This window comes from Neltuma alba, unplaced genomic scaffold (genome assembly GCF_004799145.2).
Source record: "Neltuma alba isolate B1F8T4 unplaced genomic scaffold, ASM479914v2 tig00012379_pilon, whole genome shotgun sequence".
Classification (NCBI taxonomy): domain Eukaryota; kingdom Viridiplantae; phylum Streptophyta; class Magnoliopsida; order Fabales; family Fabaceae; genus Neltuma; species Neltuma alba.
Window position 1 is genome coordinate 46,398 of NW_021636877.1, and position 60,948 is coordinate 107,345.

The following is a 60,948-nucleotide window of genomic DNA, read 5'->3' on the forward strand; positions in this document are numbered from 1 at the left end:
AGCGCGAGTGTGCTTCTTCTTTTTTCCTGGGGTGATGACTGATCTCTTTCCGCTTTTTCTCTTTTCTTATAAAAAGATTAATTATATAAAATGAGAAAAATTATACAAGCATATATAATCAGTATACTAGAGTTTAGCTTCGGAAGTGAGGAATTAATAAACAAAATATTCTTTATATAAAGAGAATGATTGAAAAAAGCATAGCTGTTTTGCCTTTCGTCTTTGGCCGTCGGTGTGCTACTTGAGAGGAATAATAAAAGCACCCATATGTATGTATGTGTAGGAGAAAATGACACACAGCATCTATAACTTACGGCGTGGACAAGCAACATTAAAGTTGTTAATTTCAAACCTCAATAATAATTTTGATGGAACGTAGGTTTGATTAACCAGTAGACTAGCGCGTGCATGTACTCACACACACACCCACACTCATGCACACACATACACACTAAAAGAGATTACTTTGTGAGATCGAGGCTCTTGGGTGTGTTTGTGTGATCTTGCTATAATCAAGCATCCCATTAAAGGATTGTGATTTTATAATTTTTTATACAAAAGAATTTTTTTTTGGTAGAAGTTAAATAATTTTTCTTTTTGATTAATTAATTGTTAAAACATACCTAGTCTGATGTGCGGAATATAAAATATACCTACATATATATTATTGAATCTAAAAAACTTAGATTCTATTAACTTCATCTTAAGATTTAATAACTTTTTAATTTTATATCTATTAATAATAAGCTGGAGATAAAATGGTACGCCCGTGTAATAAAGGGACCTTTAATAATAAGTACAAAACAAAGTTTTCTCACTTTTAAGAGTAGTAGATAATTGAGGAGAGAGAGTTTTTACTTTTCACGGGACGGGGAAACTTCTGGGCTCTGATAATGCGTACAGCGGACGATGGATGTTTTGGAGACTACGTTACTTGGATTCTTTTCATTTCACTTCGCGAATTATTGAGGCGAGAAAGCTTCCATCACAATGACTTGACATTATTTAATGGTACGAGTTAGTTGGAAATGCTGTCCTTATACGTGGAATTCTTATCATTCGTTCACGCATTTACAGCCCACTTCCATTCGCATTCTTTGTACCATAAAATTCAAACATCCTCATTATTATCTCCCTTTCTCTTGATCACTGCCTTATCCTCTCTCTAGCTCTTTCACTAGAATTAATTAGCTAATAATAATAAGGATTAACACAAACTTTTATTCTTTAAATTTGTCTTCATTTTAGTTCTGGTTTCTCAAATTTTAAACTGCAGGTTTTGGTCATTCAATTTTCTTTTCATTTATAATATTAATTCCTACAATCTAATAAAAAGTTAGACCATTTTGCTTTTTCAGGGACCAAAACCTATGATTTGAAATTTGAAGGCTCAAAACCAAAATGAGAATAAATTTAAAGGACTAAAGATTATATTAATCCTAATAATAATAATAATAGTATATTTTCTCCCCATCGTCATCAACAGTAGACAATAAGTACCACACCAATTGATTAAATTAGACCCCAGTTGGAATCCATTTTTTGGTCTTATCACTCGTTCTAATTAACGTAGGGGCTGTTTGTTTAAAATTTTAAAATTGTTGTTGGCAAAAAATAAAAATTATTGAATAATTAACAATTTGAGGACCTGATAGCTTTTTTATAATATAAAAAATATTGGTACTCTGTAAATTTTGTATACACAGACTATTAGTAAAATTTGAACACGGAACTCTTCCCTAATTTTTCCTTCAAAATATATCAATAAATGCCGTTTTGACTTAAATAGATGTGATGCTAACTGTGAAATACACATACTGGTCTGCAATTACTCTCTTCTTCTGATCCATGAATTATTAATTAATTAGTTATCGGTCAGCTGCATTTGGTCATGTGGACTGTTTGGCATCATGATTATAAATCATTTAATTAAGGCTTGCCAAATGACAAGTTGTTTATCTCATCAGATCCACGGGCTGATTATTTTATAAAGAAGACTTTTTCTTTAATTACATTTTCGTTTAATTCGTAAATTTTTCTTTATATTAATTAAAATATTAAAATTATATACATAAATGATAGCAGTAATTAATCTGCTAGCTGGTGCATTATTTAACTACTTAATTGTAATTTTCTTTTTGTACCCCTTAATCATTTCATGACCAGCATCATATATATGATCACAAATGACTAGTTATGTGAAAGCTAAATTAAAATATAATTTCACTTATACTTTAAGCAATCCCCAGAACCTCAATAACATATATAATTGATATATTAAGGTGATGTTTTACCACTGAAACGGTTGACCGAGTTTTCAGCAACAGTCTCGTATTCATGTGATGGAAGTATTTAAGATTAGATTTAATAATAATAATAATAATAATAATCATTATCTGATTACTTGTTTATTCCTCTAATCCTATTTATAAGGTTGAAAGAGAATTTTTTTGTCTTATTTATAAGTGACATCATTAAATTTATCATATAAATATATTATTTTATCCTTTATTTATTATTGAGTAGCTTTTATTCTCATATATAAGGTATATAAAATAGGGATGAAGTTGAAAAGTTAGATTTTAAGTGAAAATTAATGAGATTTAATATTTTTCTTATTTCTTGTGAAACATATTAAAAATAATTTATAAAAACTTTTAAAAAAATGGAACACATGCTCTGAGAGAGAGAGGTCTCAAAATTCAAAATCAACTTCACTACTTATTACAGCATCTGACAACGACTAATCAATTCAAAGAACAAAAAAACAAAAGAGATCAATTTGGTGGAGCCAACTTGCAATGGGGAATCATGATGAGTTAGTTAAAAAGTTGGTGTGGCAATATTGATGCGTAATTTGACTGAAGCTGCACAAAAAGTTTGAGAAGGCAGCTGGGAATAGAATACTGATGATCCAATTCTTCAATGGAGGCTTCGCTGTTACGTACCTTTTGCTTTTCACTAAACAACTTCATGCAAAAATTAGTAGGGCCTCCTCGATCACTTCTTCATAAGCCTCCTCAAAAAGTCGTTGAAAAGGTCTTATGAATCGTTAAAAAACAGAAAAGAAACATCATCCTCTGACCTATTCACATATCCAAAATAAGAAGATGTACATTTTTTCCCTTAAAACATAAATACGGAAGGTTTAAGAGAAGAAAAGCAATCTTTATCAGTTGCCCATAAAAGAATATTAGAATTTTTCTGTTCACTAATAATGGAGTAGTTTTTATATTGCAGATTAATTTATAAATCCTCTCAAATGTTCACCATCGATATCTTCAAACACATCATTAACAATACTTTTTGAGTAGTTTAAATTAATGTGCATATACTCTAATAATTTATCAATGATCAAGTTCAGAATAAAGAAATAATTGTCGGGGCAAAGCTAAAAACTAAAAAGCACTGCTAGCTGTACTATAAGTAGGGGGCTTTTTGAAAAGGATAAGTCAATATAGTACTGCACCAACTCAACCAATGGCTGCCCATTGCAATCAAAAACTGCGCCCTTGGACTCTTCACGGGCTGCTCTTTCACTAACCACGCACGCCAACTCAACATTCTTTGATTAACATGTGTACGACAAATAACATATTTAATGTCTCCTATAATATATAAAATTCATTACTTGCACTCCAAATAAAGCAAACTGACCGACTCTCTTTTACAAGCAATAGTGTGTTCTATATTATATTAATATTTGGAAAGTTTTGAACGTGAAAACTGTTCATATCTATCTATCCATTTCATCGTGTCGTTTCATTGATCTTAAACTAGTTAGGCAATCAATTTGAAGGATATTTTTCACGTGAATGCTGAATTTAAATCGTGTTTTGTGATTTTATGTCGAGAGAAACCATGGGAAACGTCACGTTTGGTCACAAAGCTTGGATTGTATGAATGTAGGCTAAATTTGATTGCGTTCAAAGCAATGATTAATTAAAGAAGTTCTTATCTTAAATCTGAATCCTAGGTTGGTAAATGGATTGCCCGCCCCTGTGTGGAATTCTCCAGGATAAAGTAACCACATAGTAAAATAAAAACAAAAGGGATTAAAAAAAATTAATCAGTAGTGACACTAATTGAGTATACAAGTCTCAAGAGAATTATTCAAACCGATTACATATTCTTGGAACGCCAATGGATATTAGAAAAGCTGCACGTGCATTGGCATCCATACGAGGGGGAAATTCAGCTTTGAATAGATGTAGTCCAATCTTGAAGCAGGACCATACATAAATGACCGCTGCTGTGAATTTAATAATGTCGCTATACTATACCCACTCCTCCTCATTTTTCATAAGATGCCAAAATTTGAACGGATTTGGTCATTTTATAAGATTTTAATGAGCAGTATTTGAATATTCAACCTATTTTTATTAATTGTGCTCCTAATTAATTTTCTATTCTCTTTTATACCCTTTTTTTATAGTATATTTTTTATCCTTTATTTTATTTAGTAGTATTTATTTCTCTTATTTACTCCCTTCTAGGGCATATATACTTGCTTAATTTTTACATATTTATTATTTTTAACTAATTTTATCTAGTTTATTAAGCCGTGTAATTTGATTAAAAATATCTTATAAATTTGTGAATAGTTAATTTCGTGAATATAAAATTTGATACTTATCACGACACTTAACAAATCCGACGTGTTGATGTTCTAAATTCAACAAAAGTAGGTATTCATGTGCCGTAGCTATGAATTTACTAGGTAGCTCACATCTCCGAGTAGATAATCATGAAGGTGAAAGCTTGCTTCAATATTAGTTTATGACTTCATATTTCACAACGTGACATTATTTCACCATTGCCACCCTCTGCAATTCAATTGCTTCACGTAAATTTTCACAGCACAGTCAGAGTCGGGCTAATTAATTGAGAACCACGATCTGCACGCACAACACTCACCTAATATACACTGTTTTGTTTTCCCACAACTCACATTCAAATATAAATTTAAGTACTCCTCTGGTCCTAAATATAAAATTTTTGTACTAGTATCTATAAGGGTTTTATATTTAGGATTAGAAGGAATACTTACTTTTGCTAATTAAAACAAGCCACGTAAATTTTAAGTACATATATATATCCTTAGTATTTAATTCAAAAATGCGTATGAATTAAAAATGGTATTTTTAATGCATGATGATTCTTTACATGTCCCTCCAATTCGGGGAGAAAAGCTAACAAATACTAACTCATGCCCTAATTATAAGAGCTAGTTGACTAATTTAAGAAAATTAAAGAAAGAAGTCAAGTTAGTTATTTGAAATAAATATGTGTTATTTTTTCTAAAATATCTTTGCTAATTAAGTGTATTGACTATAACTACCATTGTTAGGAGGACTAGCTTGAAAAAAAATATATAAATATGAGAGACTAAGTGAATTGAGGTTTTATATTTAGGATTAAAATAAAAATTAAATAAAATCTCATATTAAGAACCGAAAATAGTAGGAGTATTTTTTTTGGTCAACGGATTCGTACGAGAATAAAAGTTAGCCGCCCCTAGCTTTGGGAGTCGTTGTCGGTGGCACTACAAGGGGCCTTTTACCTTTTGTTTTGGGCCACACTTGGGCTTATCGCATCAAATATTAGTATAGGTCCAATTTACAATCACATTTGAGGCCCGTTGTTATGGCCCAAAGCAAAAGGTGAGACCCAAAAACATCATCCCTAACAAAACGTGACTTCGTTTGCGATCGAAGAAGCAAGATAAGCGGGTAATTTGCCGGGAGTGAGGAAGACGCCCCTATCCTGAAAACTCTTTGATTATGTATTCACCCCAACGATCGTTTGTGCGTGCACGATCGGCTTCCTCGTCGGACACTGACAGATCAATCCCCGAGGCTAGGGGACTGGAAGCTTCTTTACTGCAATTAATTCAAGACCATAGTCACACCTCTCTCCTACTTCGCCAGCAGACCGGTCTCTCTCTTTCTCTCTTCTCGCATCTCCCCCCCCCCCCGGGGTTTCTGAAATCGATTTTCTGGACGTTTTTGCTTTGCATTTTGTGAATTGACTTGGTCTTGTGATCGAAGCAGAGAAAGCTAAGAAAGAGGCGATAAGAAAAGCGCAGGGTGTTTCGGATCTCTTGGTGGAAACCGTCAATGGCGGAGTACAAGAGTGCTACGTCATCGAGAAGCGCATTGAGCAAGAGATTCGAGCATTGTCTACCACTATTACCCGATTCATGAAGCAGACGGATCAATGGCTTGCCACCACTCATGCTTTGAACACCGCTGTTAAGGTACTTATTTTGAATATGATATGATACCCTCTGCTTCCGTTATATTCAATGTGTATTTTTCTCATCAATTGCATTATACTGAAATTTGACAAGGATATTCTTATTTCATCACCTTAGTGCTATTGTTTTCTTAGTCCTCCAAAACATGCCCCGCCTAAAATTCTAAAATTATTATGACTGTTTATCTGAACTCTACCCTAGGAAATTGGAGACTTTGAAAACTGGATGAAGATCATGGAGTACGATTGTAAAAGTATCACCGCGGCAATCCACAACATTCACCAAGAGTGATCAACTGATCATTGTTTGCGGTGAGTTGTCAACTTGTCGAGCAAATGACCGTGCAGTGTTCTCCTCGTCCTTTCAATTATGTATTAATCTATTGGATTGCATTTGATGTTGTGTTTCATCGGAGTAAACATTTCAAAGATGCAGTTGATTGGTATCCTTATTCTGAATGCGAACAACCACTTGACAAGCATAAATTACACTAGAGAGCAATACATTTTTCCTTGCAATGTTTAATTTTGATGTATTTGGACATCCCCAGTGTTGTGTTCAAATAATGGCGAGATGTTGCATAATGCGAACTAGGTCCGAAAACTCCCAAAAAGGGCTATGGAACATCTAAAATATGATACTTAAGTACTCTTGAAAATTTCGCTTTCTAGATGTAAGTACTCTAGAAGTGTTCCTCTATCCCATGCTATATATGTGATTTTATACAGTTGGCCCAACTTGGTTGTTATGGGTTATAATTTTTTGCCTCTCAGCTTTGACTAAGTATCGGTTCACTTGAAATGATCATCTAGTTTACTGAAACTACAGGTACAGGATAATGAATACTACATCCATTGTCTTCTTTTTGGCCCTCGGGATGCTGAATGGAGATATTATTTACTCCCTGGCAGCTAAGGGGAATTTAACTGGTGTTCAAAGGAAGGGGTAAATTAATGGTTGCTGGAGCAAACAGATCTATGATATCTGAGTTGAATCAAGTCTTCCGCTCTTCCTTTAATGAAAAATGACCTTTTAATTCTGGGGTGGATAATGTTCCTTGGAGATACCTGTACTACCTCCGCAAACACCAATTTACCGTCAATGCCTTTGACTCCTCGAAACATCTTGGCTCAGTGCCTTTGGAGAGTTGAGCTCTATGCTGTCAGATGATCTTGAGATTTCTGTGTTTATGTTTGAACTTGTGAAAAAGTAATATTTTATATTCATATACAATTATACAAATTTGAAGGATAATCACAATGGAGAGCTTGACTACTAGAATATTTTGGTATCCCTTATTTCCACGACTAAGTTGCGTGGACATGAATGATCACCAATCATTGAACTCTAAAGATAAAATTTAGATTTGCTGTCAGAGGTGGGGACGCTTACTGGTTCTTCGCGCGTAAATCAATTCTTTACACTAATATGTTCGAGCGTTGCAGATAAAACAAATACTTTTGCTTTTGGTGAGGACTTTAGCCTCGTGTTGCTTTTAGCTATAATATGAAGCAAGGGGTGTTTGGATTAATTTTTCAAAGATAATTTTATAGGATTCGAGATAAGTATATGAGAGGAGTTTTATCTTGAAAATATTTTTTAAGTGATTTTGAGGTATCCAAATACTTCCTTAATAACAGCGAAAGAGCCAAATGAAGATTTACCCGAAAAGGAGACAAAAGTGTCCCGAGTCCGTATCGTGATCAGGCATTTTACTGGCCCTAAATGTAGCATCCGTCATGAGAGAGATAGCTACCTGATTTATGGAATATTAATATACTGAGACAGTTTCAATATCATTGTAATGACCGCGTTTCGTGTCTAATTAAAAAAAAAATCTGTTTTTGTGTAGGTCAAATGAGCCTACAGTAAGCCCAGGCGCACCGGTGGATGTACACTTTTATTGTTAAATATGACATGGAATTTGTGTCACCCTCCATCGCCATGTGGTTTTAGTCATCTTCACAATCATTACAAGACAGACGGTGTACAGAACGGAAGAGCTGACGATTGACATGGATATTTTGCAGAAACCAGAGGAATTTTTAAATGAAATCTGGGTAACATACTAATTTTATGTGGTTCCATTGGTGACAGTACTTTTATTTTATGCCATCTTGGTAATGTGGATTTACATTGGAGTGCGTACTAATTTTCTGACCTTGTCTGTAAATAGCTATTATTCTATTGGACTATATGTTCTCAATGTAGGGTTTAGCATGCTAGCCTTTCAATTTACTCAGCTGTCTGAGAATGACTATTCGATCATTAGTGCTGATTACAACCAATAAACTAAGTCCTTATTTTTAGTTCCGCATTTCTTTAAGGTTCACAAGGGGATTCATAATAGGGTAAGTATGGGATGAATCAAGGTAGAGACGAAATTGAGCACATCAAACTGTGACCTAGACATTTACACACATATGAGACAAGATATCAATTACAGGATGTGGGTTTTCATTTGAGTATGGGCTAGTTGTTGATAACATATTACCCCTAGAGTCTGCTTGAGAATGCTAGTTGGCTACCGATAACATTTTTAATTCATGGTCTTCTTTCTTGACGGTGCCTCAGCCTTGAAAGAAGGGATTATTCACACCCTTGGTGGGTCTTTTCTATTCAAAGAAAGGGCTTATTCATGCATTCCTTCACACATTAAAACGGAGTGCACTAAATTTCTCTTCTGACTTATCTCCCAAAATCAGAATTTTTTAAGAAAATTTGTGGCCAATTGGCTCATCCCACTGCCAGGAAGATAGTATGTCCCTCTCATGCTTGGTCAACTCAATATTATATGTTGCATGGCTCTATCAGGTTTGTAACTGAGAAACCAGGAGAAAATTTCAAGATGAAATTAAAAAAAAAAATGATGGATCAATCCAAAGTTCCAAGTCAAACCTGTTTAATATTGAAGGATAAGCTCCAAAGTATTTAGCTGCAGCACGCACCAAGATTGCTTACCATAGCATTAATGCTGATTTCTTCATGTTAACTGTACCTCCTCCTGATTGTGGGGATTTAGTAGACCTTGTTAAACAGGCTACTTAAGATGCCCTGTTTCCCCCACTTCCTTCCTAGTTTTTCCAAGCCTGTATTGCTAAATATTATATTATTGCAGATTAAGCTTTTGTACTGGTATTGCTAAATTCGTTGGTAAGGTGTGCACCGTAATTTTCAGGGATTAGCCGTTGACCCTGATCAAGACTCACTCCTCACCACGTAATATTCATTTATACATCGGGCTAATGGCGTAATGCAATGTGATGCGAAGATTCCTCATTTGTGGAGACTGAAATTTTTTAAAAGCTTCAAAATACGTTCGATAGATTAAATATCATTGAAATACCACACTCTTCATAACATTCAAAAAATATAATTTATTACCGTTGAGATTATGACTTTTTCTTTTGTTTTAAGAGGAGGCATGACAAAGTAAGAGTGTTTTAATTTGTGGGGGATCTTATGGTCTAATGATATCAAATACTTTTTTAAAGAATTTTATAAGTGTGAGGTTAAGTTATAAAAGGCATAATAGGTATGTGAGTTATGATAAGAAATATATATATATATATATTTTACATTGAAAATCATTAAAAAAGAAAAACAAAAGGCAACGTGAGAACTCAATACATCAAGAGATTCTTGAAAATCTGAAGTTAAGATGAAGAGCGACGTGAAGCTAAACCCCTGAATATTGACATTATTATTTCATGCATCTGACCTTGATTTTATTTTATTTTTTGACACCACATGATCTGCGTTATTCCTTTTAATAAAGTCTAAATAAAATTTGGTTCTATTTTTTTTTTTCCTTTTTGTTTTTCCCCTCTGGGGTTTTCTATGGGCAGAACATGATGCAACTTCGTCAACATAATTTACTCGGTTTTTGCTGGCTGCCAGCTCGTTGTTAAATTCTTTTTGTTTTTTTTTTTGTTTTTTTGCCAACACGACGTACGTTAACTTCCGATGTAGACAAAGTCTACACAAGGAAAGAATAGATAGCCTGTACTTCTTCCCTCTCTATTTATAAAAAAATTACACACATTAAAGAGAAGATAAAATATATATATATAATATGCAAGAATTATTATTTTTAATTTTTCCCCTCTGTTTAATCTTACGTTATTTAAAATAAAGATAAGAATTTAATCAAGGCCTATAAATAGATGGAGGAATTATTATATAATATCTCATCAAATTCCTACTCCACGCGCCTCCAGGATTTTTGTTCATTTTTTTAGTCATATTCTGGCATTTGGCTTGAATAATATTAATGATCTCACTATCCTTTAAGTTAGAGAATGAATGTGGACCATGGCATGAAAGTTGCATTATCGATTATTATTTGCATCCCTCCATATATTTATCATAGCCAGAATAGCAACAAGCGAAGGAGGATGATCATAAAAAGGGCAAGACCGAATCATCCTGAAGCAACTTAATTAGCGACTGGGTCAACGCTAGCTTATTAATTGACCACAAACTATGAAATAATTAAATAGGATAATTCATGCAACAAGTAAACCAATATCATATTTATGAAGCGACTTAGCCAGCTTGTGACCCCGCCGTATTGTCCCTTCTATTTAAACCCAGTTCCAAAACCTCACGACATATACTCCCAAACTCAAAAACCCATCGAGATATACCTCTTATTAGTTCGTTGATTAGCCTCAGCCTCAAAGCCATCAATGGCTTCTCTGAATCTCCGATCTTTGTCTTTGCTTCTTATCCTGGCTTTAGCCTCCTGCTATATGATCCCCACGTATGCTCAGCTCACTACTGATTTCTACGACAGAATATGTCCTCAGGCTCTTCCAATCATCAGGTCTGTCCTTCATCGTGCAATCCACCGTGAACGACGCATGGGCGCTTCCTTACTGCGTTTGCATTTCCATGACTGCTTCGTCAACGTAAGCTAGCTAGCTACGTACTTAAAACGACTTCTGTTCTTCCTCTTACGTACTTTGCTTCAACTCTATGTATGTTAGTGGTTCATGGAATATATGTGTGTGTATATGTACAGGGATGTGATGGATCAGTTCTGCTAGATGATACCCCTACCTTCACTGGGGAGAAGACAGCCTTCCCAAACATAAACTCCATCAGAGGCTTCGAGGTTGTTGATGAAATCAAGGCAGCTGTCGACAAGGTTTGCAAACGCCCTGTCGTTTCATGTGCTGATATCTTAGCCGTAGCAGCTCGTGATTCTGTCGCCATCGTAAGTACTTCCATATTATATATCTCCATCGCAATACCTTCTTCATGATCTTTAGCTTTTCGTTGAGGTGTTTCTCATTAGGCCTTTGAGTTCCATTATCATTAGATCTCATACTGAAAACATTATATGTGATTCTGTTTACAGTTGGGAGGCCCACTGTTTCATTACCCAGTACTATTAGGAAGAAGGGATGCAAGAACAGCAAGCAGAGACGCTGCAAACATGAACCTTCCTCCTCCATTCTTCAACTTCTCACAGCTTGTCACTAATTTCCAGTCTCATGGGCTAAACCTCAAGGACTTGGTCGTCCTCTCCGGCGGTCACACCATCGGGCTAGCTCGCTGCACCACCTTCCGAGACAGGCTCTACAATGACACCGACATGGACCATAGCTTTCGAGCCAGCCTGACTTGCACTTGTCCCAGAACCGGAGGGGACGACAATCTCGCTCCTTTGGATTTCACTCCGGCGAGAGTTGACACTAACTACTACAGTGCTCTGATCAAGAAGAAGGGTCTTCTTCATTCCGATCAAGAGCTGTTTAGGGGAGATGGTGGTGAAAGTGACAGACTGGTGAAGCGATATAGTAAAAACGTGTTTGCTTTTGCTAAAGATTTTGGAGCTTCCATGATCAAGATGGGTAACATAAAGCCTCTCACAGGATATGAGGGTGAGATTAGGATTAATTGCAGAAAAGTCAACTAAATTAAAACTGCAAAGGTCTCAAACTTTCAAGAATGGTTTCAGTTAAAGCAAAATTTAAAACCATGTCAAGACGAAGTCGGTTGAATTAATAATAATTCACTGGGCAAGGGTAATTATGTACGAGATTTGTGTGTTTCCACAAGTGGAATTTACGAGTCGTTGGTTAAATTTTTCTTGTTCAAGTATTGGTTATGTTTATTTGTCTAAGTGTAAAACCATGCAAATTGTTATTGTCTCACTCTCAATAATAATAATAGTAATGATTTTTTTTTAATCATTACATCTGTGGATGTGAACTTGTGTGTGCCTGTACCGTGTCTCAAATCATCCAGTTAATAAGCACACGCTAAGTAGACGCTGCAGGCAGTCATATATACATTCCATGGATTCCTGAGCTGTAGTTAAATGTAAAGTAAAGAGTGAAGACGAAGAGTTATTGGAACGTGAGAAAGCAAACCTACATTTATGCATCGATATTCTGAGCTTTTCAGCTAAAAATTTACGTGCTATCTTGTCAACTTGTCAATTTAATTAGGCCCATACGATTTCCGACAAAATCTAAAATGCGTTCACTATTCAAAAGTTTTGAATAGTATGACTTCTTATAATATATATGTGTGTATATATGGATGGATGGATGGATTAATGGATATCTTGAAATTAAATTGATTAATACTGCTGATAATTGATGTCTAAGCCATGTTTATTTGTGTAACGTATATTTCAAAGCTCATACGATCATATATTATTATTCCCGTTATTGTTGCTGCTTATGCCACCGCCAAAAGGAGTATTTGCTATTACTGTTACTATTATTATTGTGGCTGTGCACATCATGCTGGCTTATTGCTTTTATAAATATAGATTCCATTCAATATCGTATTCTTCTGCAAGGCTTTGATGAGTTTTGCCCTTCATGGCGCGACGCAGTCTTCTCTACGTTTGGGAATTATCCTTGCTGTTTATTTGTTAGCAGATGTAACTCCGCGCGTCTGCAACAGTCAAAATAAGGCTAGCAATTTTGATGCAGAGAGCATATGACTTGTTAACTTCTATAGAACATAAGAAAATACATTTATTGTCTCTCTATCTCTCTCTCTCACACGCGCGTTTGCTTCACTTTTGTAATCTGATATCCTCGTTCTTTTTATTAGAAATTTAGAATAGGGTCCCTTTAATTTCATAGTAAGATTGTGCTTAGTTTTTTGTGTCGTAAGAAGGCGGCTGGACACTCAAGAGGGAAACAAATCATCACTAAAATTCGATTCAAACCAAACCAGCATGCATATCCATCTCAGTTTTGAGAGAAATGGTATGCGTGATAACACATTACTCGATCATTAATTACTTATAACTAGATCCATATAATACATATTGGGAACCACCAGGAATTAAACATGAAATTACTAAATAGTACATATACCAAGCATATGACAAATTAAATTAAACAGAGCATGTTTTTGCTAAAGACGATGAATCATCATCGATCAGTTAACCTTGCGGCAATCAGTGCGAATCTGACCACTAGAACCAGTCAAAGGGCTAAGGTTTCCCATCTTGACCATGGCACTAGCAAAGTCTTGGAAGAAAGCTGCGGGGTTGTTGCTGTAGGTTGTGACCTGAGAATCGGTGGAGCCACCACTGAAGAGCTGTTGATCCGAATGAAGAAGGCCTTTGTTTTTGACGAGGTTCTTGTAATAAGCGTTGTCGAACAAAACATTGCTGGTCACATCAAGTGGAGACAGGCTGTCGTCGTTGCCAAGGCTAGGACACTTTGATTTCACTGACGTTGCAAAGTCTGTGTCAATGGTGGTTTCGTTGTATATCCGACCTCGGAATAACTGGCATCTGGCTTGTCCTGTCGTGTGACCTCCTACGTACGTACATGTGCATGCAAAATTTCACAATGCCTATTAAGGTTTCATCCAATCACATAATCAGCTCCTTGAACTTATAGTTATCTAAATTTCCATACCTGAGAGGGTCACCATTTCCTTGGCTGTAAAACCCTTCTTGGAAAAAGCTTTAATCAGATCCCCCAGATCCATTAATGGAGATGGGATGTCCTGAGTGGCTGCGTCTTTGCTTGCTGTGGTTGAGTCTCTTCTGCCTAACTCTACTGTCCATGATGGCCCACCCAACTGAGAAAACATACATACATACATATATATATATATATAAGAGTGAGTTCAACGTGTAAATATATTCAACTTTCTGCAGAAAAATCTGAATGTATAAGGCAAGAGCTGTGAATGTTGAGAGATTCATGTAAACTTACGGAGAAAACAGAATCACGAGCTGCAACAGCTAGAATATCGGCACAAGAAACAACTCCTGGACAAGCAGCCTCCAACTTAGATTTTATGTCGTCGATCACTTCAAAACCTCTCAGAGAATTTGTATTAGCGGCTGCTGTCTTCTCGCCTGTGAAGCTTGATGTATCATCTAACAGAACAGATGCATCACATCCCTGTACAGTAGTACAAGTTCATTGCATGAGATATAATTGATTTGTATAGCAATTTTGTTGAGTGTGTGTGTGTGTGTGAATGGCATGAAAATGTGTGAGAGAGAGAGAGAGAGAGAACTTGCATTAACAAAGCAGTCATGGAAATGGAGACGAAGCAAGGAAGCGCCCATGCGATGCTCTTTGTAAACTGCACTGAGCACTGCAGATCTAATGATGGAGAGAGCTTTGGGGCATGAAGTGTCGTAGAAATTTGAAGTTAGCTGAGCTGAGGCCAACCCTAACACCATCAATAACACACACACCCAAGCTCTGTAACAATCTGAGATCGCCATATTCGACTCTGAAACACACCACACTTTCACTAAGTAACTTGTGTTTCTGCGTTTGCACTAACTGTGAGGAAAACAATAGTCCTCGAGGCTTTATTTATAGTGAAGCCATTGAGGCAGGCGCGGTCCATGTTGGACTTTCTTCTCCACCTTGATTAATTATACTCAAAAAAAATATTTGGTCAAATCTATGCTCCTTGGGAAAAAATGCAAATCTTCATACAATTACTTAAAATTCGTGCATGTAGATACAGTATTTTGATATACAAAGATCTGCTCAAATTCTCCATCGTATCCTCAATTATATGATCAGCTAGAGAATTATGATAAATAATAATACTATTCAAATAAACCTTTAAAATTGTACTGATCGATCTCTGATCATAGAACAAGTAAAGTCCATGTATATATATATATACATTATTGTTATATACATACATATATATGTATTAAGGAAACAACAGAAGAGACGGATATTGAAGCTACAGTATGTACGCATCATTATTCTCTGATTAATCAAACTGGTTTGATACCTTTCCATTATCAATATATCCACCAAACATTTGATATAAAGATAGAAACCACATGCATTTATATATATATATATATATATATATATAAAAATACATTGCGTGAGTTTGATACCCTGCTACGGACGTTACGTTATTGGGCATTAATATATAGTTAATATATAGGTACCACTTTTGTATTTCCTCTTTTTCTATGTAACCACTACCCCAATATCGGTGCCTTTGCAACACAATATCCAAGAGTCAATACACAAAGTAAAACACTCTTTTTTTTTAACCTGGTTAAACTTATTAGGGAGGTTTAGGTATAGAACTATAAATATAAACCTATATGGTCTATCCCGAATAGTAGAATATTGCCTAATGATCAGTAGTGGATCGGGGATATATATATATATATATATATATATTCCAACTGAGATCGATGTGTTCAAATTTCCTTTCTCTTTCCTCTATAGAACCATTGCCAACAGCTTTTTTTTTTTTGGGTGAGACGATTAAGTTATGTGTTTGGCTTCTCTACAAGTCTATTTTGGATTATGCATTTAATTACAAATTAGCTTTTTGATTAGTATGTGGGGAGAGAGAGGTGATTGTCATTTAATTTACTGATAGATGTTTTCAAGACACTAATACGCAGAGTTTGATCAGTAGTGAAAAAGTTAGATTCCAAGTTATATATATGTTATGCGCCATGTGAATTGGCTTTAAAATCTATTTAATTCACCAATCCATGAGGCTACCATCTTTTTCCTTTTTTCGGAAACAACCATGATAAGTTACTTTTCTACTAAAAAATTTTATTCAATTTAGACAAATCGAATATTTGTTGCTCGTATAATTAGCATAGATATTTTTACAATTAGTTACATAGAAAATATAACAAAGAAATTAAAGGGGGGTCGAGAATAATATTTTATATATATATATATATATATATATAAAAGAATTGTGGCAAGTAGGAGATTTGGAGTGTGAACAAGTAATAAGAGGGAATCAAATTAAGTCAACCACATGTAACCTTGGACCCAAGTTCTGCAAATCCGCCAAACCCGAGAACATTCCCAGTGTTTGAAATCTTAAACACCACTAGCAGCAAGTATCCATTGTCCACATCACAAATTATGATAACACAGTGATTATCCCCAAATTCGATCGGTATATTTATAGTCTAAAAGGTTCATATTAATCCAGTTTGTCAAAAAAGTAAAAACAAAGAGAGATCTATAATTGCATGAGGACAAAGGAATACCCTAATCAAATCATGCGACATCACAATACTCCTCCGGTCCTCAATATAAGACCCATTTAACTAATTTAATTAGATTAAGTAAATTAGGTAAGTTAGTTAATTATAAGAAAAGTGATGCATTTTTCTCAAAATACCACAATCATCTTTCTTAATACCCCATCTCCTTCTTCTACTTGATTATGGTTGAGGGAGTATCCATAGGGGTAATTTAGAGAAAATTAATAAATATGAGAAATTGGTCCTATATTTAGGACCAAAACCAACTTAAGAATTGGGTCCTATATTAAGGACCGGAAAAGTAATATTTAATTTGGACATCAAAAGTGGAAGTAACAGTGGCCCCACCATAAATGTTTCCTTGGACTCTTCATGTTTAAATATAAGTAGTGATCGATACCTTCCCCCCTTAACAGAAACAAGACAAGATTAGTGGTTTGAAATGGAAATTTGGGGTTAGTTGAAACTTGGAAAATTTGCAAGCAAAGGCATATTGGGGCTTTATGCAAAACTACCTACTACTATCCCTTGACTATACTTAGCCAACGTCCCACTCCTCTCAACTACGCCCGTGCCTTTTTTTTTTTTTTTTAAGTTTTTTTTCACTGTTTGAAATTTTTCACTCTTCACAATACATTTGCATTTTTTGTTGATTTTTTTGCTTATGTTTATCCGGTAATATTTTTGTATTCCTATTTCTTAATCACCCGTAAGGATTCGCTTTTGGCTTTCATTGTTTCTGCATGAGATGGAACGATTTCAACACCGCCATTGTTAGTGAGATCATCCTCTTATCCTTTATTAATTGGGCTACTTGCGCTTATTTGACTCCCGCATTACAATTTTGTTTAAATTAGCAACCAACGAATCATAACTTGTGCAGTGTACAGAAGATATAAATACGTTCTCTTCAAATTCTTCATTTTAAATTTTTCATTTGATTTTCAATTTGCAAGCCTAACAATCGATTTTGATGCTCACCGGATGCTTTGTATAAAACTTTCTCACATTTTAAATACTCAGTCCAGATTTCATGCAATGCACAAAATATTAAATTGTACTAGTTACAGATTGATTCAGCCGATGCTGTGTGAGTGAAGTTTTTAAATTAATTTATAAGATTGATTTCTGACAAAATATGAAATTTAAATCAGTCTCATGATAATTATAAGATTTTTGACTACTTTTCTTAATTTATAAGATTGATCTCTGACAAAATAAGATATTGCAATTTATGTTAAAAAAAATCATGAACCGTATTAAAATCCTCTAAACAAGTATTGAAATGTGAGTCCGAATTGTTCTTTTTTTATTAAATGTGAGTCCGAAATTAAACTTGCCTAAATGTTGTTGTATGGGAAAGAATAAACGATTCCCATTCTCTTGTAAGAAAACTAAAAAATAACTACGTAAATCAAACAGTAGAATATAGGGGATCAAGTGATCAACAAATTCATATAAAAATAGCTTAGTTGGAGTTAATTTCTTTCCTTTTTAGTAATTTGTGTCAGACTTCTATAACCTTGATCGACAAGGTAGCTTCGTTACGTGCACCGCTTCACCAACATCATTTTCTGTTTCTTAGATGTCCTGATTCAGAGACTTGGATAATCTACAACAACGTTTGCTTTCAAAATTACAAAATGAAACTTGCTTTGAAAAAAAATGATCGTATCAGCCTGAGCCCAAAAAAATTCTTCAAAGACCACAACAATCATCATAAATGTCCCGCATCAACTAGACACACACAAGCTCAGCTGGACTTCGAAAAAATAATTCTTGTTATGCGAAACAACAGAAGTTGAAAGAACCGTCACAATTTTATAGCTATCTGGGACTTCGATTTCTAACAAAGCACTCATCTCTTCTCTAAGAATCAAATTATTTTATCGCTAAACAAAATGGCGTATAAAAATTGGCCAGATGGAACGGCCTTGCTGCCTTTCTAGTATGCCTAATCAAGAACCCTTTTTTATTCTGTTTATTACAACACTTAGAACACAAACTTTTCCTCCTCAACACTAGCATCAAGTAATCTATCTCCCATCTCTCGAAGGGCAGATGCTGTGGAATCATTTATTCCCAACAGATACTGCAAGCGAGACAATTTTTCTGGAGGCGGATCTTTCTTCAGGTATATCGTGTACAAATCAGCAAGCTCCTCTGGCACTTCCCATGAGAGTGGCCGAGCAGGTACCGCCTTGTCACAAGCCAGCAAGTCATTGAGTGAGGCAACCTGCATAAAATGCATGAGAGATATTACACCTGCCCATCCGCATGCACATTTGAAACTCGGAAGAAAATGTGACCATAAACACTTACCACTCCTTCACGGTTTCTCTGTCTTAGTAGTGCCACCGCCTGAATGAGTGAGTTTGATAGTCTGCTTTCAGCAAGTTCACGAACTACTCGTCTTGCTTTCTCTTTATTAATGTTGAGATCAGATGGGATTTTCTCATATACTTCCTCCTCATCGAACTCCCCAGTGCCTGATGAGAAAATATCATCTACAGTTTTTTTGAAGAGGGTTTCTCTTAATTTCTCTGAAACCATGCTGTCTAAATCAACATTAGCTTCCTTAAGCTCCCTAATCTGCTTTATGCTGAGCCTTCCTTGTGTTACTGCAGTTTCTATGGCAGCACCCATTTTTGTGGTGGTTATGTTCTTGATTATCTTCTGAGCAAATTCTGCAGGCAATCCTACTTGCTTCTGCAAATCATTAAGCTGCTCCACCCTGGCCTTTGTCAACTGCCCATCAGCCAAGATTACCTCAGCTTGTTGCCTAAAAGCTTGCTCAGCTAGACTCCGATGTACTTCGACAATTTCTTTACCACTCAAACCCAGGATCCCGCCTAGCTGATTTAAAAAAACGTATTCTGAATCATCCTTCTTCGTAGTTATCTGAGCACCAAATGGAATCCTCTTCACTTCACCAGTTAGACAGAAAAGCAAGTATGTCTTGTAAAGGTCAGTTCGGTCTCTTTCTGGAAGGTCGTCTTTGAGAGTTATTTCACTCTGACCAGGCTTCCCCACCTTCGCAGCAAGTTCTTTGTTTGGTTTAATTTTCTTAAGTGTCTGAAGAGATTCCCATTCTTCATCTTCTTCAGTTTGTGGGACTTCCTCAACGGGTTCTTCCTTTGATTCATCAACTGATGTATCAGCAGACTCCCCTTTGATATCCTCCACCAACTCAGTCACAACCAAGGAATTGAATGCTATCATCTTCTTGAGTTCTTTTGCAGACTCTGTACGGTTTCCAGCTGCTCGTGCACGCTTGATATAATTGATAAATATCTTCCTCACCTGTATCATCGTAAAAACAGCATAGCAGGGACAATAAGTCTAATTTAATGTTAAACTAACGGCCATCAAATTCCTGACAAAAGGATACTTACTGCCTTGCTTGCAATAGACATAGCAGTTTCCCTGGTCAATCGCAAACCATGTGCTGCTTTTCTCACTGATTTCTTGATTTCAGCATCGTATCCATCAACCCCTGATGCAATTGCTTCCTTGACAACCTAGTGAACAAAACACGAGAAAAAGCAACCCAGATGAAAGGCATGCGCAGCAGAAATTGAAAAATAACATGACTATGTGATAGTAAGTGGATACATGTCAACAAACTAAACAAATTCACAGTTCAGACTAGCAATATTTTCAAACACGCCACAAGTCCAAAACTACACAGCTTGCTAGCAATGCTTTAACGAGTTCTGTCGTCAAAAGGAGCTATCGCAATATGCCGGGCTAGTGACCAGATATAAATTCCAGGAAATCAATTCAGCGTCTTTCTTGGGTCTTGATCTCCATGCAAGTATTAAAGGAGTGCATCATCATCACAATGTCCACAAGAAAGCCTCTCTCTGCTCTCGTGCAAACTGTACTGGTCATATCAACAAGCCAGGATATAAAAAGGGACATAGGGTCCTTTTGCCTAAACCCCCTTGGGTCTACCTGAGATTGATCTCTCAGTGGGACAAATCACAAACGAGATAGTCATATTGCCGAATAGATAACGTGGATTGCACTTTCGCATGGCAGGACATAGATGTCCTTTTACAAATATGAACATAACCAAGTAAAAGTAAGTGAAGAAGGAGACATTATTACCTTTTCAAACAAACTTCCACAGATATCGGAGTGTGCAGCTTCAACAGTCTGTTGAGGTATACAAAGCATCACACGCAGCCTCAACAAGGCAGAAACATCCTCCTCACTGAGCTCTCCATCAGCTACACATTGCTGAAGCTTTTGCCGGTAAATTTCTTAAAACAATAAATCTATCGTTAGATCCTGATACAATGAAGTGACAATAACAAAAGAAAGATCCGCTTTATGCAAAAACTTGACATTCACAACAAGTAATGATTACTACACCCAACAATATCCTATTTCCAACCCCACGAAGGCAATTATACAGGAGAAATCTGACTGAGTGACCTGTTTGTCTTTATGTTCTTATGCTTCTCCTGATGATATTTTCTATCTGTTTTAAGTGTTCTGACTGCTGACAAACAGGCACATCTATATGTGTTTTACGAACTATAACTGTTTCCCACGCTAGATAGTAACAAAATTTGTGCTATTATTTCATCGCAATTTCAAGGTCCGTATTTCTTGACATGTTATCGATAATTAATTTATTGTGTGATATCACACCTTGCAACGAAAAGGCCCAATTTGCTAGTTATTTATATATTTCACAAGCATATATAACATGGTTAATAATGCAGTCATATCATAAAATTCAAGATAGCTACACTATTAAAAGTATTCTAGAAAATCTACCTTCATGAATTTCACTGGCCTTTTGTGGATCAAAGTGCAATTCATCACAAAGATTTTGAAGGAATGTTGCTTTGCTATCAGCCATTTCTAAATCACCGCCTGAAACAGCCTGTGAAAGCCGTTTACGATATACCTTTGACGTAACATCAAGTGTAATGGCCTCTGCTTCACGTTTGCCCAGCCCAAATATATTTCTTAACTGATTTAATGAAGTAACCTGAAACAAAAGATTGAGGGACACCGGTAAAAAAAAAAAAAAAAAAAAAAACTTTAAGGAAGAATATGGACATCTACATATAGGCCAAGGTTCAGAGTTTTTATCAATAACGAAAGCATCCCCTACTCAAAGTAAAGTTTCTTTTCAAACAAATAACTTGGGAATGTAACAGCAAAACTTGCTCAAATTCAACTTCCAGAGATCATTTATAAAGGATGTACAAAAGTCCATAAGTAATATGTAAATGCAGCCATCATTTACCTTACTATCTTCCATGCGACCACCAGACAAGGCATCTGTAACATATGCTCTATAAAGGAGTTTCAAGTCCTCTATTTTTTTGTCATTGTCATACTCACCACCTACGCCAAAGACCCATAAAAGCCAATATCAATAACCTAATATGAAGAACTTAGGTTCAAAGCTTAGCGGAGAAAAACAACAAAAATAAAGAGCCAGGAATCTTACCAATTAATGAAATTGGACCAACACCACGAGCAAAGCGATCAACATCTGGATGACTCTTCAATGAGACGATTAAATCATTGAATGCCAGTATTTTATCAAGCTCCTCCACGGCCTGACCAACTCCAGGACTGGATAACTCAAATTTGGTTAGAAGGTGAACATTTCACCTTTTCAAATTCCTTACATCAGCAAAAATCAATGCCAAGAACAGAACAAGCCAATGGCAAGACAAAACAGTACCAAATTCACTATTTCACTTGAATATGTACTTTTAGGAATCAGCATAATATTCAAGCTCAGCTATTGAAGTTAGGAAAATCTCATAACATTGGTCACTAAAGAACATGATTATAAGAACTTTTCTTCCTGTGAAGAAGCAATCTTACACTGCTCTGGTGCGGGATTTAAGCATACTAACAGCCTCTGAAATATTTTCCTCAACCAATTTCCTTGTACGCTCCTTGAACAAGCTCTCAGCAAGCTTCAAAGGGAAAAAATCCTCTTGTTTAATAAGCAGTAGAATATACCACCACAACAAACGCACTACTAGTAAGTAAAAGAAAAGTCATATAGCTGAAAATTCTGTTTGAGTTCAAAAAACCACCTCATCAGAAAGGCGATACGAAAGTTGTGCTTCTCTGAGTGCAACAAGTTGTCCTGCATCAATATCTGCCAACAATTTATTGTTTAGAGAACTACATATCGAACTCCAACATGTCAGATAGATTTTCTCTGTTACAAATGATAAGGAATAATAATTCCCAACTATAAGGCTTTACTAGAAGGATAAATGTATGTGTGATTAACTAGAGAACAATGAAGGGTACAAATAATTTCTCCATAGACTGACAATGGGCTACTGCAAATTAAAAGTGAACCAAAGTAGCTTCCTACGATCTTAGCATGAGTGTTAGGCATATTTTAGTAATAAATAAATTGTGCCAGCTCAACATGAGGATTGAGCACAAAATGCTCAAAAATTTTCAATACATTAATGATTATTAAAGGCGTAGATACATCACATAATACCTCTGCCAAGTGATTTCAGCTTGGAAGCATACAATCTCTGGGCATTATCACGAATAGCTACCTCAACCTAAACAATAGAGTATTAACAGATGATCATCAGAAGAAGAAGAGATCACAAGGATAACAAACGAAAAATGAGGATGCACAAATCAGAACAAATGAGATCATATGCATGACAAAACAACAGCAAAGTACAATTCACACTGAATATAAACAGCAATCCCATCATGTTAACAGTCTAGTTGCACATTGCACAAGGAAGCCAGACATAACAAGCAATAGTAATACCTGGGAATCAGTGACCTTGAAAACCCGCTTCCAAGGTAGAAGGAAGGATGATGCTTCCCCAAAAACAAGATTTGACACATATATCAACTTCTGAAATGCCTGCACTTGAGACTCACTAACAGAGATCAAGCTCCAAGATTTAACTCAAAGCCCTAAAGGTTTCTTTTATATAATCAAGATGGTAGTACACTAGACTTACCCGACGCTGTTCAATATCAGCATCACGATCACCAACTTCAAGTCTTTGCCTGAAATATTTCCTACCGATCTGAAGGTGAAGAAGCACCAAAATAGTAAGATATGGAACTGCTTCCATTCCACCAACATTAATAAATATACCCAATCACCACAGGCATACACATAATAAGTACAAGAATACCTCTATATGCATAGAAGCTGCATCTGGATCATCAATTCCTAAAGAATTTTTAAAGTTAATGATCCTATCAACCTCATCACCTTTAAGTTCCTGGCCACCAGGAGGAAGCACAGAAGAGACAAACCTGAATGGCAAGTTCAACGCATGTAAATCATTTGAAACAAAATTCAGTAGCCTTGCAGGAAATCTGAGCCAAATATAACTTGTTTTTCTTGGATAATATCACTGGCATATGCAAAAACTTGATAAGATTAAAAGCCATTAAGTCAAGAAACTTGATAGAATTTGAATTCGTTACTTACTGACAATATATCTCACAAATCTCTGCTTTGAACGCCTCATCTTGCTTGCTGACACCGTATCTGAAAGATTAATTATTTCAAAATAAATGAAGTTGAAAGTTAAGGCGAGGAAAGAATTAAAAAAAAGAAAAAGAAAAAATGAGTTACTGGCAAAGTAAATCATAATAAATTTGATGACGTTAGTAATATCAAAATAAAACGATTACTTGCTATAGAATTCAAAGCAACAGAAATGTATGAATAAACTTGACTGCTATCCCAATAGCACTGGGAGAATGACTACTGTCGCGTCAAGGCAACGACCAATACTAGATTACAATTTCGTCGGTATTACAATTTTAATCAGCTATGACCCGTTTAGCATCACCTAGCTCGGCACTTAAAATTTCATCAGTTTCATAACCCCGTTTAGCAAAGTCGACGGGGAGAAAACAGTTAATTACCGTTGACACTTACTTGTTTGCAATGCTCTCGATGTCTTCCTTCTTCAACCGAGCAGGGTCGTCAAACCCAGCCACATAATTATGCAAATTCACGGCTGCAACATGCGGAGCACACGCATTCAAAGAGTACGCAGCAGCCCCACCCGCCACACCGAGTGCCACAGCACCACCAATGGCAGCATTTCGGTTCCGACCAAACTGAAAACCCAACCCATATCCTGCAGCCACAGCCCCTGCAACGATAATGGCAGATGTGGCCAGCCTCAGGGGCGGCGATAATTTGTCAACGACAACCTCAATTCCCTTGAGCTCCTTCTGCGCTCCGATAATAGATGGGGGAGGCGGGGAAGAAGCAGGTTGGTCAAGGGAGGCCGATGAATTGCGAGGGAAGGAGACCCTGAAACGGCGGCGTTTGGGAAGAGTAGAAGTGGTTCTGATAAAAAGAGGATTTGGATTAAGAAAGGGAGAGGGAAGTGAAGAAGAGTGGTGCTGGAGAGAAGGGGATGTGATGAGATTGGAGGGATTCATGTCTCCTTCTGGGAAAGGAACCAGAGACAACGTCGTGGGAGGTTGCAGATAGAAGCCTATAGGGTTTAACGAAGGAAGAGGATAGACAGGAGTATGGCAGCTCGGACTCGGGGCTACATGAAAGCGAACAAACACTGCAAGCAAGGAAGATCGGCAACTTGCCTTTCCTTTTTATTATTATTTTTTTTTGTTTCCTTCTTTTGGGACAAGTTGAGAGTCCGAAAGAGCGAAATGGGCCTGGAGGAATGCCCGGATTCGATGGTGACCGGCCAGAACGGCATAGCTTCGTTTTTTCATTTGATTTTCCTTGAATTGACATACAATTTTCTCCACACAAAAAAACATATAACAATTATTTTATTTTTAGAAATTAACTAGAAAATTTTTTTTGGCCAAAAAATTAACTAGAACTTGAGATATGCACATAATGTCTATCAAAGATTATTAAATACTTCCTCCAATCATGAATATGAAGTCTTTAAAATTAATTCATAAACTTTTTTTTTTGAAAAAAAATCGTTTAAAGAAAAGAATTATGCATTACATTGCTGCTAAATTTTTAAGGATCCACATAATTGCTCTAAGAATATCTACTGGGTAAAAATATAAAATTAAAATCGGATGCTCTTTGGAGAAGTTACACGGGCCCACAATCCCATGCACCTTAGCAAGATGGAACAATCTTCCAAAGGAAATCTCACGACCGAATTTACGGATTCAAGTAAGCTATGTTATTATTCTCGAGCATGGAAGTGACTTAAGCCGAGGGCGAGAGCTGACTTCACAGTTCGAGCCCAGTTTTCTTCGAAAACAATGGCTCTTTCAAGCCTGCGATTCCCTGTCGTTCCCCTGTTGACGAAAAGCCCTTGCCCGACTTTTCTAAGCTCCGACCCCATTACCCGCCGGAGATGGGTCCGTTGTTGTTCCGTTTCGACTCAAACTTCAACGCAGCCACCTCCTTCAGAATCAGTTTTCAAATGGGAACCTGCCCGCAAGAAAAAGGTCGTTATGCGGATCGGGTACGTGGGTACCAATTACAGGGGTACGAATTTAACATGAGTATCAATCATTTGCGATCATATCTTGGCTCCATTTTCAGATGCCTGAGCTTCCAATATCTTGTCCGCTATCTTTTTCAGGTCTCCAAATGCAGCGAGATGAACATTCATTATCAAGTATGCTTCTCGTTCTTCCCGCACTTTAATACTTTGTCTGATTGGTATTGGCGGCCACTAGATATTGGAAGGACCAATTTAGTGAATGTCCTCGAAAAATTAGTTAAAAAGATTGTGACTTCTAACTTCAAAAGCATGCGGCAGTAAAGTAAACTGCGTAAAGATAGTATTAAAGATTTAAAATTATTCTACGATATATACGACTGTTTCTATTTTATGGTATAAGATGGCTTGGACATAGAGTATTCTGAGCTGTAAGCTGCCCTGCTAGTTTGACGGGGTTCTTACAAAGGTTGTAGTTTAAAATTTGTAGCTGTTGAGAAAGAACTGGAAACTGCCATATTCAAAGCTGGTGGCATCCGAGACAGTAATTTTGGAGATCTGCAAAAAATTGCGTGGGCCAGAAGCAGCCGAACTGATAAAGGGGTAATTTATGATCACATCTGTTTGATGTATTTTGCTTTCGATTTGGTTTTCAGTTTACATGGAGGATAAGATTTCTTATTTCATCCGTTATAGGTTCACTCTCTGGCCACAGTGATATCCTTTAAAATGGAAATTCCAGACAATGCATGGTGCGGAGACCCTTATGGCTTTGCCCTTGCGAATCTTATCAACCCTCATCTTCCATCTGACATCAAAGTCTTTAGCGTTATGCCCTCACAAAGGTAAGGTTTGACATAAGTTCGCTGCTTTGTATTCACAGCATAGGAGAATCTGTAAAGTATCATGGTCACCATGAAAATTTTTAATTTCAATAATACCATAGTGTATTTTTTTCCCCTCCTTATTTATTTATATGACTCATCTCTATAGTATTCTTATTGATGGAAAGATTGGTATTTTATCAACTACCAAAATATGCATGGTTAAAATTTGTTCTATTGCTGTTCCTGAAGAAAGTTAATAAAAGCAAGAGATGATTATGATGAAATTCTATTATTATGCAGCAGCGTTTATAGGTTTCTCCTTTCGTTTTTTCACCCTTATTAATTCAACTTGTCTCTTGAGCTTAGGAGCTTTGATCCAAGGAGGGAGTGTAATTTGAGGAGGTATTCCTACCTCCTTCCTTCCGAAACTATTGGCATCCAAAGCCACTCTGGCAGTGATGAGATTGATTATCACATATCAGAATTTAACGATGTTCTAAATGCTTTTGAGGTGTGTGGGATTAGTCATTTTTAAATCTTGTGAACTTCTTTTTTTTGTTGCCTCTAGCTACTGAAGTCTTCTTGATGAGTTCTTAACACTTGTTAGGACAGGTTTTCCTCAATCCTCATATTAGTTAATTTCTGACAATCAGTGCATGGATTTAATGACTGATCACTCACTGCTGTCCCGACATCCTAAATTACTCATTGTCCTAAAAGTCGACATGGAGATAGATGTTGGGTGCACTTATTAACCTTCAATCATGCTTGTTTATCTTTATTGGACTCCTATGTGGAAGCATACTAGATCTTTGAGATTTGTGATTGAAGCCGGGCTTAGGTCTTTTTGTCATATTCTGTGTGATGCTTATCTTATGTATAGATGTTTTTACTTTGATATTATTAGCATTGTTTGATTAATATCTATTTTTTTATAGGGCGAACATCCTTTTCATAACTATACAGCACGGTCCAGGTATCGGAAACATTTTCCTCATAGACAGTCATCATCAGAGAGTAGCATGTCAGCAAAAGTGATCTCGTCAAACTCTGAATCTGAAGAAGATGATAGTGATGGAGAAAATTTTCAAATTGACGAGGTATTTACAACAAATGTAACGAGGCCCAGGCAGCAGTCCTCTGAAACTTGTGATTTGGGTGAACCTTCCATTGGCTCTAGCAATAATAATAATTTGCATGATCACAACTCCAATTTAGTTCGTGCAAAATGGTTGTATGAACCTGATGAAGCAGATAGATTGAGTGCTTCTCATTTCAGAAAAGTTTTTCGCTGCTCCTGTGGAAATCTGGAAGGGCTGCTTAAATACAATTATGTTGAAGTCTCCATATGGGGAGAGTCTTTCATGCTGCATCAGGTAGATTTTTGTTTTCTTATTATTCTTCTTCAACTCCTGACCCTTGGAGAACTTGCTATCCATTTGTTTTCTTCTTTCTCTTTAACTACTCTGGTTGTTCAACATTAATAAATATTGACGGGGCATGCATCTGTGTTAACTTAGATATGTGGTCATCGTCTACTTGAGGTGGTATGAGCGTAAAAACAAGCAAGATTGAGTCACTCCCTTTATATCTTCTCAGTTTGAAGTTACTTCATCGCCTCTTACTATTCATTATATTCATTTAAAAATTGAAGATCACTGTGCATAAGTAGCCACTAGCCTACATACGTGTTGAACTCTTTAGGCATAAATAATATTGATGCGCAAAAATGCGTGCAGAAAATTAAATAATGACCACTGCTGAAGTAATTTAAATTATGTGAAAAAACTTACTATTACCTTTTAGGCTTAACAATATTTAGCTTTCGACAGAAATGGTCATGTACAGCAAATATACATCCTTTATCACTTGTTTAAGACCCATATGCTGATATGTTGACCCTTCACTGGACCATTCACCATCATATTGTGTTTCTCTTTTAAAGACTTTGCTTAGATGTATCTGTGTTGCTTTTGTTCCTTCACAAGCATCACATCATTTTATTCTCTCACCAGATACGGAAAATGGTTGGGACAGCTGTGGCGGTGAAACGCAAATTACTGCCTAGGGACGTTCTAGAACTGTCACTATCAAAGTTTGCACGAGTCGTCCTTCCCCTTGCGCCATCAGAAGTCTTGATTTTGAGGGGTAACAACTTTAAATTGAGAAAACGACCGGGAAATGTAACAAGGCCAGAAATGCTGGCGATGTCTGAATCAAAAGAAATTAACGAGGCAGTCGAAGAGTTTTACACATCTGTAATGTTACCTCAAGTTTCAAAATTCTTGGACCCATCAAAATATCCGTGGAAAGAATGGATTGAGAAATTGGATGCGCACACAAGTATACCAAGTGACCAATTGAATGAGGTCAGGAAGGCGTGGAAAACATGGAAAGACAATATTCAGAAGAGAGTTAGTGCCCATCCATCATAATAGATGCAAGGTAACTTTTATTTTCTTATGCTTGCATCAGTTTCATCCGAATTTTTCTTTGAACCCATGCCAAAACAGGGTTGACTTTTACTTCTATTCCTTACTGATCTATAAAAGGAAGAATACTTCTTCATATTACTTCTGATTGTCCTGCCGAATTATTTGTGCCCCGTGATATATTTGTAGCAGAAATATTTGATGCTATGTGTATCCTTTTCAGTACTGGACCTGGAGTTTAGTGTTCAATCTATTTTGATCGCTGAGCTATCTGAATGGACAATGGTGTTGACCTTATGCTCGTGCTGGAATCGTTTGGGTGCAAATTTGCTTGAACAGCTCACGGAGAACTGAAATGCTTCGTCAAGCATTCACAATTGAAACAAACATCAGCAGATTCGACTCCTCTCAATTTTCTGGCAATTCAGAAAGAGAAAAGAAAATTTTTATACGCCCTCCCCCCCCCCCCCAAAGACACTGAGAGCATCCAATTTCCTTACAGGCATTTCTTAATTCTAAAAGCAACATGTTAGTAGCTTATACAGAATACGCTATAATGTCATTTTCTTTTTCCCAGAATTCCCAGAAACATGAACTCTTAATTATCTGTTTAACAACCTCTTGCCTCTGGAAATGTTGTTGGTCCTCGTAGCCAACCCTCTATGCGGGTTATTATATCTTCCAATACCAGCGGAATGAGAGAAAAGGAAAAAAAAAAAATGGATCTGTTAGTACAGACATCTGTTGACAAGGCAACCTAAAATAGTTGTCTTTCAATTAAAAAAAATAGTTTTTAGAAGAAAAGAAGCTCCACATTTACAGACCAACATATATTGTTACCTAATGACATCAATATATTATAGAGGCTTGGATGAAAGATAGTTCATGATGGATATCAAATGTTCGCAAAATAATGGCTCCCTTCTTCAATAAAAGAAACTCTTCAAGAATAATCCCAATAAACACTAATATATAAAGGCTGTTACACGCTCACGATTTAAGACTTTTTAGATTGTAATGCTGCATTACCTTTCAAATAAATTCCATTATCGTGGAAAATTTTTCAAAATAGATTGAAAAAATGCTGAAATGCATTTGGGTTTAATTTAAGTATAAAAATGAAATGCCAACAAATGTTGCTATAATATTCTACAAATACTCGAACTTAATCTTACTGCGCATGTGAAAATTTTGTTAATAGGTACTAATTTGTAAGCATAAGCATTATTTAAGCTATGAGATATATCCTAACTCATCTAGCATGCCTTTGAGGCTTAACTCTTCTAACTGTATTCTTATAAACAAAAATAGTATGTTTTTGGTTTTTTTTAATGGAATGATCCTCCATGTCTCCTTTCGACATTTAAATTCAGACACGCTTGAGCATATCCTATTTCTTTCACAATCGAGGGCAATAAAATACTCAGTGATGAATTATAATTAACTATTTTTAGTTACAACTATTTCGGAGTTAGAGCGTGGGGGGTTGAAAGTTGATTATTATTAGCTTATCCCCCAACACTGTTGCTGAAGAAGAGCTTAATTAGTACGCGGTGGTTTACATGTTCCCAGATCATTTCTCTTCATCATCGTGAAAGGCTTTCTCACTGGAACTAGATTACACGACAGCTCCACAAAATTTATTATTATCTTACAATATTACATAACTGATGACTCATTAATGCTGCGGAAGGCAAACACTTGGCCATCTGAATGAAATATTAAAAGGATGAAATTAAAACTTTAAAAGGACAGACTGAAATTAAGAAATAACAATAAATTAACAAAATTTAAACCCCAAGAGTCGCTAGCTGGATATCATTCAATAATTAATTATATATTGCTTAATTTTCAAGTTCCTTCCAGCTTTGGATAGCTTGAGACACTGCTCGTTCAACTAGTTGCGCTTTCATATGGCCAGTCTCTTCATCGTCCTTCTGGTTTACAATCCATAAATAATTGTGTTAGTGACTACCAATTGATAAGCCAATCTAGCACGAACAAGGCTGAGTTATTCAATGATATAGAGAAACCATATACTTATACGCATAGGAGATTTTGTGTGTGTGTTTGAAACAAAGAGTGTTGATAAGATCTCATTACTTGGGTTCCAGTTACTGCTTCTAAACAAAAGCTTTCCGCACAAGAAACCCTAGCTTGGAGAACATCAAGGCCCAGCTCTTCAATGGCTTGCAAGACGAACACCAGCAACCCCTCGCAACTTCTTTGGCTCAACACTTTTATCATGAACCCTTCCTCTCGTTCTTCAACTGTAACCTGACATTATTTCACAAACATAAACTAGCATTTCAGCAAAAGTTTATATGAATCAATAATCTCAAAAGCTAAACGGCGAAAGAGAAAAAATGGCCCGGATGATGATAAACTTTTGGTTCATTAACTAATATATTCATACCATGGGCACTGGATCGTTGTCGATGAGGTTTCGTGATGCAGCAATTGCTTGATTCAATTCTTCCAGCGTCTGCCTCACTGATTGTAAGTACACTGACGCATCTAATATTACAGATGATGAGGCTTTACGCTTCCGCTGCATGAACCCAGAAGAAAGTTAATATCCATCAACATAATATTATATATCAGGTTTTGATCTCATCATAATTATATAAGTTAAGGATAAAATATAATTGACCAATAGATATGTTGGAAAAGAAGAGAATCTCCTTTGAATGACTTGAACTTTTAATCACCGAATTCAGTGATAAACATTTGCGTACATTAATCGCAGCTGCAGGCACGTACAGACATATAGAACTTACATGTCCAGAAATATTATATATCGAAGGTGATGACCGATAAATTGTAACACAGACAAGTTAATGAGAAAAGGTGAAGAGCATCGATCTCAAACACAATCAGATGTGAATACTGATTTAAAAAGGTTAAAGAGACATCATGCGCGCGTGCGTACGTAGGAGGAATTGGAATTTGATTTGTCTGTTTGTTAAGGTTTTAATTAACGAGGAATTTCATCGTAGGTATAGAAAGCAAAATTTAGATGAAGAAAGAGATGTTTGAGAGAGTAATACCTGGTGGGAGTTGATGATTGAACGAAGGAATTGTAGGTTCCTATACATGGCTGTTCTCTTGTCATTTCCTCTGAACGAAACCATTCTCTCTCTCTCTCTCTCTCTCAAGCACACTCTTTCTTCAGAGAGATTTGAGAGGACCATACAAACACAAACTAGACTGGATGCTTTTATAAATAGAAACTTGAGGACACAGAATGTTGATTCAGCCACATGTGATGAGGTTTTGGAACTACCATACGTACCTTAAGTTTCAACTTCGAGGCCATTCCTTGTTGTTATTCTCTCGTGCACGTTACTTTCAATATTATTTCTATCAATTTTCTTGTCCAGCTCACTATTAGGTCTTTGACACGCCAGATTTCTATTGCAATAAACAAATCAATAGGTAATTTTATGCCTTGTTTTGGTATTTTCTCGAATTATTGTTCATATGTTTATATTATAATTGTTATGCTGAGTTCATTACGAGGAAAAATAAATTAATTGACCTGAATTTTAATTGATCCTCCTTGATATACTGGATGATTATCAATACTTGAAATTAAAGGAGGAGGTCGATTTTTAAAATTAAAAAAAAAACAAGAAGAAAAGAGTGGTGCAAAAATATGAACAATTTTAAACGTACTTTTCAATGAGGTATATTTATTACATATACCAAGTTTTTTTCCCATTTATATACTATATTATACCCGACACATGTAATGTTTAGCTGGGAACATAATAGCCAATACCTCTGAACGTTGCCTAGATCTATATATCTAGCTCAATATGATTCACGGGTGTTGAGTTTGATTTTGTCATGATCTGATACTATTCTGTTTTGCTTCAATTTGGTGAACAGAAAAACACAAATTTCTAAAATTTCTGCCTTAAGTTCTAAGATTCCGAAATTTTTGAGATTTGAATTCATTTATAACATCAATTTGCCCTTTCCATCCTTCAATTTCAAATTTGGAAACTTCGCTTAAGAGCCTATTAAATATTATTTAACCTATTCACATGGGAAACAAACAATATAATATGATAACCAACAAATTAGTTACGTACACATTCACCTTGTCTGCTTATAATCAAAGCAGTCAAAAACAGTAGTAAAAATAGACAAAAAGTTGTAGCGATAGCTAATATGCACTAACTAGTCAGTGATGGTGAGAATTATTTTATTATGAATATATATGTTTGAATATGATAGAGGAAGGTGGGAAGAAGGTAGGGTCAGTAAATAATTAAAGGAGAAAAATTAAAACAGTGAAAGCATATGTGAAAGTGATGAAATTAAAGAGACATTCTGTTAGAGAAAAATTAAAGGGAATTGGTGGGGTTGAAGAAAAAGGAAGGAGACAATAAGGAATCTTTTTGCTGGTCTGGGGACACCAAGCAGCAGCAGAGAGCTAATACTGTCAAGAAAAAGAGATCACACTCCAAGCTTTGCTCACGAGCACCAGATTCTCTCTCTCTCTCTCTCTCTCTCTCTCTCTCTCTCTGTGCGCGCGCGCGCGCTCTTCTTTGGTCTCATTATTATCACTGCCCTAACCAAACTGTGCAATTTGTTAGACAAATCGAAGCCACTTTAGTAGTGTACTATAATATTAATGATGTTTTTTTAACCTGTTTATTGATGTCATATATATGCATGTTCTAATTAATTATATCAGATTTCTGAACCCTAAAAATATACCAAAACGAACCTGCACACTGTAACTTGTAAATGCTAATTAAGTATTATCTTTACTCATTAATATAAGATCTCGTTTAACTTTTATTTTGGTTCTAAATATAAAACTCTAATTCACTTTATCTCTCATATCTATCTATTATTTTTTAAAGTAGTTCTTATAATAATCATAGTTCTAACCGATACATTTGATTAATTAGGATATTTTAAGAAAAAAAATATCCATTTATTACAAATAACTAACTTAATTAATTTTCTTATTCTGCTCAAGTTAGTCAATTTTAGGGGTAGTATATAAACTAATGCAAGTTTGGGCTGTTTGGCTATAGCTAGCTCTGCCTTATTGTTTTTACTTCTGTTATATATCTTGACCTTTCAACTCGGTCTCTCTTGGTTTTCATTCTCCATCAGATACACAATGATTAAGAATATATAAACACTTGATTAATTGGCTAGATATATAGGACTATACACTGCGATATGCTTATTAGAAAGATGCATAAATGTCTTACTATTTATGATGAACGAGTAATAACTTTAGCGATAAAAGATGTGTGAAAGTGACATCATGGTTATCGATAAAATCATCGGACAACACAGACCAAGAAAATTAATCATGCAGGAGCTGTAGAGACAGCAGTGATGGTTTGTGGAAGAAATAATGAGGAAATCATACAAGTCGACAATATATGCCAGCAGAAAATTTCAGAGGCAAGGAGACACGGCAGTGATCATTATTTTGGCTGAAGAATAACTATGTTGTTACAAAACCCTGTCATCTAAGTAGGTTTCTGTAAAAAGGACAGTGAGTATTGAATCAATCATATATATAAGGGTGTGCCTAGCTAGGTGGTTGGCCAAAGAAAAAAAATTAATTAAATAAACTAGTCGGGTCCTGGGGAATTCGGACGGTAAAATATAGGCTCTTTTTTTTTTGGGAAAAAAAGCCGCTTATATGAGCTGCTGTCTCTCTAAACCTACTTTTGCGTTTAAAGAACTTACTTACTATAGATATACCCTCTCTCTCTCTCTCTCTATATATATATATATAACATTCTTGCTCAGTATATATTATATTTATATTTGCGCATATATATTTGTGTAGTGATTAATAATTGAATAAACTAATTAACGAAATAATTAAGAAATTCAAGTGGGCCATATATGTACTAAAATGGAACAAGACTTGAAAATGGTCCATGAGTTCACGGACTAGCATTATCTCATGAAACAAGCAACATTCTACAAGGCATGGACCATATTCCACCATTATTTGCAATCTTCCTGCATTATTTTCATTATTTGTTTATTAAATATTAATTAGTCATTAATTATGTTAAATGGATAAGAAATAATAGTGTAAGATCTCATAATTTCTTCCAAATTGACAGCGTTCCACGCGCTCTGTGTCTCGTCAACCATACAGATAATAAAACATCCAAACTTACAAGGCATACGGAATATTTAGATCATTAAATCAAAACTAGATAAATGTTAATTGAATTTTCTGTTGTATCATATCGATCATAAGCTTCTTTTTTTTTTTTTTATGACCACTTATCAGATAACGCTCAATGCGATAGACAGATGGATTAGAACTAGAGGGAGTATAATATCTAGCACTATCTAAGTTATTTTGAACCGTATCATGTTTCGGTGTAATAAAATCTAATTAATGCGAGGAAGATGAATGTTTTTCATGATTTCTAGTATTTAATACTCATATTGCCCAATTTGCACTCTTGCAGTCATTAATTTCTAAATAAGATTCATCTATTTATGAAGAAAAACAAGTCATTTAACTTGTCAAAAATACTATGACTTTTAGTGATCTTTAATACTTTTAGTTCCTGATTTTGCAAATAAGATTCATCGTTTTACTATAAGGGCATACTAGTATAAGTTCATTATTTTGGTCAAATCACTTTAAAAAAATTCTTATTTTGAATTTCAATTTTTTATTTCTTTAAATAGAATTAAAATTTAATATGTTAGTCCCTAAATTTTATTTCCTTTCATACAAGGCTCTAAGAAAAAAAAAAATGTTTCTGACGGCATAAACCCATTTCCGTGGAGATTTTGGGAATATATGGTGCTGAGGTTTGTCGAAGAGTATGAATGTGAATATATGATTTGAGTGTGAAGAACATAAGAAACACAACTCATTACATTATTGTACTTCGACGGATGTCTTGCAGCTGGCAAATTGCGAGAGTACGCGTGTGATGCCTCAATTGGTCGGCCCAAAAATTTTAAGACCTACTTACCATAGATATACGCCGTTTATATGTAATTTCAAAATGATCGTGAAAATGAAAAGCACAAAAATACCTAATTAAAAGAATCTTGTCATAAAAAAAAAAAACTCCATCTAAGCTTTCATAAATTAGTTAATTGTAATAAATGTGACATAATCTTCTTATAATATTTTTGTATAATGTTAGATTATATATTAGTTGATAAATTAGGTAAATTATTTTGAAAAAAAAATAATATGAGAATTAAAGCTGATCAAGATTTTATATTTTAAGACCAGGTCCAGTCTTGCAACTAGATGAAATACCTAATTTCATATTACAGCCAATCTTAAATATAACGTATGGTCTGTAGTAAAATAAATAAATTTTATATTTAAAACCGGAGTTGGTAAAATAATATTATGAGTGATGCATATAATTAAGGGAATTAGAGCCTCAAATCTTGATTTCCTCTTATATGTCATAAAAACAGAATGAACAGCATGCCATTGCCCCAGGGGGTTGCCATGTTTGAGTAAAGTTTGGAAAGGGGTCCAATTAAGCTGCATGTACTGCACCCAGAACAAAAACAAACATATACTTAACTAAAATGTAATCCAAAATCTAGAAGGACAGACGGTAATTAAGGAGCATGGATTCACATTTTCACTTTGACGTGACGACTTATCCCTATCAATGCTCACAATTAACCAAACAGTCGTATATATGCAAGTGTCTCCTTTTTCCAAAATCTCATATATATGGTCCTATTTTGATTATTCAATACCTAGCCTCGTATGACTCTTCAGTTATAAGTACTATGTTATACTGTTTTTAGTGCTTAATGTAAGATCCAGTTGATTGATTAAGAAACACCAAAAAAAATTATCACATTACTTAATTGTAGCATATGTTACTTGATCTCTATAAAATATTTATGTATATTATTTGATTATATGTCAATTTATAAATGAGATAATTATTTAAGAAAAAAATATGACAAGTTCCCGAAATCAAACTCAATATTTTGTTTGAAAATAAAAAGATTTTTTTTTCTTATAACGTGGGGCTTTATGCTTTAAGTTCTCTGGACGATTAGAAAGTATATGAAATCTAAAACGCTCTGGACAGTTGATGGATAAAATTTATTTCTTTTGGCGGGTCACACATGGATCCAACTTGCATTGTCTAGAATCCCTTTGCCTATTACAGGCCTATCTCGGCCTTGCAAATCACAGAGACACCTTAAAGTGGGAAATTAAGGCCCAACCTAGATGCCAATTATACATAATTTTTCTTGATTTTAGAAAAAGACCATTCGAATTTGATTTTTTTTGCCCCCTAATAATTTTAATTTAAAAATTTATTTAAGAAATACCTCAAGTTGATCAAATCACAACAATACATATATAATTTTTAAAAGAAAAATACTCAGATCAGGTTGCTCACATTCATTATGTCAAATTTTCTCACATTTTAAAGATAAGACACATGACCATGTGTGGCTAAGAAAACTTGACATGATGATTTTGTATTTTGTGAACTGTGATTCACTACTGTTTGGAATCAAAATCCTAGATTTTAAATGTTTCCATGCATGTATATATGCATGGCTGACTGAGACATACAGCCAATTACTCGTAATTACAAAGCTGTGAGAATGACCAATTCATACGTTTATACCATATGCATGTATATATTTTTCGTCTTCCTAACTTCTTTTCTTCATATCCATATTGATATTTTTATGTTTAATGATGACGTTAGGACCTGTAGGTATTGATTGTAGAAAGTAAAATATATACTCCTCCAATCCTTAATACAAGACCTATTTAACTAATTTAATTAAATTAAGAAAGTTAAGTAAGTTAGTTAGTTATAAGAAATGTGACACATTTTTCTTAAAATATCATAATTATCTTTCTTAATACCCCTCGTCCTCTTCTACTTGATTATGGTTGAGGGAATAGAGGTAATTTAGAGAAAATTGATAAATATGATAAATGGGCTTTATATTTAGAACCAAAACCAACTCAGTAATTGGATTTTATATTAAAGACAGGAGGAGTATATATATTACTCGTGACTTATATATATAAATAATAGGGTTTGATATATGTGTTTTGTAAATAACAGCTATATTATGGTAATGTTATTAATTCACGAAACTATATGTGCATATGGTATAAGTGTATGAATTGGTCATCCTCACAACTTTGGTGGAGGGGGACAAGAGACAAAGGCAACGTTGAAGTGTCGTGAACAAATTCAATGTATGGAAAGCGCGTAGGGACGTGCTCACCGCTAATCTGGTAAATTTCAGCTGTAACATTAATTTGGTCCTTTGGGCGGGCAGGCAACCCCACTACTTCCCTTTCCTGCCTCATTTAAAAAACAAAAATGAAAACATATGAATTAATGACGCAAGCATGATGCCTAATGTGATGTAACATGTATACAATTAGTGAGTATGTTTAGTAGTGTATGTGAGTAGATACAGTGTTGGAGTGTTAAATGTTAATCACCCGAAATAATGATAAGATCGTGGGTGTGATTACTTTGTGATGGATACAGAAGGCATGCACAGTGGTAATTAATTAATTAAGAAGAAAACGACTAGCAAAAGAGAGCAAAATTATACAGTACCAGACTTACTACTTCGTATTCTTAATACAAGACTTATTTAATTAATTTGAAAAAATTAAAAATATTACCAAATCATTTAATCATAAAATGTTACATGATATTTATAAAATACTTATGTACATCATTAGATTATATATCCATTATAAGTAAGACAAATTAGTTAAGAAAAAATTATAAATTATATTTTAAAATAATTTAGTAACTTTCTTACCTTGCTCAAATTAATTGATTGGATCTTATATTAAAGATGGAGTGTTTATAAATTTGAGAACAAGTGACAGAGGGGGATGCGTTCAGGAATGTGTCATTTCCAAAATAGATGGGGAGAAGGCGAATTAATGAAATAAATAAAAACATTAATTTTGCCAACATTACTGTCACAACTGATTAACATGAATAATGTCCGCAGAACCAGTGCCCTCAATTAATTAAGAATTTCACTTTGAGGGCAGAAATCTGATGCGGACGCGTCCGGCTCCGTATATAAATGCATCCCCATTCACCACGCACCTTTCTTTTGAAACTTTCAGGGTGTGTTTGGTTGGAGGGGAGGGCAGGGGAGGGGAGGCAAAATGAGCCCTTCCTCTTATTTGGTTAAAGATTTTGGAGGGGAGGGAAGCCAAAATGTCCCCTCCCCTCCCCTCTCTCCTCCCATTTTAGCTCCCTTCCAAATTGAGAGTTTTTAGAAGGGAGTTAAATTTTTGGACCATTATATCCTTAGAATTTTTTTAATATTTCACTTCTACCCATAAAATATATTATTATAATATTTATTTCAAATAAAAAATATATTATCTTAAGTAAAAAATATAAATTATTATAATTAAAAAATATATTATAAAATTAATTGTTTTTTATAAATATATTATTTATTAAATATATTTTAAAGCTGAAAAAAAGGATAGCCTAGAGAGAATAAAATTTTATTTTTCTTAGAGCATATAAAATTTGTTAATTTGATTATTTTAAATATATTATTATATTAATTAGAATACAAAATTACTGTATCAATTTTTTAATGCACATATTAACATGATAAGACTGAATTTTTATTAAATTATATATTTTAAATTAAGATGTAAATTAATTTATATAATATGTAAATAAAAATATAAACTAATATTAAGGGTAAAATGGTAAATTAATTATTACTATCCATCCTCTCCCCTCCTTGAACCAAACAAGGGATCATTAACCATCCTCTCCTTCTTTCTTTTTTAATCAAACCCAACAAGGTGAGGATAAACCCTCCCCTCCCCTCCCCTCAAACCAAACAAACCCTCAAAGTACACGTAATTCACACCCAACGCACCTTCAATTTTTCTCCTATATTTTTATATCTTAAATGTAAAATACATATTATATTTATTATATTATTATTTTTTAAAATTATTCCTATATTAGTACTCCCTTAACAGTAAAAAAAATTCAATAATAATTCAAAGGCAGCGACATGTTTTACAGACAGATATTTTTTTAAAAGAAAAATGAGGACTCAAATTTCATAGTTAACTAATTAATTTATGCCATTTTTAGGATATGGAATGATGTGATTAATGGAGCCGAGAAGCTGGCATAGATAAGACTACCACGTGGAGGAATGCAGGAATATTGGAGAAGACTTTATAAACATACGACATTAATTACGTACATAATAATGTTAGATTTTGGTAGCTATATACACATGTATATATATAAAATAGTGAGAAACCATTGACCTAACACAAACTGATATATGCTTTAGACAAACGTTACTTTCCGGCCACATCATAATAATAAGCTGTGAGTGTTAAATGTTTAATTCAGGGAATCCCCGAAAAGCGCCCCTTCCACTTAACTATACATTCCATATAGCTAGCCATCACTTTTCCCACAAATTAAGAAGTTTAATAAATCTTGGTTCCATCCCATGCAAGCGAAAAACAAAACAGCTTCCGTGTCGTGCAAGTAAGGTCATCATATGGTAAACGCGCGGCAATGTGCATGTGGAAGTGCCCCACATGAATAACACCCACAATGGCACGGCTTGTCTCCCTGCGTAAATCACAGTACCCACACACACACGTATTTATATATGTTACGCTTAATTAATTAATTAGCCTTAATAATTCTTCTCTTCATATTCAGCGGGCGGCATATATATAATTTAGATCAGTCCACAAGTTCCCCTGTGGTAGTGCTCCCCAATACCTCATTTCATCCATCACATTTTTCATCCCCTGAAAATCGATCTCATATAGTATTTAATTGAATAATCAAATCAAACAATGCTGGGAAATTAAAATGATAGAGTGTATAAGCCGTCCAGCATATATATATACTGTCTTAAATATAAGACCCTTATACACACTAATATAAGAGTCTTATATTTAGAACAGGAGGAGTATACATAGATCATCACTATATGTATGCAACTTATATCATATCCTAATTTATATTATATTATTGCATGTGTAATTTAGATCTCTTACTTTAATTCATGATATTTCCCGGGGTGATGATGGTAACAGTAAAACACTATCTTTGATCTTTAATATCAAAACTAATTCAGAGATTAAATTTAGTTCTAAATGTAAAAACTTAATCAACTTTATTTTTTAAATTTATAATATTTTATCTAAAATAGTCCTATTGATTGTAATTGCTTTCACCAAGAAATAGTTCTAATATATATTAAATACGGTAGCTAGTCTAATAAAGTCAATTACTTGTTACAATTAACCAACTTAACTCATTTTTTTAATATCTTTAAATTAATTATCTAGTTCTTATACTAAGAACGGGAGGTAGTACCCCTCCGATTCTAAATGTAAGACTCATTTCGTAGTGTAAATTATACTAAGACTCATTTTATAATGCAAATTTCATTATGAAATGAATCTTACATTTAGGATCGGAAAAATATATCTTATTTGTTTTGACATTATTTCATGCCATTCACACTCCAACACACGAATGTTCTAGCTGAAGTTACGTTATATTTCTCTCACGCACACAGGTCAACTCTCCCAATAATCATGAAATGTCTGATAAAATAATTATTATATTGATTAAAAATATAATACTTTTGAAACATAATATAATATTGCCCGTTTAGTTCTTCGTATAAAAGCTAATTGACTAATTTGAGCGGATTAAAAAAGTTTGTTAAGTTAGTTATTTGTAAAAAATAGATGTTGTCTTTTTTAAAATACCTTAGTAACTATTAGCCAGGACTACAATTTGATGGAACATTTAACATGTATAACTATTACAAGAATTATTTTTAAAAAAATATATAAATATGAAAGACAAAGTAAATTGAGATATTATATTTAGGATCAAATTAAAAGTTAAACTAGTTTTTATATTGAAAATAGAAAGTAGTATATGAAACTAGCTAGGTTAAGGATGCATATATAGTACTAACACCTACTAGATGGATGATGTATGCGAAACGAAGGGGATCGATGAATATCATGTGCGACGGTTGAACTTCAATGTCTATCTCTGTTGATTCTTGACAATGCCTTTTGAAAGCATGTGAGATTCATTAGAGATTTGACTTTCTGGTACATTATATTGTCCTCATTCAGCATTTGAATTTCTTATAAAATTATCTTTACGCTAAATTTTTAAGAGTCATGCATGCATGTGGCTTGCTATCATTTGATTAATGAGAAGATAAACACAGACATGAATTTCTCCTAAGCCAAATAATAATAAGCCTCATAAATAAAGCACTGGACATTAAATAACTTTCGAAATACGTACAATAGCACCATACTTTTACTGACAAGTGTGACACGTGATCAATGTCCAAATCACCTTGTTCATGAACATAATTGTGATCGAGCGCGCTGCTTTGCTTGGAGGCCATGCACGATGATGGAGAGGAAACACAATCCACAAACAAGCACAGGAGCTGGTGAAACGGCAGGGAGGGGAATTGTCGGTTTCTGGGGTTTTCACTTTCAGTATTTAAACTCTCGTTTCGTCACAGCATACGTAGGCAAATCTAATATGGTTTCATAGCCGTGAAATTTATACGGCATTGAAACTATTATTCGATCCACCAACGATGATCACGTACGACTCTAGATCTCTCCATCAATCTCATATACGTGCTCCAATTTTGCCAAACAGTCAAATCCAGGATTTATGGCTATTCTTGTCTCATCCAATCCAGCTATATGCACATCAATTACTATCCAATTCTTATTGGCCTTTCTTCCTGCCTATGTCAGCAATGATCCAATATATAATATTATTAGTTTTATCTATGTATTATCATTTGACGTGTTCAGCTGAGCTAGTTATATATGACTCATCTGAAAGCGGTTTCTTTTTTTTGAACTTCTCTGCCAAATAGTAGCTAGAAGGATCCATGATTCATTTATCTATCAAGTACTTGTATGATTCTTTTCCAAATCATACGATAAAACCCGTAATACGAAATAATAAGTAATTAACTGATATATAATTGCGCGTGTATGCTTATTAATGCATTTACTCTTAAAGCTTTGCAAAAATCGTTAAAATCAACTAATCAACTAAGTAATTAAATAACAGAAACATAATATTTCCTCATTTGTAGACCTAGTTCATTGCTCTATTCAACTTGGTTATTATTATTGTTGGAACAGTGCTGAAAATAGTTAAACATTAGTTAGTTAAAAGGATAAACAATAACAATGTTGCTAACAAAATGATGGATCAGAGACTGAAATTAATTAATAATAAGAGAATGACATGAGGCAGACATCATGTGTGCGTCATTGGGTGTGGGTGAGAGGAGAACCCACCCAAGTAATTAAGGATGCTATCTATTAACTTCAATGTCGGAATTTTAATTGATTGGCTCCATTCATATATTTCATAGGACGACTCGCGTGTTATCGTGTGTGTTCTCACAATTAATGTCACAGAATGTAGGTACACACTTGGTCTTAGGTCAAGTCCACCTCGTTTTCTCTCAAATCCATCAAACTTTTTCAGCCCCATATAACACGCTTTCTTACGTGAAATGTTCCCATATAACACTTGGTCTATAAGCTTTGAAATGTTTGATAATATTAATAAAGCACGTCCCCATCTCAATGTCAACTTGTGGTAGAATAATTAACAATTGTTCCTTATATGGGTAGTTCTGTTCTTCATGTATTAGATTAGTATTTTGTCGGAAATTAAAATGTCAGATTTGAAAACGTAAATAATCCTGCTTTAATTTGATCCCAATTTCTAAAAAGTTCGTGTGATCTAAGAGTAAAGTTATAAATTTATGATATCTCTGTTAATTGGCGTTAATGACCTGAACAAATACGCTTGTCTCTTACCTTCTGCTTGCTGGTGCTCTGTGTTCTTTTTCTTCTTCTTTTTCCTGGTTATATAGATGGATTCTCTTCGAGAGAAAAACATAGTGAAATCCATTCCTCCATTAGCAGTTTTAATTTCCTTTTCATATTTCACAACTTTTTCGCGTCAATTTCAATAGACTTTTATTACTAGAATGAGTCAGAGCTCGAAACGACTCTGAAGTCATCGAAGCCGAAGCACAGCGGTGTCGTTTTCCACACAGCACCACCCCACCTGACTACTGCATAAATTTCGGGCCTTCCTCCCAGGTGGAAAGTTGTGAGTTGGATCCTATTTATAATTTAAGATCATTTGTCCTTTAAAAAAAAAAAGAAAGAAAGAAAGCAAAATTACATAGATTTTAGGACACAGTATTACACAAGGTTTAAAAAATTAAGCTGAATTAATGTAATTATTTTAGAGTTTTATATAAATATGTATAACATGATTTTTGAATATTAAAATTATTATTAAGTTTTACAAGAAGTTTCAATATTTATTTTTTAAAAAATTAGTAATAGGTAGCATAAACTTGAAAATAATATGGGTTAACGTGTAAATTTGTTTCAAAAGTTTTCATTTAAGAATGTTGGGCACCCTTAAATTTTTTAGGTACAAATTTGCTCTGTAAGTTTTAAATTGTAACAATATTATCCCTTCCTGTTAAAAAACTATCATTAATCGTTAAAATAATAAGGTTGATAATTAATATTTTTAGTAATAGTGGGCAAGTTATTACGATTTTAAATTTTCAAGACAAATTTACATCTAAAAAAATTTTTAGGTGTTCAATACTTTTAAGTAAAAGTTTTCGCAGCAAATTTATATCTAAGCCTAATAATTAGTTCTGAATAATTGAAAATGCAGAAGTGCACGAAGGAGCTACCCTTCTCCTCTACCCCTCCTCCTCTATCCCCTTCATCACCGACCCACCAGTCATATGCACCTCTAAACCATATAAAATATCAAAAGATTATACCATAAACCATTAAAAATTATTTAAAAAAAATAACAACCTTAGATCATAAAATTTATTAAAAGGATTCATTCTAAAAGTTCATAATATACAGCCTAATGAGCTTCAGGCCTCAGTTAACTCATTACATAATCTGACTGTGCATTGTATGATCCCGAGTAGTTTCTGAGTGATACTATAATGTATACTTAGCTTCCTGTGAGTTGGGAATCAATTTATGACAGATCAAAAAGCATAAAAGGTGTATATATATATATATATATATATATATAAAATAAAAAAGAGACGAATTGTTCCTTTCTCTGCTATGATCCTACTGTTTCCTCTGCGAATAGAACTTGCGAGTTCTGGCATGGAGAATCAGAGCCAACAACGTCCCAAAGAAACAGAGCGAACCCCAGATGATGAAAGTACTTCTGTAACACTCCATGCCTATGCATTTCCCTTCTCCATCTTGTCCCTTACGATAAATCAGGGCAGCCAAGTAACCAAACACAAAAGAACCAATGGGAATGTTGGCCACCAGAATGTTGTGGTTCACTGAGAAATTCTTTGTCCCGAATAGTTCAGTGGTTGTGGACACAGAAATGGAAGTGATAGCTCCAGTGCATATTCCTATTATGGCCGTGCTCGTGTATAGGGCTCGGTCACTTCTGTTGAGAAGCAATAGGAACGACGCTGCTGTTGGAGCCATTAATGCCGCCATACTCGCTGGCCTTGAAATTCTAATCTTGCCCCTGAAAAATTTGAACCCATGTCAAAGACAAAAGATAGAGACTTTAATGTTGGGTTGCAGATAAACCACCACATGATATTTATTTTCTGCATTAATGGCACCAGCCGGTGGTAGATCAGAAGGACACAAGGCAGAAAATGTGCGATAAAAGTTGAGACAGTAAAGTTTCTTAGATGTTTGTTATATTGTCCCCCAAATATATATATATATAAGCTACTATTTTTGTTAAGGATTTACCTGCAGAAGTAGTCCATGAGAGATGGCATGAGACGGCCAAAGAACACAAAAGATGAAGACAAGGATACCAGAGATGAAGTGTTGGAGTAGCCTCTGGACTCAGCAATTTGTCCCAAGTTATTCATAAAGACCAAGCCAAGAGTTGCGCCGAAGAAATAGATTAAAAAATATAACCAGAAATCTATTCTTCTTAGCATTAACTTCACCCCAATTTCTTCTCTGACAACAACTTCTTGAACCTCTCTGTTTTTATCTTCTTCTTCTTCCTTCTCCTCCTCCTCTCCATCTTTTGGCTCACTCTCTATCCTCTCTTCGTTAGGTCTCTTGTTTTCCTGCACAGTACAATGACAGACTCTTAGTCTTTCTCGGATGGCTTGCCATGATCTCGCCAATTCGTCGATCATCTCTGAGACTGGAAGCACTAGAGGGAGGAGAAGAGACACTAGAATACCAAGCAGATTACTCAATGGACATAATTGGGGTGACAAAAACTGCAAGCTGCTAAGTACAGCATATACACCTGTGGAGATTGTGATAACAAACATTACAACAAATCCAACACCCATTCGTTTAGGCCTTGCGATTTCAATTTTTCTAGTTACAGGAGATGCTATGAGGCTCACTATGAGAGGTAAGATAGAGTTCAAGAGAAGAAAGGCTCTGGCTTTTTTGTGGGGAGAAAGAACTTCAACAATATCAGTATAGATCTTTGCACTTAACCCTTGATAACTAGTTGTTAACCCGACAGCAACTTGGTGATCAGATGGGAAGTTCCTGATCATAACGACATAACTAACAGTGTTAATCCAACAAATGCTATTCCCAGCCAGAACAGTTAGTAAGAAGACATGCCAGTAGGCCAAAGAGCAGATTTGCTGTGTTACGAAGAGATATTGGACTCCGTAACCAACCAACCCAAGACTTGAACCGATCAGGAGAACAAGCCAGAGAGGGAGGTGAACAGAAGCCATGCCTGAGAACCAGCCAAGAAGTTTTCCTGCATCAGAGGCAAAAGCAAGATTGTTGAGCTGCACTTGTGAAATTGAAAGGAGCTGTTTCAGTTGAGATGAATAGGCTGGGAAATTGGTGTTTGTGCCGTTTATGGCTTGAAGCCAAATCATTCCCACAAGGCTTAGCCATTGAAGAGCAGCTGAAGCCATGGTAAAGAAGAAGCAGCAGCACCTTTAGATCAGGAAATAACTTGAACTGCCCTTCTTGGCTAATGAGGTTGGGGTAGGTGTGTGTGGGGGGATTTATATGTCCTGAAGCTGGAAAAGGAAGGGTTAGTGTCTAGAGGGGTGCCAAAGGTCTCATGGCGCTCCCTGTGAGTGGGAGGTCACAAGTTCGATTCTGCTTATAACCTTAGGCTTATTAATTCCAAAAATTCAAAAATTAATATCTGTCCTTTTAATGCCCCCCAAAAAAAAGTCTAGGTAGAGGGGTGAAGTGTGAAAGCCAGAGTTCAGAAATGCTGCCGCCAATTAGAATGATATTTTATGTGACTGGTAGAACAAGTTAAATGTGGTGCCATGTCGACCACCACCTTCATTGCAAAAGGCAATGAATTTTATGTTATAATCAGACGCATTTATAGATGGTTTGAGACTGAGTCTCAGGACAAGACAGATTAATTTGGTCTTGAGTGAGTCATTCCTTGTATATATAACTCATGGTTATTGCCTTCCCGCTCCCTGGTTTACAAGGCATCGACCTTTTGTGTATAATATTCTCATTTTAATATATTTGATCTTTTTTCCCCCGAAAAAAAGGTCTTGAGTGTGTTAGATGAAATGAAAGTGAAATGGATATGAAATGGGAAACTCCTGTAGGAGGCTACGGCTGGTTGGTAGTACTGTTCAAAATATTAGTTAGATTTACGTAAAAGTAAGAAATATGTAATATATATTAATTATATTCTTGTTTATAAAGATAATACATGAGAGTTAATGAGTGAAAATTTATTTTAAAGAGATAATAAGTAACATATATTTAATGAGATTAAAAATGAATAAACTGGTTTAAAATTTCAAACAAAAAATTAGTTTTTTAAATTTAGAAACATCACTATAAAAGAGATTGTTTCTTATGAAAAGAAAATAATAGAGTATGGATCTCTTGAAGGGTTAGGTTCTTTTAATAATGGGCCCTCCTTCTAACATGTGGATCTAAAAAAGATTGGACCTAGATATCGTATCTATGGCTCTTTGTAATTTTGTAATTTGGGTACACTCATGAGAAATTCAAACAATTAATAGGAGTTGAGTTTAATTTTTTTAAAAAATAGTTTCTCACAACATAGTGAACTGAAATTTAAATTCTTATAAAAAAAAAGTAGCTATATTTAGTATTTAACAATGCTTCAAACAGTATTATTTTCAATAAAAAGATACCCGTCCAAAAAAAAAATCAAACAATAACTTTTTGTGGTCGGCATGGCATGGAATGTGGTTAGAGGGTAAATAGTTCAATCTTAAACCCGAGTAATGCTAGAAGAAAATATATTTAATGACTTTGATGCAAGACATTGAGTTTGATATTATGAGGAATTATTTTGAAGAATTAGAACTATCATGATGCACGCATGCACACAATAAACAAAATAAGTCATGAATAATGTGATTTATCACACACGCGGTATAAAATTCGCAGTAAGCAAAATAAGTCACGAATAATGTGATTTACGAGAAACTCCTTGCAAAACATATAGAAAAACAGATTGGTTACTATAATTTTTGAAACAGTCAATGATAATTTTCCCACAATCTAAAACATAAATGGTGTATTTGGAGAAAGTGACCCAATAATAGGGCTAATACAGTTAGTGCAAGTTCTTCAAAATCAGTTTCCTTTAGTTGAAGGTGATGATCTTTTTATCGATCGCAAATTCTCCTTGGTTCAAATACACGTTCAAATAATAATAATTGGAAGAAAAAAAAGGACTTCAAAGAGTAAGCATCTTTGACAAATATAGAAACAAATGAACCTATCTCAGTTTCCTACTCCAATGACCAAGAATGTCTGTTATAAAGTCCCGTAGTGCAGTTAAACAATAAAGAGCTTCAAGCGTTACGGAGACGGGTTGGGTGGAGAAGCGTTCTGTCCTTGTGACGTCATCGGTGACCTTGGGGTGGGCCAGCCACAAAAATTTTGAGCCATCCAATCCAACCATGAGCCCACTTTGACATTAGCCCCATTTTCAGTTTTATTCAAAGGAGAGATTTTACTAGATGAAGTGTTAGGTGTCATGTCCTTAGAACGTGAATAAGCCCAACACCTTTCTTAAAATTGTTGTAACAAAAAAAAAGAAGAAGAGCTCATACTAAAAAGGTATTTGGATAAATACCAAACAATGGTCTTAAAAGGTACGATATATGAAATAAATATGTGAAAAAATTTATTTTGATTTGCGAAAAAAATAAAATTTTTTAAAAGCACTTTCCTAATTAGCCAAACACTCCTTAAATCTGCCTCTGAGTGCTCAAGATATAATAATATACACACCTAAATCTGTTGATGAATGGTGAGCTCCTCCAACAAAAGATTCAGCAATGAAAACAATAATGCTGTTCCTTCCAATAATGGCCGTGATAATCATTACTGCCAGTTGATTTTCCTTCTTCCAAGTTTGCTCATTTTGTCACGTAGAACTCAGAAAAACTAATTGGCTTTTGGCCAAAAAAACAAAGAAAGAAAAAAAAACTAATTGGGAATTTAGATTTGAATATAAATATAAAATCTGAATTCATTTTTTTCTCTTTTTTTTTTATCAAACCATACCTAATGATTATAATAGGTTCTCACCAAAGGATAGTTTTAATACAAAACGATTAAGAATGATAGTCTAAAAAAGCTAACACGTGATAAATAACTAATTTTTTAATATTTTTAAATTGATTATTTGCCTTTTATATTAAAAATTGGAGACAGTACTGCTGTTACCTTATGAGGGGAATTCGTTAACTTAATTATTCATTTATTGTTTAATTAGCATAATCATAGATTTGATTATGAACACGATTATCTTTTGTTGTCTGGCCTTTGATTCTCTTTGTCTGGTAATATCATGTTGTTTGTCTTTTTCAACCACACTTTTTTTTTTTATACCCGAACCACACTTTTTTTATTAATTATATTTATAAGTTATTTTCTGTTTCACACAAATTAAGAAAATATTAAATTTTATTAACTCTATCTTAACATTTAATAATTTTTTAATTTTATTTTAATTTAATATATATTAAATTTTATATAAAAAAGTAAACTCAATAATAAATAAATGATGAAACTATATATTCTTGTAAAAAAAATTTCCTCTTCTTAAACCCAAAAATTTCTTCTGTCTGTCTTTGCTTCCTAACAGGACAAGAGGAGCGGTACCAGAGAATCCCTTCAAAGCCCGGCACGTGAAACATGGACCCCCAAGATGGAAAAAATTATAATGGGTCCTAATAAAAAAAATAATTATAAAATAAAATTTAAAAATTATTATTTTTTATTCTGAAATTTCATTACATGCTGTTTATACTGTTATTAAAACATTTTAGTAATTATTTTTTTTGAGGTCCCATTATAATTCTTCCCAAAATATCATTTTCTCTTTCATGTAATGTTGGTGAGTGAAAATTAGGCACATATATTAAGCTTCTCTTCATATTAAAATAGCTTAAGTCATTTAGTAATGTTTGTCTTAAAGATCATGTATATATTTAGTTCATTTTCTAATTAGTCAACCTTGTAATTTACAAGTTTTATCAAGCCAAGGAAACTAGTATTTGAGTTTCAAGATCATATATATGAAAATTCCCCAGGTTTCAAAAACTTTAATGATTGATCTTATTCGGAAAATATAAAAATTGCATTGTTTTTAACTTCATCTGCACTAAAATTGTCTTGACTTATGATAAAAAAAAATAATTTTGACGTACCAAAACAAAACTAGTTGAACAGAATAGAATGAATTAGTACATGAATTACTCTTTGAAAGCACTGCACCTCGCGTTTAATAATGAAATCAGATCCATGGAACCGACCCATCTGTTCTGTGTCTAATTGGATGAAGCTATTATTTGCATAGTTCTAACTTTTAATGCCGAACGATTATTCTTAGAACTCTTGGAAGGGCTTTCCTTTCGTAAACCATCATTACTCGGAAAAATGACCAAAACACAAGTATATAAATCTCCTTTATAATTTTAAGATCTCACTTTCGTTTATTCAGAGTATTAAATCCCAACATTGACATATTGTTTTGATTCATATTAAAAGCAGTTCTAATTCTTAATATAAGAGCTGGTTAATTAATTTAAGTAAATTAAAAAAATTAATTAAGTTAGTTATTTATAATAAATAGGTCTTGTTTTTACTAAAATACTCTTACCAATAATATGTATTAGATAAAACCTTTAACATATGTAACTACTACAATGACTACTTTAAAAAAAAAAGAGCAAATACAAGAGACAAAATGAATTGAGATATTATATTTAGAATCAAATTAAATATTAAATTAGTTATTGTTTTAAGAACCGGAGATAATATAATCTAACAATAATTAAAACACTTTTAGTTGCCCAACAAAATATTTTTAAGGCATATCTTCTTATTTTCTATTGTATTATTGTATTACTAACCTGAACATGTTATAAAATTAACTCATTTTGTAGACTCCAAGAGTGCAGCGGCAAGCTTTTTTCCGGAGACGGCGGGAGGTTGATGATGTTGGGGATGGTGGCTTGGCAGCCGGCGCCAGCATTTGTTAATTTGCACATAGAATGATTCAATTATGAGTTGGAGCAAATAAGGATGATTAGACCTCTCCGATAAGGAAGAGGATCAGTCATTTCAAAAAAATGGTAAGAGGAGAATTTTGATGTATAAATAATTTTAACTATTATACCTTTCTCGGCCTTTTGGCTAAGATCAAGTTCTTATCAGTTTATTTTTTAAAATTTAATATCAGACAAAACCAAGATCATCGTCATAAAGCAGTAATAAAGACAAAACCGAGATGATACTCTAAAGCCTAACCGAAGCCAGAGGACGACGCTTGAAGTGCTCGACACCAGGGGAGGGAAGCCTAACTTACCAGCCTGAAGCCAGAGGACGCTTGACGCGACCATGCATAAATTTTATCAGCAGGTAGTAACATCGGCGAGGATTTCCCGGTGGAAGGGCCGTTTCCTTTCCAGCATCGCTCGAAGCAGTGAAAGCGCCGATGTTCTTCCGGAAATGCCGTGTTTTGATTACACTCCTGCACCCTACAATGGGCCTTCCGCATCCGATCTCTTGAAACGGCGCAGAGAGTATCTGTCCACCTGCCTTGGTCCTTTCTACGATAACCCTGTAAGGCCTTCGAACTGTTCTTTGTAGTTTCTTGTTTAATTCCTGATCAATATTCAAGACTGCTGCATTTTGTATCCAACGTTTCGACTTTTTATGTGGTGGCAGTTGAATCTGGTTGAGGGTAAGATGCAATACCTGTTTGATGAAAATGGTCGACGCTATCTGGACGCTTTTGGTGGAATTGCCACGGTTTCATGCGGGCATTGCCATCCTGATGTGGTTGAAGCAGTTGTGAACCAGACTAGACTCTTGCAGCATACCACTGTTGTTTATTTAAACCATGCAGTTATTGATTTTGCAGAGGCATTGGCGTCTAAGTTGCCGGGAGAACTCAAGGTTTTTTTTTTTTTTTTTTATGGGAATTTACAGTCTCATGATTGAAACCGTCCTCCGATGCTAATTGTCATTGATGACGGGTTTTCAGGTCGTTTTCTTCACAAATTCTGGGACAGAAGCCAATGAGCTTGCATTAATGATTGCCCGGCTATACACTGGTTGTCAAGATATAATTTCGATCAGAAATGGCTACCATGGAAATGGAGCAGCCACAATGAATGCCACTGCACAAAATTTTCACAAGTTCAATGTTGTACAGGTGCCCCTTCCGCATCTACATGACTTCTAGCAGAAATCAAAAATAACTGAAGCTGCATGTTCGTTGCACCATAACTTGCACTCACTCTTGTTACTGCCTTTATGCTGGTAGACTGGAATCCACCACGTGCTTAACCCCGATCCCTACAGAGGTGTTTTTGGTTCAGATGGACTAATGTATGCAAAAGATGTTCAAGATATAATTGACTATGGCACGAGCGGTCGTGTAGCCGGGATTATTGCTGAAGCCATTCAGGTAATGTCACTATTTAGCTATATGATATAGTAAAAGGTAATGATGTTTTGCTTTCATAATGGCATGTGTAATATGAAGTGAAAGATTCATGCTTGACAGGGAGTGGGTGGAGTGATCGAGGTGGCTCCAGGTTACTTGCCAGCAGTTTATGGCATGGTCAGAAAAGCAGGAGGCATCTGTATAGCTGATGAGGTCCAGTCAGGGTTTGGCCGCACCGGGAGTCACTTCTGGGGCTTTGAGGCTCATGGAGTTGTGCCTGATATTGTAACTGTTGCGAAGGTATATAACTTCTTTAGGGAGCTCGCGATATGTCTGATTTTCATTGGTCACGCTTGGATAAAACACCGATTGTCAAGCATTCATCATATTTTAACCAACGACAAGAAGTACACTTGATAAGCTGGGTCATTTTATTGTTGTTATTTTGATGAAATGGGTCACTTTATTTCTGCTGGTGTTGAGTTTCATTATTCATGGCGATGTCAGGGAATTGGCAACGGTGCACCTATTGGTGCAGTCATAACAACTCCTCAGATTGCAAAGGTTTTAACACAGCGCACTTATTTTAGTACATTCGGAGGAAATCCAGTCTGCACTGCTGCTGGGCTGGCTGTTTTAAGAGTAATCGAGAAGGAAAAGCTTCAACAGAATGCATTTATTGTGGGGAAACATTTAAAAGATCGTCTTTCTATGCTAATGGAAAGGCATGAAAGTGAGTTTGTTTTATTCTTTTTCACTTTTTGACTGGCTTCCTGGGTTAGGGTGAGATCTGTCAGTGTTGATGACTAATATGTTTCACTTGCTTTCAGTAATTGGTGATGTGAGGGGCAGAGGTATGTTGCTTGGTGTTGAGCTTGTGAAAGATCGTCAGTTGAAAACTCCTGCTAAGGCTGAAATGCTCCGGATTATGGAGCAGATGAAAGGCCTGTTTCAGACTCTGTCTTCATGATGTTTTTATGTTCACAAAACTGTATTTATGATTTTTCTATCTTGTTACGATGCAGATATACAATATTAACAAGTTTTGATTGCAAGAATTTCAGATATGGGAGTGCTAATTGGGAAAGGTGGTTTTCATGGCAATGTTATACGGATCACGCCCCCACTTTGCTTCACTATAGAAGATGCAGGTCGACAGTCAATAATTATCTTCATTCATCAACCTTTTCTTTCTCTTACCACAGCCTGTCATCTGTTTGCTAATTCTGGCTATTTCTTTCATTTTAGATTTCGTTGTAGATGTGATGGACTATGCAATGTCAAGGATGTGAAGCATATGCAAAAATCTTGGATGAAGAACATTGTTTCATCTCTAATTCTCTCGTGGCATAAAAGTAGTCAGTGCTCAGGTCTATTTGAACTTTGAAGGATAAGTTGTTTAGGCAAGTTAGTCTCTTTTCTGCAGAGGATGCCAGGTGTGTTTCAACTTTTTGCGATATTTGTGGAACTAGTGAACTTTGCATTTCCGGAGTGCCAATAATACTTAAAATTATGAAACTAGACATTCTTACCGAGTACTGAGCTGATAGACAGATATTAATGGGAAGAAGATGAAATTACTGATTTCATGGCATATCCCTGCACCACTTTCTTCTGGCAGCTCAGTTTTAGCCAAGACAGAGACCGATAAACAGATTAACTTCATGAAGCCTAACAACAACAACAACAACAACTATTGCTAAAGTTCTTCATGCTATATGCTGGATAATCCATCATCCCGCTGGAAGATAGAACAATCAGATACTGGTAAATCAACGGCAAAATTGTTGAATACAGGAAACCGGGGAAATGATATAGTAACTGAAACTTCTGCGCCCTGCTTCCTTGCCAAATCAATTTACTGTAATGTGGGAACAAGTGTTAATGTCCATCATAGCATACCAGCACAAACAACGTGAGTTTGACACAGTAATGTATGATGAGTCGCGAGGTTTTTTTTTGTTTTATCTCCTCTATTTTTTTCAAAGGCTCTGTTAGTATTGAGTCATAGTAGTATAACAATAAATAGAGTAGGGACAACGGATAACGTTGGACGAACCACATTGGAATTGACGCATAAATTGAAGTACTCCATGATCGTAAATGCAAGGAACCTTCCTCATCCTAACTGCAGCAGGTAACACGAGAGACGGGCACAAACGAACCCACAATCAACATCAGAATCTGACAGCTTCAAAGAAAGGGGCGTGGTCTATCTGGCGGTACGAAGAGTTTGGATTCTAAAATACATAAATTATTGTTGCAAAACATAAATGAAGATAAACATTGTTTCAATGTATCTTATTTCATTTTCTTGTTTTTGAGAAGAACTTGGAAGAGCTTTGTATGTAGCTGCTCTCAAGATTACCCTTTCTAAACATGCAAGTGCTCCAAATTGGACCAAAAAATCTATATATCACTTCAAAAATTATTCATTAAAATTAAAAATACAAAACAACCTTTTTTATGTTTTTCTTTTGGGGGCGGGGGGGGGTGTTGCGCGGCAGCAGCAGTGAAAATATGAAATACACCAGAAATGTCTAAAAAACTATTTGCAGAGACTTTCGTGTGAGATTATCCTAAGCTTCGATCATCTTCCCGGCGGTTTCGTCAACAACACGCTGTGGAATGTCTGCATTGCTCCTCTTTCTTCAAATAAACTCACGCGCTGCGTGTGATTACATAGCGCCATCTTGATCCTTAATTATCCAAAAGAAGCTTCATTTAGTAATTTTGTTTACCTTGGAAGCACAAAGCTATGGAATCGGAGGCCTCGGAGTACGCGTACCCTGTGGTTGGTGAAATTGCAATCGATCTGTTTGTGTCGAAGAAACACCCCGGAGTCACACGTGGCCATCTCGCCTTTCTCGATCAATCCAGTAATCTAGTCTTCAGGATCAACCCTCACTCTCCTAAATCATTGCCTTCCAATAACTATAAGAAAGTACTGCTTGATGCCTCCGGCGAACCCCTCCTTTCGATTTACCGGTACCGTGTAAGCTTCTCACTTCTTTTTCTAATTTGCCGGGAAAACGAAAACTCCCCGGAAACTCTTTTTTTTTCTCCTTAGTCCGTGATAGGAAAAGGGGGGAAAAAATAGTCCAGTTCGCATTGATTTCTTGAAATCAGATAATTAGCGCAGGTCAAGTGAGATTCTTAGATATGGCATTTGTGTGATCTTTGTTAGGGTGAATTAAGTGAAATTTGATCTCCCCTGATGCGTAATTTTTGTGAAGAGTTGGTGTATTGGTCTGCAATTTCTGCAATTAGCAAGCCAAGAATGGACCGTACTTAATAATGACGTTCTGTATGGTTTTGGTGAGAGTAAATTAAATGAAATTTGGTTTTCCTCAATGCATAATTTTTGTTGGGTTTCAGACATTTGAAGCACAAGGAGCCTGTCTGGCGAAACTTCCATTTTTGTAATCGATGTTTATTGAATCAATTTGTTTTGGTAGAATGGATTATGGAAATGCTACAAGGGCGATAGTAACGAGGAGAAGGATTTGGTGTTCAGAGTTCAGAGGTCCTTGAAAACGCTTACTAGAGTTGAGCTGGAGGTGTTTTTGACCGGTGAGAAATTAGAAGACTCAACCTGTGATTTGAAAGTTAGAGGCTTCCCTTTCCAGAGATCATGTAGCATCTATCGTGACAATTCATTGTTGGCACAGGTAGAACCTCATCCCTTCACTCACTGCCATTGAAGTAGAAGCTTTCTGCCATTGTTCTTTTAAACACTACCGCTTTGTGTTTTTTATTGTGTGTTATTGGATTATTTCTTTGACGATCAGACCTCGGCAAAAGATTCAATTAGCTTTCTCATATCTCCCCCCCTGTGTCTTTCTTTCCCGTTGAATTAGTTCCAATGTTGTATAAGTTATGATTCTGGATGCAAGCGTAATACAACTAGTATACATAGTGTGTGTTTGCTTTCACATTGGAAACTATCAAAACTATCAAGACCATGATTTCCATGGTTTTCAACGTAAAGCCCAAACCAAATACGTTCATAGTTTGGAATTTGGAAGGGGGAAAAAGTTCTGAAGTAGATATAGTATACTTAAATTAAGCTAATAACTAATGTACGTGTTGACATTTCAGAGATGGGGTTCTGCTGTTCCATCTCTCATTAGCTTGGTTCAGGTGCATGGGAGCTGCTCAACTTATTATGATATGCTTGATAGTATTTGATCAATCAACATATTGAATCCTGTTGAAAAAATGATGAAGCTTGCTGAAATTAATGTAACCTGTTAATGGCTGCTGTCACAACGTTAGCTTGTACTTAGTTTTGTTATATTTAGTGCTAACCGCCACTGTCAAAAGTATGGGCAAACCTTGTATTAAGGAGTTAATTTAGGAAAGCTGTTTGTGATTTGTAGAAGCTGAAAATGCTATTTGTAAAGCTTTAATTCTTCTATGCAATGAATGAGTAGTATGTCTTTTCTCCTCTCATTTTATGCTCTGGTTGCTGCATCATCTCCTTTTCCCATTAAGAAAATTGTCCTGCACTGTTCCATTCCAATGAATCCTCCTCATTCGCCTGTCATTTCATTTATGCCCCATTTGGTGACATGGAACTGGAGGGGTGGGAGGTGGAAGTGGAACCGGAGCCCAAAATTGGGGTGTGTATTATGCTTGAAGCCACTTCCATAAGAGTGCCAATTCCGTCAAATTTGGGAACTGGCACTTCCTTGCTCCCGGAGAACTCAGTTCAGTTCCATGGAGGAGGTTCTGACCATGTTAGCCCCACCCCCTCCTATCAGCCACCTACCTCTGCCGCTCCAAGCTTCGTCACCCTCATCCCATCTTCTTCTTCCTCCATCACTCCCTCCTTCTTTCCTGGTCCACATCCATCGCAAGCTTTGGTCTAGTGATCTAACGATGGAGAAGCTTGTAGATCTTAGTTGACGGCAAGGCCGACAATGTTCACCCAAGCGTGATTCCACACAGAGGAGGACGACGAGAGGACGCTAGCGCAGGCAGCGGAGAAGGACGTCATGTGGACGATGGTGCATGAAACGGCAGATGACGCCTTTCTCTTTGATCTGCGATTTTTGCGACAAGGACAACGTCTTCTCTCTTTGATCTAGTGATTTGCGGGCTGCGAACGATCGACGGCGTCTCTCCTTTGATATGCAATCTTTATGTCGTTTCTCCTTCTTCCTCTTCAATCTACAATTTTTGCTGTCTCCATTCTCCTTTGCTACCTCCATTTTTTCAATTCAATTCCTTTGTGGTCCTTTGTTAATATCTTTCACTGTAATTTCTACTACCTCCATTTTTTTCGTTCAATTCATTTGTCTTTCTCTGTTAATGGGTGGTTCTGCATCTTGATATTTTGCTCATTGATGTTATTGTTGATGGGTGGCCGCCGCGGGTAGCTTCTATGATGGCCACCGGTAGTTTTTGTGGAGGTTGATGTGTGACTGTCTTTTTTTAGGTGGAGGCTTGGTCTTTTCATATTTAAAATTAACATATTGATTAAAAATTATATTATACTTTTATAGTGATACCAAACACATTTTTAAACCCACTTCTTCTTCCACTTCCACTTCTATTTCACTCCCATTTCCACTTCCATCAAAAACTCCTCCAACTGGACCAAACAGGGCATTAGAATTTGACCTTTAGTCCTTTTGCTTTGAGCTTTTGGTTCTATTTTCGTTTCCTTTTCGTAGGGTTTTTAATTTCTCTTCGTTTCTGGTTTAGACTCACGGTTTTCCATTCCTCTTTTGCATGTTCCATTTCAATCATCATTATTAACTTAGTATACTAATAATATAGCCCAAGAAACTTTTAGACCCAGATGGAACTTTTTATGTCTACGTATATCATGTTTATTAGAAACATAACACGTGAATATTTTTCTTAAATTTAGCAACACATTGTTGATTCTCTGATATAAATACTTTCTGTCCAATTTTTTTTCCCCTAATGCATTTATGCAGAAGAATTATTATTACATTGTATATAATTGAGGCAACTGGTAGTACACTTAAAACTGTTTTATTGTAGTGTACAATTGGATCATGGATGACAGAAGGAACTTTTGAAACTCAGCAGACTTGTGACTCTAGGTTCAAAAATATCTATATTCCAACATGTATCAATGCAGAAAGTGCATCACGTTGCAATATTTGATAGACTGATTCTTTTCTGTGCTTTCAAATTTATGCAGACTAGCCTGATGTACAAGCTCAACCAATTATTCGTCAGTAGGAAAAAATTTCGGCTGACAATTTTTCCCGGGTCCTATGATCATGCTCTATTTGCGGCTCTGGTTGTGATATTTTTGAATGGAAGGAAATAATTTCTGTTGAAGATGGCATGTAAACTGTATATGATTTTTCACTGATTAAGGGTGTGTTTGGATTGGCTGTAGGCAAAACTGACTTTTGTTCTAACTAACTTTTGTAACTGAAGTTAGAAAAAAAGTCAGTTAGTGTAATGCGATTTATGTTTAGATAGGTATTTAAAAAAAATCAGTTGGAAAAGTTAAAAGTTATTTGGATAATTAATAGAAAAGTGAATTTAGTTGTAAAATAGTTAAAAAAGGTATAGATTTTATTGAATAATAGTGTTTGATATTTTATGTTTTTGATGTGATAATAGTTAAAAAAATCTAAAATTATTATGATAAAATAAAAATATTTTATTTGTGAAATTATAAAATAAGAATATTTGTTACTGAGAAAAATTTGAAAACACATTGTAGATAATTAATTAAATATGTATAATAGACAAATTAAAAAATATATAAATTAAAAAAAATAAATAATATAAATGTGTTGCTTAGTGTTGGTAAGGAAAAAAAAAAAAATGTGTTGACCTACACAGAGATCGCCAATGAGGGACACAGAGGTAAAAAATTGGTGGGTCCCACTCACTGCAACGCGGTTAAAGGCAAAAACAAAAAAAAAGTTCCAGTAAATAAAAGTTAGTTTGAAGCTGCAGTGATGATGGAACAAAATGCTATCCCAAACAATTATTTTTCTTCAAATAACTCTCCAACTCACGTTTCATGTTTTCCAAGATATGTTTTGTAGGCTAAACGGTAATCCAAACATAGTCTAAGATGTTTATCTTCAACTACAAGGGGCAAGTTCTGACGTATAATCTGCCCTCTCTTCGCATTGCGAGGAGCTAAAAACTTATTTAACAAGAGAAGGTTGATGGTTAATGGATTTGGCTTTTTCTTAACCAACCATAGTCAATATAATGATTTTTTTTTTTTTGTGTGGCTAATTTAACACGCCCCTTCCTCCACAGGAAAGAGGACCACACGCCCGCCCTTATTTTGGTCCCTTGGGTGTAGAAGTAACTCACAACCTCTTCTAAGGTGAAAACATGTTAGGCCTATCTTGAAGTCTGTTAGTCTAAGCCTAGCTCATGACTTATTACATGTGTTTTGCTCA

The 60,948-nt window shown here is 35.2% G+C and overlaps 9 protein-coding genes across 12 annotated transcripts; 5 read left to right on the forward strand and 4 right to left on the reverse strand.

Moving 5' to 3' along the window:
- The first annotated feature begins 5,721 nt into the window (after positions 1 to 5,721).
- On the forward strand, positions 5,722 to 7,007 carry LOC114726486 (biogenesis of lysosome-related organelles complex 1 subunit 1). Its single transcript, XM_028913092.1, has 3 exons — positions 5,722 to 5,937; positions 6,054 to 6,259; positions 6,461 to 7,007. Exons 1-3 carry the CDS (start codon positions 5,784 to 5,786, stop codon positions 6,548 to 6,550), a joined length of 450 nt encoding a protein of 149 aa, XP_028768925.1. The 5' UTR covers positions 5,722 to 5,783; the 3' UTR covers positions 6,551 to 7,007.
- Positions 7,008 to 10,895: 3,888 nt separating this feature from the next.
- LOC114726483 (cationic peroxidase 1-like) lies at positions 10,896 to 12,459 on the forward strand. The gene is made up of 3 exons (XM_028913090.1): positions 10,896 to 11,172; positions 11,286 to 11,480; positions 11,625 to 12,459. The coding sequence occupies exons 1-3, from the start codon at positions 10,951 to 10,953 to the stop codon at positions 12,183 to 12,185; spliced, it is 978 nt and encodes a 325-aa protein (XP_028768923.1). The 5' UTR covers positions 10,896 to 10,950; the 3' UTR covers positions 12,186 to 12,459.
- Positions 12,460 to 13,424: 965 nt separating this feature from the next.
- On the reverse strand, positions 13,425 to 15,038 carry LOC114726459 (cationic peroxidase 1-like). The gene is made up of 4 exons (XM_028913056.1): positions 14,778 to 15,038; positions 14,464 to 14,655; positions 14,161 to 14,326; positions 13,425 to 14,058 (listed from the first exon to the last, which is right to left on the reverse strand). Exons 1-4 carry the CDS (start codon positions 14,985 to 14,987, stop codon positions 13,673 to 13,675), a joined length of 954 nt encoding a protein of 317 aa, XP_028768889.1. The 5' UTR covers positions 14,988 to 15,038; the 3' UTR covers positions 13,425 to 13,672.
- Positions 15,039 to 18,504: 3,466 nt separating this feature from the next.
- Positions 18,505 to 25,336, reverse strand: LOC114726457 (protein TIC110, chloroplastic). Its single transcript, XM_028913053.1, has 15 exons — positions 24,694 to 25,336; positions 24,238 to 24,297; positions 23,936 to 24,059; positions 23,756 to 23,824; positions 23,557 to 23,655; positions 23,269 to 23,335; positions 22,844 to 22,908; positions 22,626 to 22,720; positions 22,240 to 22,367; positions 22,033 to 22,133; positions 21,555 to 21,771; positions 20,877 to 21,031; positions 20,159 to 20,284; positions 19,086 to 20,066; positions 18,505 to 18,999 (listed from the first exon to the last, which is right to left on the reverse strand). Exons 1-15 carry the CDS (start codon positions 25,206 to 25,208, stop codon positions 18,757 to 18,759), a joined length of 3,045 nt encoding a protein of 1,014 aa, XP_028768886.1. The 5' UTR covers positions 25,209 to 25,336; the 3' UTR covers positions 18,505 to 18,756.
- Positions 25,337 to 25,947: 611 nt separating this feature from the next.
- On the forward strand, positions 25,948 to 30,099 carry LOC114726458 (putative tRNA pseudouridine synthase). 2 transcript variants are annotated; one of them, XM_028913054.1, is made up of 8 exons: positions 25,948 to 26,250; positions 26,348 to 26,383; positions 26,697 to 26,809; positions 26,903 to 27,051; positions 27,400 to 27,544; positions 27,972 to 28,409; positions 29,049 to 29,478; positions 29,689 to 30,099. In XM_028913054.1, the coding sequence occupies exons 1-7, from the start codon at positions 26,022 to 26,024 to the stop codon at positions 29,466 to 29,468; spliced, it is 1,530 nt and encodes a 509-aa protein (XP_028768887.1). In that variant the 5' UTR covers positions 25,948 to 26,021; the 3' UTR covers positions 29,469 to 29,478; positions 29,689 to 30,099. The 2 variants fall into 2 exon arrangements, with proteins under 2 accessions (XP_028768887.1, XP_028768888.1); XM_028913055.1 differs by lacking the exon at positions 29,689 to 30,099 and having other exon boundaries at positions 29,071 to 29,212.
- A 984-nt stretch (positions 30,100 to 31,083) lies between these two features.
- LOC114726460 (uncharacterized) lies at positions 31,084 to 32,649 on the reverse strand. 2 transcript variants are annotated; one of them, XM_028913058.1, is made up of 4 exons: positions 32,516 to 32,649; positions 31,882 to 32,016; positions 31,569 to 31,742; positions 31,084 to 31,399 (listed from the first exon to the last, which is right to left on the reverse strand). In XM_028913058.1, exons 1-4 carry the CDS (start codon positions 32,597 to 32,599, stop codon positions 31,310 to 31,312), a joined length of 483 nt encoding a protein of 160 aa, XP_028768891.1. In that variant the 5' UTR covers positions 32,600 to 32,649; the 3' UTR covers positions 31,084 to 31,309. The 2 variants fall into 2 exon arrangements, with proteins under 2 accessions (XP_028768891.1, XP_028768890.1); XM_028913057.1 differs by having other exon boundaries at positions 31,084 to 31,402.
- A 12,855-nt stretch (positions 32,650 to 45,504) lies between these two features.
- LOC114726502 (protein NUCLEAR FUSION DEFECTIVE 4) lies at positions 45,505 to 47,588 on the reverse strand. The gene is made up of 2 exons (XM_028913106.1): positions 46,360 to 47,588; positions 45,505 to 46,123 (listed from the first exon to the last, which is right to left on the reverse strand). The coding sequence occupies exons 1-2, from the start codon at positions 47,517 to 47,519 to the stop codon at positions 45,700 to 45,702; spliced, it is 1,584 nt and encodes a 527-aa protein (XP_028768939.1). The 5' UTR covers positions 47,520 to 47,588; the 3' UTR covers positions 45,505 to 45,699.
- Positions 47,589 to 52,119: 4,531 nt separating this feature from the next.
- LOC114726503 (alanine--glyoxylate aminotransferase 2 homolog 3, mitochondrial-like) lies at positions 52,120 to 54,834 on the forward strand. The gene is made up of 10 exons (XM_028913107.1): positions 52,120 to 52,211; positions 52,319 to 52,701; positions 52,807 to 53,037; positions 53,126 to 53,296; positions 53,408 to 53,551; positions 53,651 to 53,830; positions 54,038 to 54,263; positions 54,361 to 54,474; positions 54,595 to 54,681; positions 54,779 to 54,834. The coding sequence occupies exons 2-10, from the start codon at positions 52,477 to 52,479 to the stop codon at positions 54,820 to 54,822; spliced, it is 1,422 nt and encodes a 473-aa protein (XP_028768940.1). The 5' UTR covers positions 52,120 to 52,211; positions 52,319 to 52,476; the 3' UTR covers positions 54,823 to 54,834.
- A 1,267-nt stretch (positions 54,835 to 56,101) lies between these two features.
- Positions 56,102 to 59,955, forward strand: LOC114726504 (protein LURP-one-related 7). 2 transcript variants are annotated; one of them, XM_028913110.1, is made up of 4 exons: positions 56,102 to 56,525; positions 56,989 to 57,201; positions 59,549 to 59,610; positions 59,712 to 59,955. In XM_028913110.1, the coding sequence occupies exons 1-4, from the start codon at positions 56,289 to 56,291 to the stop codon at positions 59,719 to 59,721; spliced, it is 522 nt and encodes a 173-aa protein (XP_028768943.1). In that variant the 5' UTR covers positions 56,102 to 56,288; the 3' UTR covers positions 59,722 to 59,955. The 2 variants fall into 2 exon arrangements, with proteins under 2 accessions (XP_028768943.1, XP_028768942.1); XM_028913109.1 differs by lacking the exon at positions 59,549 to 59,610 and having other exon boundaries at positions 56,104 to 56,525.
- The last annotated feature ends 993 nt before the right edge of the window (positions 59,956 to 60,948 follow it).

Bases quoted from the DNA above. Each gene is read 5' to 3' on its own strand.
- LOC114726486 (XM_028913092.1), top strand. From the start codon at position 5,784: ATGTATTCACCCCAACGATCGTTTGTGCGTGCACGATCGGCTTCCTCG. The intron at 5,938-6,053 runs GTCTCTCTCTTT...TGATCGAAGCAG, and splicing joins CCTACTTCGCCAGCAGACCG to AGAAAGCTAAGAAAGAGGCG. The intron at 6,260-6,460 runs GTACTTATTTTG...ACTCTACCCTAG, and splicing joins CTTTGAACACCGCTGTTAAG to GAAATTGGAGACTTTGAAAA.
- LOC114726483 (XM_028913090.1), top strand. From the start codon at position 10,951: ATGGCTTCTCTGAATCTCCGATCTTTGTCTTTGCTTCTTATCCTGGCT. The intron at 11,173-11,285 runs GTAAGCTAGCTA...GTATATGTACAG, and splicing joins TCCATGACTGCTTCGTCAAC to GGATGTGATGGATCAGTTCT. The intron at 11,481-11,624 runs GTAAGTACTTCC...TTCTGTTTACAG, and splicing joins CTCGTGATTCTGTCGCCATC to TTGGGAGGCCCACTGTTTCA.
- LOC114726459 (XM_028913056.1), bottom strand. From the start codon at position 14,987: ATGGCGATCTCAGATTGTTACAGAGCTTGGGTGTGTGTGTTATTGATG. The intron at 14,656-14,777 runs GCAAGTTCTCTC...ACTACTGTACAG, and splicing joins TCCATGACTGCTTTGTTAAT to GGATGTGATGCATCTGTTCT. The intron at 14,059-14,160 runs GTATGGAAATTT...GTACGTACGTAG, and splicing joins GGAAATGGTGACCCTCTCAG to GAGGTCACACGACAGGACAA.
- LOC114726457 (XM_028913053.1), bottom strand. From the start codon at position 25,208: ATGAATCCCTCCAATCTCATCACATCCCCTTCTCTCCAGCACCACTCT. The intron at 21,032-21,554 runs GTAGATTTTCTA...TATTGTTTTAAG, and splicing joins GGCCAGTGAAATTCATGAAG to AAATTTACCGGCAAAAGCTT. The intron at 19,000-19,085 runs GTAAGTGTTTAT...CATTTTATGCAG, and splicing joins AGAGAAACCGTGAAGGAGTG to GTTGCCTCACTCAATGACTT.
- LOC114726458 (XM_028913054.1), top strand. From the start codon at position 26,022: ATGGCTCTTTCAAGCCTGCGATTCCCTGTCGTTCCCCTGTTGACGAAA. The intron at 26,810-26,902 runs GTAATTTATGAT...CATCCGTTATAG, and splicing joins GCAGCCGAACTGATAAAGGG to GTTCACTCTCTGGCCACAGT. The intron at 27,052-27,399 runs GTAAGGTTTGAC...TCTTGAGCTTAG, and splicing joins AGCGTTATGCCCTCACAAAG to GAGCTTTGATCCAAGGAGGG.
- LOC114726460 (XM_028913057.1), bottom strand. From the start codon at position 32,599: ATGGTTTCGTTCAGAGGAAATGACAAGAGAACAGCCATGTATAGGAAC. The intron at 32,017-32,515 runs GTATTACTCTCT...GGGTTCATGCAG, and splicing joins CAATCATCAACTCCCACCAG to CGGAAGCGTAAAGCCTCATC. The intron at 31,403-31,568 runs GTAATGAGATCT...ATTGTAAACCAG, and splicing joins AAGCAGTAACTGGAACCCAA to AAGGACGATGAAGAGACTGG.
- LOC114726502 (XM_028913106.1), bottom strand. From the start codon at position 47,519: ATGGCTTCAGCTGCTCTTCAATGGCTAAGCCTTGTGGGAATGATTTGG. The intron at 46,124-46,359 runs GTAAATCCTTAA...CAAATTTTTCAG, and splicing joins CTCATGGACTACTTCTGCAG to GGGCAAGATTAGAATTTCAA.
- LOC114726503 (XM_028913107.1), top strand. From the start codon at position 52,477: ATGCATAAATTTTATCAGCAGGTAGTAACATCGGCGAGGATTTCCCGG. The intron at 53,038-53,125 runs GTTTTTTTTTTT...ACGGGTTTTCAG, and splicing joins AGTTGCCGGGAGAACTCAAG to GTCGTTTTCTTCACAAATTC. The intron at 54,475-54,594 runs GCCTGTTTCAGA...CAAGAATTTCAG, and splicing joins GATTATGGAGCAGATGAAAG to ATATGGGAGTGCTAATTGGG.
- LOC114726504 (XM_028913109.1), top strand. From the start codon at position 56,289: ATGGAATCGGAGGCCTCGGAGTACGCGTACCCTGTGGTTGGTGAAATT. The intron at 56,526-56,988 runs GTAAGCTTCTCA...TTGTTTTGGTAG, and splicing joins TTTCGATTTACCGGTACCGT to AATGGATTATGGAAATGCTA. The intron at 57,202-59,711 runs GTAGAACCTCAT...AAATTTATGCAG, and splicing joins ACAATTCATTGTTGGCACAG to ACTAGCCTGATGTACAAGCT.